The sequence below is a fragment of the Arachis ipaensis genome, chromosome B7 (genome assembly GCF_059453495.1).
Source record: "Arachis ipaensis isolate K30076 ecotype BB chromosome B7, ASM5945349v1, whole genome shotgun sequence".
In the NCBI taxonomy this organism is placed as follows: domain Eukaryota; kingdom Viridiplantae; phylum Streptophyta; class Magnoliopsida; order Fabales; family Fabaceae; genus Arachis; species Arachis ipaensis.
The window spans coordinates 37,403,581-37,475,669 of NC_142442.1; the positions used below are offsets into that span (position 1 = coordinate 37,403,581).

At 36.9% G+C, this 72,089-nt stretch overlaps 2 protein-coding genes, 2 non-coding genes and 1 pseudogene across 13 annotated transcripts; 1 reads left to right on the forward strand and 4 right to left on the reverse strand.

Moving 5' to 3' along the window:
- The first annotated feature begins 11,937 nt into the window (after positions 1–11,937).
- LOC107608966 (PPR superfamily protein) lies at positions 11,938–19,528 on the forward strand. Of its 10 annotated transcripts, none has more exons than XM_088493894.1 (9): positions 11,938–12,237; positions 12,306–12,478; positions 13,915–13,996; positions 14,133–17,717; positions 17,810–17,865; positions 18,450–18,618; positions 18,767–18,841; positions 19,019–19,230; positions 19,341–19,528. In XM_088493894.1, the coding sequence occupies exon 4, from the start codon at positions 14,371–14,373 to the stop codon at positions 17,632–17,634; it is 3,264 nt and encodes a 1,087-aa protein (XP_088350020.1). In that variant the 5' UTR covers positions 11,938–12,237; positions 12,306–12,478; positions 13,915–13,996; positions 14,133–14,370; the 3' UTR covers positions 17,635–17,717; positions 17,810–17,865; positions 18,450–18,618; positions 18,767–18,841; positions 19,019–19,230; positions 19,341–19,528. The 10 variants fall into 10 exon arrangements, with proteins under 10 accessions (XP_088350020.1, XP_088350027.1, XP_088350019.1 ...); XM_088493898.1 differs by having other exon boundaries at positions 11,956–12,395; positions 12,460–12,478; positions 18,722–18,841; XM_088493897.1 differs by having other exon boundaries at positions 11,956–12,395; positions 12,460–12,478; positions 14,133–17,865; positions 18,722–18,841.
- On the reverse strand, positions 18,403–19,139 carry LOC148550865 (cytochrome P450 71D11 pseudogene; annotated as a pseudogene).
- A 2,609-nt stretch (positions 19,529–22,137) lies between the features above and the next one.
- Positions 22,138–26,443, reverse strand: LOC107609552 (uncharacterized). Its single transcript, XM_016311552.3, has 2 exons — positions 26,240–26,443; positions 22,138–24,526 (listed from the first exon to the last, which is right to left on the reverse strand). The coding sequence occupies exon 2, from the start codon at positions 24,502–24,504 to the stop codon at positions 22,438–22,440; it is 2,067 nt and encodes a 688-aa protein (XP_016167038.1). The 5' UTR covers positions 24,505–24,526; positions 26,240–26,443; the 3' UTR covers positions 22,138–22,437.
- Positions 26,444–49,148: 22,705 nt separating this feature from the next.
- On the reverse strand, positions 49,149–49,256 carry LOC148550866 (small nucleolar RNA R71). Its single transcript, XR_015892699.1, has one exon. It is a non-coding gene; the product is annotated as a small nucleolar RNA R71 (small nucleolar RNA).
- Positions 49,257–63,523: 14,267 nt separating this feature from the next.
- Positions 63,524–63,627, reverse strand: LOC148550867 (small nucleolar RNA R71). Its single transcript, XR_015893964.1, has one exon. It is a non-coding gene; the product is annotated as a small nucleolar RNA R71 (small nucleolar RNA).
- Positions 63,628–72,089: the final 8,462 nt, after the last annotated feature.

Consider the following 72,089-nt stretch of genomic DNA (forward strand, 5'->3'; position numbering starts at 1 on the left):
CATGTCCTCATGCTAATCACAATCAAAGGAGAAGGATTAATGGAAAAGCAACTTATTTAATGTACTAAATACATGCATGCAATGATGTAAATATCACCTAATCATGTATCTATATTAAAGCTCCTACTAAATTTGGCAAAAACCAACAATAGAATTCCAATAAATCCAAAATAAATCCGTAGGGCTAAGGTTAACAAATATGGTAATATGACCAATGTCCAAAGAATTGATTTGAAGTTTTCAAAATTAATTTCAACAACTTGTAAGAAAACACAAGATAAGAGATGGAAGCATAAAATTGAGCGATCGAACCCCTCACCAGATGTGTATACACTCTAATCGCTCAGTGTTTAGGGCTTAATCACTCAATTCTCCTTTATTCAAGTTTTCTAAGATTTGCTAGTCATCTAACAATCAACAAATACTTGATGCATGAATGTAAATATCATGAGGACTTTTGAGGGTTGTAATGGGGCTAAGGTGAGGGTAGGATTAATATAGTTAAGTGGACTAATAGATTGGATCTCTGATTAGCTCAAGCATCCCACCTAATCCTATATCAACCCATGTACACATAAGAAACCAACCTAACCTCCTATTTATCTCCTTTCTCACACTCACTCATGCATCTTCTTTCTAATTCACACACATATGCACTTTTTATTTAGCATTTTTATTATCATTTCTTTTCTTTTCTTTTCTTTTCTTTTCTCTTTTCTCTTTTCTTTCTCTTTTTTTTTCACTTGGTATTTATACCAAAATTTCTTTTCTTTTATCATAAAAGAAGAGATCCATATGTTTTAAGTAATGAATGCATGAGTGTTTACCCATTTTTCCAAAATTTCTCAATGAATACTCAAAGTAAACTTACTAGTTACTATCAATGTTTCTCCGAAAATCTTCCCCTACGCTTGATTAACACACATTATTCAACCCAAACTAATCAAAGATACAATTCATGGACATTAATAGTTTTTCGCTTAGGGAGAATGATGTGCTTAAAATTATAATAAAAAGGGGAATTAAAAGGCTCAAAAGTGGGTTACGAAGGTAAATGTAAGGGTTGGCTATATAGGTTAGTGAATTTTAATTTCAAAAATGGCTCACTCATACTAAATGCATTCAAAACATCAAATATAGGACATAAAGATTCAAGCAAATCTAAGATCACAATCACAAAGTTGTATAACACATAAGAACAAACTTTGTGGTTGAAAATGTGCAACCACACAATTAAAGCTCAAATTTCACTAGGTGTTTTGTTCTAGCTCTTTTCTATGTTCCATGGAATACTCCAAGCAAGTTGAAAAACAAGTTTTCAAATCTCATCAAAGGAATGCCCTAAAAGAGATTTCTTGAAAATTCCTTGTTGTTTTTACCAAAGTTATTTCTTATACCATGCATCATGCAAATGCAAATATTTACTATCATAGAACTATAAGCAAGCTAAGATATATACAAGCAACTAATCCAAGTGCAATGCAGTGTAATGAAATACTAAGCAAATATTCACAAAAAAACATAACTAGTAAAAATAAGAAAATAGTGCAAAGTGTTTAGAAAGAGAACTTTACTCCCCAAAATTGCGAACCCCCGGGGCCCACTTAAATGTTGCACGGTCCTCCGTGCATGCACATAATCCGGGAGGTAGAAGCTCCATGTTCCTCCACCTTCAGCTGGTGGATGCGGGAGCTCGGGTTGCTGTATACAACAAATAAACAAGAATTGAGGAAGAGTTTGTATGAGTGTGGTATGATAAAAGACAATGTGTGTATCCTAAGTGTGCACGATTTAGAAAACACACAATCGTCCGGTACAACGGCAACCACACAATAAAAAAGAAATAGTATGAGTTCCTCAATTAAATGACCTAGGTTGCAAGTAAAGATAAGCAAGAGATAGGGCACAAACAAACCTATGTAATCACAACTAAAGTGAATTAAATATATGAGATATTGGATATTGAAATTATGTAAGTGAAAGCGCAAGATGAATCGAAAATGGCACAATCAACAATAACCAATTCAATGATAAAAAGAGAACTACTTGTTCATCCTCAAGAAAGAGGAAAACAATAACACGGACAAGGTTTTTGTTGCAAAAAGGGACAAGCTTGACAAGAATCAAGTCAAGTCACTCAAACAAATGCAAAGCATTAACAAGAAACAAGCACCGGTCATGTGATTAATTTAATATAAAATTCATGATGAACAAGTAATTTCAACTCAATTCACTTAATTTAATATGCACTTATAGATAATTTGTCCTAGGGTGCAATCAAAACATGGATATCCAAACCCACTAGGTACTAGTAATTAAGGCAAAGTATAAGTGCATTGGTGTAAATGTCAAGCAAGAAGCAACCCAATCAACATTAAGAAAATACTTGCAACTTATTTAATTAACAAATAATTAAACCAAAACTAAAATTAAAATGAGATTCAATTAAAATTAACTAGGACAAGTAGAAAAATAGAGCAAAAGTAAGAAAAAAGAGAGATGGCGGGGGTGGAAGTGCGTTAGGGCTCAGGAAAAAGTGTAATCAAAATTTTGCCCAAAACAGCACTTGTGCGTACGCACAAAAATGTGTGCGTACGCACACAAGGTGAAAAATGGGAGGTGAGCGGACACACAAGGGTGTGCGAGTGCTGTTAGCAGAGAGGGAATTAGGAAGTGTGCGTGCACAAGAGTGTGCGCACGCACAGAAGACTCTTTTTTTTTTTTGCAACTTGAAAGAGGATTGTGTGTGCGTGCGCGCGCACAAGAGCAAAAATTGATAGGGGTGCATCCGTACAGGGGCGTGCCAATGCTCCCAACAGAAGGAGTGTAAGTTGGTGTGCAGGGGCACAAGTTGGTGCGCTCGCACAGGGTGCGCGAAAAGAGGGTTGCGTGCGTACGCACAGGAGGGTGCGCACGCACAAAGTGCAAAATAAAGCGGGACGCCCACGCACAAGGCGTGCAAGCGCTCTCAACAGAAGGTGCATAGACTAGTGTGCGTACGCACAGAAGGGTGCGCACACACAGAGCGCGAATTATAGTCATTGTATGCGTACGCACAATGGTGTGCACGCGCACAATGCCCTTTTTTTCAAAAAAAATTTCTCAAATCCTAAGGTATTAAACCTTAGCTCATCTAAAATTTCAACCCCAAAACATTTAAAAATTCACAAACTCATGATCCATAGCAAAATCAACCTACTAAACTCAAAATCAAACTAATCCTAAGCTAACTAAGATAAGAAAAAATGCAATAAAGCAAGATTATAAACAAGGAAAGGGTTAGAAAGATGTTACCGTGGTGGGATGTCTCCCACCTAGCACTTTGGTTTATAGTCCTTAAGTTGGACATTTTGAGGAGACTCTTGTTAGGGTGGCTTATATTTCCACTTCTCCTTCAATCTCCATCCAAGCTTGCACTTCATAGGTCCTCTAGGATCCATGTTTCAGTTTTCCGTTCTCCTTCTTGTTGATCTCCATGCTTCAAGCCAGACGGAAAAACTTTCAATTTACCCTTGAAGCATCCCAACATTCTCCGGAATCCACTCAATTGTGTTTTACACCATGCTTGAATCCCAAAGCTTGAATTGGCTTTCTTGAAGAGCTTTGGACTCCTTTGGCAACCAACACTCCTTTCTCCACCATGTAACACTCCAAGTAGGACTTTGAGTTGGTAATCTGTCTCCAAGATAGCATATTGATGGGGGCCAATGAAGTTTCTCGGTGAAATTGCCACCCACTCAATTTTCTCCTTGAATGGAGTTACTCTTGTAGATTCCACTTCTTGGTTGTCAACTCCTTCCTCTCCAACCTTTTTCTCCTCTTTCTCCATCACTTAAGTCATACTTTAGAGGTTGTGCGAAGTCCATATCAACCTCTTCTTCAAATCAAAAGGGGAAAGGTTTATCAATATCATTAAGGGGATTGACCAATGCGGACAAAAAATCATCAATGATGGAATCCACATCTAGATCAATCTCTCTCAATTCTCCCTCTACCTCTTCCGGCTCACTCATCCCACCTTCCTCCTCTTGTTGTGGTTCCAACCTTAGCTCCTCTTCTTCCACTTGAGATCCCAAATTCTCCTCCTCATTACACCCTTTACTTGATCTTCCACATTCCTCAAGGTAGTGCTTTGATAGGTTGAGCGTAGTAGACCCAAGTGGTTCACTGCTTTGGCTATGGTAGCCATGAATTGCCCTTGTGTCTTTCAGAATCCTTTTTGCTCTTAGAGAAATGCTTGAAGGTCTTGATAGTCTTGGGCCAAGGGTGGAAAAACTTCACATTGGGATAAAAAATGAGGTTCATAGTTTAGGAGAAAAGTTGTATATGTGGGAGGTGATTCATGTTGGTAAGTGTTTTGAGGTGGTATATAAGAAGGTAGATTGTGGTATTGGTGTGGTGTTTGAAGATGTGATGATTGAGAATTATGTTAGGAGTATGGGTTATAGGCATATGGTGGTGAAGGTGCATAATCAAAATGAAATCCACCATATTCTTGATTTGGGTATGCATATAGGGGAGGATTTCATTGTGACATGGAGGAGGTTGCTCCTTCCAAAATCGATGTTCTCATCCCATGATGCAATCCAAAATTGAAGTTATCAAGCCCTACAAAATAATCACAACCATACTCCAAACAAAGAGGGTGATAACTTGTAAAGGAAAATAGAAAATAAAAACAAGAGACATCAATTAACAAAAGAAATAAATTCCTAATTACCAACAAAAGCAAACAAGCAACCCAAAAAGTATCTATTCACACTATTCACATATTCACAACAACCAAAACTATAGCACTCATTGCACTAGTCCCCGGTAACGGTGCCAAAAACTTGATAGAGAGGATTATATCGATTCGGAAATTCTCAAAATAAGGATCACTTCGTCGGTAGCATAGTCCAACCTAACAATCTATCCTCTCAAATCAAAGTTTGATTTTCAAATAAAAAAATTAACCGAGAGTAATTAAACCTCGGGTTGTTCACCTTAGGAACTAGTGACCAAGAGTGCACAATTTTGGTTGTGAATGCAAAGGGGTTTTCAATAAAGAAGCAAATAATTAAAGGAATTAAAGAACACTCAAAATTGCAATTAATATACTAATGAACGAACCAAAGAACTATATATGTAATATGAACAAGTAAAACTCAAAATTGATGAAAATGTGGTTCAAAACATAAATGGAACCTTGACTTGGGATAAGTTATGAAATTCCTTCCTTGTCATAACCACAACTATGATAATTATGATGGATTAATCTCACTTAGTTAACCCTTAACATCAAAGAGTAAGTCAAGTGAGCATAATTATGCTTAATCCAGAAATCCTAACTCACTTACTAATTACCTTAGTAAGGAACTAACGTTAGTGGAAACAAGAACAATTAACAACACATGAATTATCACTAAATGTTGAACATTATAGCTCTAGTGTCCCATATACTCATTTTCCCAAGCCAAGGGGTGGATATCTACCCCATAATCAAAATTGGCATTTCATCAAACACATGGTAAGCATAATCATAAAACATGACAAAATTAGAAAAATGATAAAAACTATGAACCACAAATGATCAAAATCAACACTAACAACTCAAACAAACATATAATAATCATAAAGTATCAAATTCATCAACTAGAATTCAAAATTGCAAAACTATATATGTATTGATAAAGGAAATGAAAATATAAGAAAGTGTAGAACAAGTAGTGTAATAAAAGAGAAATTAAGAAATATTTACAATGGAAAATGTCTAGAATCAAAGATCAAAACTTGAAACTATAAAATTCTACAAAACCCTAATTAAGAACCCTAAGAAAGTTGAGAGAAAATCTAACCTAAAACTACCCTAAAAGCTATCTAAGTGTGTTGTTTAGTGTATTGTATGTTGTATGTGTTGCTAGCCTCTCCCTTATATGCTCCAGCACTTCAGAAATAGGCCAAAAAGCCTCTCCAAATGCGAGCCACGTGACTTTTTAATAAAGTCACGCGCTGGTATCTGTGCGTATGTACAGATGTATGCGTACGCACACTTGCTGATTTTCATCCTGTGCGTACGCGCAGACGTATGCGTACGCACACTTGCTGGTTCCGTCAGTCGTGCGTACGCACATGATGTTGTGCCTATGCACACTTGGCTGTGAGCTTCTTCTTTGTTTTCTTCATGTTTTCTCCCAATTGCATGCTTCTCTTCTACTTTTATCAAGTCATTCTAACCCATTATACCTGAAATCACTCATCAAAACTATCAAGGTATCGAATGGAATGAAAGTGGAAAAAATTGATTAAATTAAGTACAAAATAGTATGTTTTCACAATTCGACATAATTTAGAGAGAAAACACAAGAGCATGCTATTTAAGGGAATAAATGTGGGTTTATATGATGAAATCCACTCAAATCAATACAAAATTTATCATTAAATATGGATTCATCAATTCCCCCACACTTAAGCAATAGCATGTCCTCATGCTAATCACAATCAAAGGAGAAGGATATACGGGCAAGCAACTTATTTAATGTACTAACTACATGCATGAAATGATGTAAATATTACCTACTCATGTATCTATATTAAATATGGAGTTCATCAATATACCATGTGTAAATTAGAACACAAATTACTGTCACGGTTATATCATCTAACTCATTATGGAAATCTTCATACAGGATATTTTTATATCAATCAGGTTGGAATTGATGTTAGACATTATCTATGGGCCACAAAATGCATTGATTGATCATGTGCTTTCATTATTGGAGGACAAAGCTGATCCTGTACGCTGTAATCAACCACGAAACAAGCGAAAGGAAGTGAGATCACCATTCACAGCACCTAGCACGAGGACATTGACACGACGTGCCGAAGGATTACAAACTGGGATAAAGGTCAATGGTAGAAAAAAGTAATATACTTATGTTTAAGTGTTACATGGGATATGCTTTTTTGACTTATATACTAGTTAGAGTTTTGGAAATTTATTTATAAGACAGTAAGAAGACGTAGTTGTGGTCGCTCTTTTACTTTTTGAATTCTGTGAATTTGTTGGTTTACAACCACTTAAGCATGACATACTTATCGGTGAATCAAAATGACCATCCATTTTGTTTACGAAAGTAACCATCTAGATACACATTGAAACGAACATCCGGCTAATTGTGTCTTGATACAGGGATTTCTGTTTCGTATTTCAAAGTGGAATGACTTGAATTTGTTAAATGTCGAAATCATAATCATGGTTGAAGCCCCAAAACCAACCATCCACATGTACAATAATAGTGAACATTCGGTTATATATAGACACGAACATCCAAAATTTGTTCGTAAAGATAATCATATAATCACTATCTAAAATGACCATCTGCATACCGGATGACTATGTAATATAGCATATGAAAATTAGTAACATAAAGAATAATCATCCAATATCATATACAACTAAGCATTTGTGTTACTCCACATTAAACTGGTATATTGGAATTAATAAAGTCTAGATCCTTGCAACAACTACAAAGAAACCTAAAATCGATATTTTTAGAAAATAAATCTACTCCGTCTGTACAACAACAGCATCACAGATATCATTTGCATGTAGGAAAATTCCATTTTCATTTACACTATCTAATACATGAATAACATATTGAAAGCCATGTCCAACTGATACTAACTATTGCCGAAGGATCTTAATAAAGACATGAACCTACCAAATTGCTGGGGCTCATTGCGGCCAACAGGAGCAACGAACTCTATATTTTCAGATCCCTCCGAACGAACAACCTGCTAAACAACACAAATAGATGACAACAGTTAACGAGTTGCACAGTAATATACCAAATAATCGTGCAATGTAAGATTAACATAAACATATATCGAGGCGACATTCTTGTTCTTCCTCCGAGCAGATTTCTTGAAGGACTTCTCCAATACAGCGCCAAGCCTGTTACTCTTTGGCTGACCCTTTGTAGTGATCTTTGACGGGCCTTGAATGTTGTCTAGACCCACCACGCTCGAACTCTATGAGCCAATGCTTCTGTGGGTTGTCGCGACCCCCATGGACTTCTTCTTTCTTCTTGGCACGGTGCTCGGTCAGCTTGGACCTTGTTTCTTCCAGAGCAGCATGCAGTAAGGCTGTTTTATCATCGTCATTGACGAATTCCTGAGTAATGTTGAAGAAGTATGCATATAATCCCCTGAATGCAGTATGACTTATCCGACCAACTCACGTCGTGACTACTCTTGATATAAGTATGCTTGCGCTTTATGTTCTTACTCCAACGAGGGAGAACATAGCAGGTAGGTACTTTATACACTTTGTACATATGGAAAACTGCAAGACAATGATAACATAACACACCTGAAATCTCAAAAAGATTGCACTCATAACGAACCTCCTGTGTTGAACGGTCAAAGTAGATGTCGTATGGAATGCAAAGAATAGTATCATTGACTAGTTTTTCTCTTCCACCTTCATGCATACTGATTCACCCTCTTCAACAATAACAGGAACTCTGCAATCAGCCTTCTTCATAAACTCAGTTTGAACATCCCTAAACATGCTGGTAGTATACTCCTGTTGAAATTATCTCTCCATAGATGAGTTCGTTGCACACGGGATAACCATCCTCGAGTCTATTGCATCATACTCTAATTCTCTCTGCTCCTTGATTCCAAGCATATTGTCATATTCATGAACAAATTGGACCAACCTAGTCCTGTTGTGTAAGAATCCACCGTATAATACGTGCATGCTCTCACTCCTTTGCGTACTCCTCATAGCAGCCCAAAATTCACCCTTGAAAAATATGGGGACCCACATGCGTCGGTCTTCATAAAGGTCTACAAAAAACAAATCATTCTTAGCACAGAAACTTTCAATTGAACTCATTACTATAAAATAGATAAAGCCAGGCACCAAAGAATTACCAATTAAAGCGCATAATGTAACTTTACAGTAACGAACCTGACAACCATGTGATATTATGTAAGTTGTACTCATCTATAAATTCAGATCAGCTATCCTTAAATGACTCTACCATCCGAGAATTCCACACAATATCAGTGAGGTCAGCATACAACTCTTTGTACTGGTAATAACCTCCAAACTTGTGCGATAACTTCTTCATAATGTGTTAGATGCACCAACGGTGGCGTGTACTACGTAGGGCCTTTCTAATTGCACCAAACATGGATATGCATTGATCGATGATGATTCCCTTTGGAGAAGTTCTATGAACTTCACCCATTGGCTGAAAACCCACTCATAACTTGGAGTTTCCTCATTCCCTAGTAGAGCACGGACGAGCAGGGTCGACTTACCATGGTGGTTGACACCGACAAACACGCAAACGGTAATCCATGCCTACACGCAAAACAACCACATATAAAAACCGGATCATGACCGTACGAAAAAAAATTAAAAACCATCAACATAACTACATCATACCTGTTTGTACTGTATGTGTTATCAAAAGACACCACGTCTCCGTAATATTCATACGACGCCTTGCACGTTGCATCCACCCATACTGCACTCCTAAACTTATACTCCTCGTCCAGATTTACTGCGTAGAAGAAGTTCGGGTTGATGTCCTCCATTCGCATGAAGTAGTTCATCATCTCCCTAACATCTACATTCACGTTGCTGGTTCGGAGTCTTGATGTAATATAGTTTCTTAAATCCTTTTTTGAGAAGCCCAGGTTCGACGGCCCCCTCTAGACTCATTAGCCAATGCTAGGAATGTCTTGTTTGGTCGAATCACAGCCTCATCGTTATCCTCGATCATACACTTCGCATGCATGGTCAATTCCCTATACTCATGGTAGTGCACCGCTTTTTTTTGCTGAACATGGGTGCAAGTGCCTCAACTCAATCATGAAGAAAATCCACTCTTACTTCTCCCTATCAAACTTCACATATATGCTTGCCTTGCACCCGGCGGCTGAAATCGTATTCTTCCGTGTTGGTGCTTTGACACGAGACCCGCAAAAACTGTCATGATTACAGTAGATAGCTTGGTTAATGGGTTCTTTTGTGATCTTGTCACATGTTGTCGTCCTTATCTTAGTTGCAAACCCTACTTTTTTTGCGTAGCTAACATAGAATTCATGAGCCAGTTGCAATGCGCAAACCGCATTCCAACTCTTGGTATTTCATCTCCAGAAGGCAACCGTGATCCGGTAACTACGTTTCAGATGAAAAAAAATCAATGCCATTAATGGTCAAATCAAACATGTGGTTCATGACTACACAAAATTAAACTAGAGTCCAAATCTTGTAACCAAGATCCATTTCTTCACTTCCAACCTCAGTAACATCCGAGAGTTGCATGACCTACAATCGCAAAATAAATGCACAAATCCAAAGAAAAAAAACTAATTAGATAAACCCTTACTAAATATCATGTACATAAACCCTCACTAAACAACACAAACAATGTGACACATATAGAAATCAACTCTATCATCCTACCCATTTTAACTTGGAAGCAGATGCATGAATATCCGCTAATGATAGTAATTAAATTAATTATTTAATTTCACCTATTATATAATTATTGTAGCTACTACTATTCTCTTTCACAATGAGACTGTACATCACATAGATTAACATGCAGTACATACAACTAACATGCACTTAGTTCTGTCCTCGGTTTCAGAGTCCATAGTCACTAGAGTTGGTTTTTTTATTCATTTTCTATCTATTATGTATAATAATATATATATGCAGGTGGAAGATTAAGTTGCCCATAAATTAATAACTCTTGTCTATTTAATAAATATTTTTAGAAAGTCTTAATAATAATAACAATACCATTAGGTGTATTTTATATTCAATATACTACATCAATAAGGTTCTAATGGGTCTATGGGCATCACGCACAATAATATAGCTGATTACTTATTGAATAACACGATCTCTAATCTAGCCAACTCTAATGCTTATACATGCAAATTAAATTTAGTTATATAAATACATATATTCATATAGGAGAGTGTAAAAATTCTTCATATGCCATGATTCATTATCACATGCAAATTCTTCATTAATATAAGCATACCATGAATTTAATACCAGCACAAAATTGGTTGCATCAAGAATGATTATGTTGCATCTAGGTAAGCAATTAACATAAAATAAAACACTCCACTTGCACTAAGTATAAACATCTAAATCATATGGAAATAACCATCCGTTATCAATGTTTCAACGTACATTGCTTATCTTATTAGATTGCTCACCCTCGACGACGACATGATTGGGAACGTTGTTCTGTGGATTCGATGAATTGTCATTACCGACAGAAGATGGAACACGACATAGCGGTTCAACGAAATTGCACTCCAATTACGAACTTCCGAGGGGTGATGGACGTATAAAAGGAAACACACTTGTGATCCTTTATCTTGCGTCGTCGACGTGGGGAGGGAGACACACGCTGGCTGCGAGGGAGTGGCTGCACGTCTGGGGCACTGCGGGAACAACGCACACGATCGGACGGTGTTGCTGGGCGGTTGCCTTTGCGGACGTCGGCGTCAGCCAGATCTATCTCGGACGGTGGCTGGTGTATCTTTGTTTTGGAGCGGCGCCAATGAACTATGAAAAAATCGGACGTAAAGAAAGAAACACTAAATGGGAAAAGAAATGTCATTTTAGAGTGGGTTTAAGTAATTGACGAAAGTCTTATTTCTTTTAAATTTCAAATTAGAAACTATTAAAAATTAATTAATTAATTATAATTTAAATTTAATTTTAATTTAATCCCATTATACACATTATATACTATATATATTGACTCCTCGTACTTTTTCTTTACAAAATTGTAATCTGATCAATATGAATTCCAATTATTTTATTTAGGTATTTTTATGTATTATTCCCTCCCCTACATGGGAACGTATACTCTCTTTAATAAGAAAAACCCCATCCCAAACGACGCCGTTTGATGTTTTTAAATAAAAAAATACCCTAGTTCTGAAGCTACCCACCCGACCCCATTTCTCTCCCTCAGCTCACGTCGGTTCACCGCCACCGCACGCTCGCCGCCGTCGCCGCGCCTCTTGCTGGATCCTCCGTGCCGTGTGCTCGCGTATCCCCTCTGTCCTCCGTCTGTGGTCGGCTGCTCGCATCTCGCCACGCCTACCTCCGCCAGTGAGTGCTCGAGCTGTGCGTGGTTGTTGCTGCTCGTCGTCCGTGGTTGTCTGACTTGTCTCTGCTCGATTCTGCCTCTGCAACAACATGTGAGCATTTTAGGGTTTATGAATATGAATTGATTCTGCCTCTCAGTCTCACTCCAGTCTCGTCTCAGTCACACTTGCCGGCGTCTCGTCTCCTCTCCGGTGTCTCAACGTCTCGCGGCCTTCCCTGGGCTCCTTCTCCCTAAGCAATTCGTGGGGTTGTCGCCTTCCCTGGGGTCGTCGTCGCTTGTCGTCTTCTAATTTCGGGTCCTCGCCGTCGCGGAGTCGCCGCCGTGTACCGTTGGTGAGTCCCTGCATCATCGCTTCCCCTGTTCTCTCTTTTCCAGAATTCTCTTCTCCCTGTATTTTTCCATGTTGCTGAATTGCTAATCAATTAATTTACCTTGTTGCTGTAAATCATCACTGAACTAGGATTTGTTGAATTTATCGCTGTAAGTTGAATTTGTTGCTTAAAATATCACTGAGCTAATTTTTTTGGTTGATGAAAATCATCACTGAGTTGAATTTGTTGCTGATTATCATCACTGAACCTTGGATTTGTTGCTGTCTTGCTGAAATAATCACTTAGCCAAATTTTTTTATTGCTGTAAATCATCTTTGGAGTTAAATTCTTTGTTGCTGAAAATTATCATAGTTGAATTTGTTGTTGAAAATTGTCAATTAGCTGAATTTGTTGCTGTAAGAAGATTTGATTCTTAGTATTGATTGATTTGATTCTTACATAGGCAGTATTGATTTGGTATAATTAGTTGAATTTAGTTTTTAATTAGTTTGTTAATTATTAACTTATTGACTTATTTTTCTGTTATTTTTTTTTTCTAGAATTTTGATACTTGATTGTTATTAATGTATTATTGTATTTGATTGTTATTAATGTGTTTGTGAAGACATGTTTTTGAATTTTTAATTTTAAGCTTATTTTTTGTAATTTTATATTTATATTTAATTGTGACCGGATCAACCGGTTCAACCCGTGATCTACCGGTTGAACTAGTAACCCGGTCGTATGACCAAGTCGATTACTGGTTCGGATCTAATTACTATGTTCTAAACCAATTATTTATTATTTCATATTTTCTCTTTTAACTTGCATATAATTAAGCGAAGCACGTATCAAACCAAAGGAACTTTTGTTATATATGTTGGTGATTTGTTGGATTACCATTGTGAGAAAATTGATGCAATCAGGGACTAAACTGCACATAACGTGGATAAAATGACATGTTTCAAACTTCCAACCAGCGAGAGAGTCAAAGTTATAAAGTTCTGTTTTGAAGGTTTCTATCTTACGTGGAAGTAGGATGATAAAATGGGATTTTGAAGGCAAGTTTGGTGCATTATAGAAAGTTAGAAACGCATCTGTCACTCTGAATAAGATAATAAGAGATGTAGTTAAGGCTATATTTATTTAATATGCTAAATGCTTGTGTTTTGCTTATTTGCTGAATGTTGTGTTTACTTCCTGTTTAGTTTACTGAATTAATTTGCTAAATGCTTGTGTTCATTTATTTTCCAAATGTTGTGTTTATTTCTTGTTTAGTTTTCTGAATTATTTTGCTAAATGCTTGTGTTTTGACCTGTTGTTGTTGTTCATGATGTAGTTATTTGCTGAATATGTTTTTTGACCTGTGTTGCTGCTGTTCTTGATGTAGTTATTTGCTGAATGTTTTCTTTTTTACCTACATTCTTGCTGAATTAATTGTTCATGTTTTGTATAAGATCGATAATTGTAGCTCTACTCCTATTGGTTGAATACTTTGTTTTATGGATTTTTAAGCCAGAGATTCTTCCTTGCCTCCAGGTACGCACTCTTTTTATTCTCTCATCAGATCTCATTTTAACAATTCTTAAATTAGTTTATTTGTTTATTTATTTCTGATTTGCATGGAAATGGGGGTTGAGTTGACCCTTTTGGTTTTAATTTTAAATTCTTTCAGGGAACCATTGTTGGGGGTTGAGTTTGACTAAAAAACTTTTAGCCAATGAAACAAAGTGGCAAGCAGTAGACAGAGAAGACAGAAGAGGAACATAGAGTGTACGGCAAAAGAGGTGACAGCAGAATGTGATGGAGTGAGTGTGTCACCGACGATTTCTCTCTCTTTTGCACCTCCTGCATCCATTCAATTTTATGATCACTTCACTGTCTTTCTCTCTCTTTTTTCTTGAAAATAACTTATGGTTTTGAATATGGAGAAGAGCATATACACATTTCTCACTGTGCACCGTTGGGAATCACTCAACTGTATGAGGTATAGTTTGGCTTCACTGAGACCTGTCCATGGAAGATTAGCTCTCAAATTTCTGAATTGGGTTATTAACCAGCCCAATTTTGAGCTCAATCATGTCACACACATACTATGCACTACCACTCACATACTTGTTAGGGCTAGAATGTACAATTTTGCCAAAGCAACCTTGTCCCATTTGTTGCATTTGCCAATTGGCTTGAACTCTGCCTTTTTTGCTCTTATGGACACATACCCAATTTGCAACTCTAGCCCTGCTGTATTCGACATCTTGATTCGAGTTTGCTTGAAAGAAAACATGGTTGGAGATGCTGTGCAGGTTTTCTACTTGATGGGATCCCGGGGGTTCAAGCCTTCTGTATGCACTTGTAACATGGTGCTTGGTTCGTTGGCGAAGGGCCGGACTCATGACCTTTTTTGGTCCTTTTTCAAAGGAATGCTTGCCAAGAGGGTTCATCCTGATGTTGCAACGTTCAACATATTGTTAAATGCTTTGTGTGAGCGGGGGAAGTTTAAGAGTGCTGGTTTGCTTCTGAGGAAGATGGAAGAGAGTGGTTATTTTCCGAATGTGGTTACTTATAATACTTTGCTCAATTGGTATTGCAAGAAGGGGAAGTATAAAGGGGCGTCAGAAATGATTGATCGCATGGAAGCTAAGGGTATTGCAGTTGATGTTTGTACATATAATGTGTTGATAGACAATTTGTGCAGGGAAGGCAAGAGCGCGAAAGGTTACTTAATGTTGAAAAGGATGAGAAAGAATGCGGTGTATCCCAACGAGATCACTTACAACACTCTCATTAATGGATTTGTTAAGGAGGGGAAGATTGCAGTTGCTTCTCGAGTCTTTGATGAGATGTTGTTGTTTAATTTGTTCCCTAATAGCATCAGTTACAATACTTTGGTTGATGGGCATTGTCGCAACGGCAACTTTGGGGAAGCCTTCAGACTCGTTGATCTGATGGAGTCACATGGTTTGAGACCTAATGAAGTGACATATGGAGCTCTTTTGAATGGGCTATCCAAGCATGCTGAATTTGGGTTGGTATCCAGAATCCTTGAACGAATGAGGATGAATGGGGTGAGAATTTGTCGTATTAGTTATACTACAATGATTGATGGGATGTGTAAGAATGGCCTACTTGAAGAAGCTGCACATTTGATGGATGATTTGTTAGAAGTTTCCATCAATCTTGATGTCATTACATTTTCAGTTCTTATAAATGGATTTTTGAGGGTGGGGAAGATAAATAATGCAAAGGAGATAATGTGTAAAATGTACAAGGCTGGAGTAGTGCCAAACAGCAGTTTGTATTCAACATTAATCTACAATTATTGTAAGATGCGAAACCTTGAAGAGGCATTAAATACTTATGCAATTATGAACCGTAGTGGTCACGTTGCAGATCGATTCACATGCAATGTGTTGGTTGCCACTTTTTGTAGATGTGGGAGACTTGAAGAGGCTGAGTACTTTATGGATCACATGAGCAGGATGAGTCTTGATCCTGATTCTGTTACTTTTGATTGCATTGTAAATAGTTATGGAAATTCTGGTAATGCATTAAAAGCATTTTCTGTGTTTGATAAAATGATTAGCTTAGGCCATTCCCCTAGTCGGTTCACATATGGTGGCCTGGTGAAAGGACTTTGCACTAGTGGATGTATTAAAGAGGCAATCACGTTTATGCATCAACTTTCTTGCATTCCTTATGTTGTTGATAATGTTTTCTACAACACAGTACTTACTTGGGCATGTAGATTAGGTAATTTATCAGATGCAGTTGCCCTTATTTATGAGATGATTAAAAACAATTTTATGCCAGATAGTTATACATACAGCAATCTTATTGGGTTGCTATGCAAGAAGCATGAAGTGGTTGCTGCACTTCTTTTCTCAGAGAAGGCAATTGAGAAAGGATTGTTACATCCTAATCTTGTCTTGTACACTAGTATAATTGATGGGCTTCTTAAGGCAGGACATTCAAGATTTGCTTTCTATATTTTTGAAGATATGCTGAACAAAGGTGTTACCCCTGATACTGTAGTATTGAATGTACTGTTGGATTGGTACTCAAGGAAGGGGAAAATGTCAAAGGTAAATGATATCCTTTCCACAATGAGGAATAGAGGTTTAGCCTTCAATTTAGCTACTTACAATATTCTCATGCATGGATATTCAAAGAGGCATGCGATGGCAAAGTGTTCTATGCTGTATAATGGCATGATCAGAGACGGTTTCAGGAAGGATAGGTTAACTTGGCATTCTCTTATTCTTGGGTATTGTAGCTCTGGATCATTGGATGTTGCTGTAAAAATTTTAAGATGGATAACACTTGAAGGTTCTACTGCTGACTGTTTTACATTTAACATGCTTATTACTAAGCTCTGTGAAAGGGATCAGATCAAAAAGGCCTTTGATCTGGTAAAACTGATGAATAGGTTAGGAGTTATTCCTAATGTAGATACATACAATGCCCTTTTTCTTGGACATATTAGAACTGGTGCTTTTGATGAAGCCCATAATGTTTTGCAAGCCTTATCGGCAAATGGTTCTGTTCCTACATGTAAACAATATATCACTTTAATCAATAGCATGTGTAGAGTTGGAAATGTAAAAGGAGCAATGAAACTTCAAGATGAGATGAGAACACTTGGTGTCACCTCCAGTGATGTTGCTATGAGTGCTATTGTTAGAGGTCTTGCACGTTCAGGGAAGACCGAAAATGCTGTTTGGGTTCTTGATTTCATGCTTGGGAAGAAAATCATTCCAACTACTGCTACCTTCACCACATTAATGCATGCTTGTTGCAAAGAAGCTAATGTTGCAAAGGCTTTAGAATTGAAGAATATAATGGAGCGTTGCCATTTAAAGCTTGATGTTGCTGCATACAATGTTCTTGTATCAGGCCTTTGTGCTAATGGTGATACTGAATCTGCTTTTCAACTTTATGAGGAGATGAAACAAAGAGATATTTGCCCCAATACCTCTATATTTACTGTTCTCATTGATTCTTTTTGTGATGGAAATTATCACAACGAAAGTGAAAAGCTTTTGAGAGATCTACAGGCAAGGGAGCTGTTTATTTTGGATTTATGTCAAGGCACTGAAAGCTTGAATGAGTTATTAGTGATTGCTAGGAAAGAGTTGATTCACTTGAGAGATAAAAGGAGAAGAAAGTTTGGTTGCTAACAGCATGCTTTTCGTTGGATGAATTGGAGGTGCAGTTGAGATGGCAGTTTTGTTACCCTGCTTGATGCAATGTTGCTGATATGGTTTGCAACCTTGATTCCTATTTTGTTGTGATAGTACTTTTTTAATCATTTGAAATGCAACCTACTTATGTTTCATGTACTGTTCGCTACAGGTCTGGTTTCACTTAAAGCTAAAAGAATCCTCTCAGAATCTCTCAAACTCGGCCAGGTACATAAAATTACACCCAAATTTTATGGCTAATTAACCATAGTTCAATTACAATTCAACTCATCTAGCACAATTTGATAAAATTAAAGTTCAACATGCAAACAACAATTTTCATATTTTGAGTATCAAGATTTATTCTCAAAAGCACAGAACCTATTGCACTCAACTATACTAACAAGCTATTTATCCTTCTTAGCTGCCTGTTTTGCATCGTGCTGTGTAGTCTATAAAGCAGAAATGCATTCAAAGCTTTGCATGTTTTTCAAACACCAGCTTATCCTGCTTGTCTTTCAAACATGGCACACAGTAACACATTTCATTAATCAGTTTGTAATATTGATGCACATACAAAATTATTTGATTAACATTCACAGCAAAATCTCATATTTTTTTCATCATGGATTTTGCATTCTACTCTACTGGAATCAACAAAGATGGACAATGCTTCATTTCAAAAGATAGTGACCATTATCAAAAGTTATAGCTTCTGGTTGTGTTATTTATGTTCTTCATGCAAATAACTAGAAGCAATAGGAATCAATTGCTGGTCATTTTTTCTTCTAACGTCACTCCAAATTGCTCAGTCATGTTCAAGTCCTCACATTTCACTCCATTAGGAAGCTCCCAATCAAAGTGATACAGCAATATGCAACGGCCAGCTCAACATTTATTAAGCTTAATTTGATGCCCGGGCATATTCTTCTTTCAGCACCAAATGGAATGTATTCAAAATTACTTCCTTTGTAGTTAATGGTACTATCAGTAAATCTCTCTGGATAAAACCTCTCTGGTTCACAATAGTAGTTTGGATCTCTTCCAATTGCCCAAGCATTCACAGTGACTGTACTTTTGACAGGTATATGATATCCATTAATCTCACATGCTTCTCTACATTCTCTAGGAATCAAAAGTGGAGCTGGAGGGTGTAACCTTAGGGTCTCTTTGACCACTGGTTTCAAATACTTGAGCTCATTATGTAAGTCTCATTGACATTTCCACTCATGTCGAATATCTCTCTCACCTCGAGCTGTGCTTTCTGCATTACTCTTGGGTCCTTGATCATCTCATTTAGATTGTCAATATTTATATATATATAAAAAAAAAAAAAAAAGATACTCTTGGTTATCTGATTGTGCAATCTGCTTTGGTCTAGGGATGCCGAAGGGTAAACCGCTGGTTGAACTTTTGTGGCAACCACAGCTGTTGATTCCATCATCATCAAAAGCCACAGATGCTTGTCATAACAAACCTCAAAAGTGAGGCATCTAATAGTAGTCTATGGAAACCCAATACAGAGCTTGTTGATGGCCTTTTCCTCCTGACTATCCCAGAAAGTTAAACAAATTACTAAGAAAACAAGCTTATGCAATATATTTCCTGGAGGAAATTTTCTTTTGCAATGCAACCTTGGTTAAGTTTCTTTTTTTGTTTTTAAAATAAAAAAAAAATCTTATTTTTATTGCTAGTTTGAGTAGTTTTACACAGCTGACTAGCTGGGCTGGGTATAGTGGTGGTGACTTCCTTTTTTAATCAAACAGAAGTAGGAGATCTTCTCTCCCACCCCCATTTTTTTGGGGAAACTGTAAAAAGAAATTATGTAGTTATCTGATTTTGCAGTACTCACAAATAATTAGTACAATAATATAAGTATATTTATTTTTATTGAATTAAATTAAATTATTAATTTAAATTATAATCATCTAAATTTTTTAATTAAATATTTTTATAATTTTAAAATTTAAAATTATTTGAATTAAATTGTATGAAATGGAAAAATAAAAATCAAACAAATATAGCATTAATTCAATTATACAGCCATCTCAGTCATTGAGACGTCAATTAGAATTTTGTGCATATTTCGGATTCTGAGACCTTTTATGAATTTTGTACGTATCTTGGGTATTCAATACTCATTTAGCTCTTGTGATAGATCGGGGTTTGAGTATTTGAGATCTATTTATTTTTTAAAATCTCCTCAGTAACTATAATATGACACATTATACATTTATGTAATTATGCTATATTTTATATATTTTTGTAAATTTTATATTTATTTAATTTAAATAAAAAATATCCGTCTTTTAACAGGCAGTGGAGTTTTCAATTTTTTCATGAGTTAAAAAAGGACCACCACTTCAATCTATGACCCAGTTATTGTGAAGGGAAAGTTGATATAAACCGTCGCTGCTATTAGATTCACCCAAATTTTAATGGCGGAAAAATAATAGGGAATTCACATAATCTACAAGTGTGATATACATTTTATATGGTAAGTACAAATTTCGGTACTATCAAAATAAAAAACAACCTCATAAGTAAGAAAATCGTTGTAAGATGTTTTGCTCCGGTTACCCATGAGCACATACCCACAATTTCCACACCAAGCATTCAAGTGTCATTTATCGAACTATTGAATTAATCGGCATTACTTTTAAAATTAATTATTAAAATCATACTTCAAACTTTTACGGCTTTCCACACCAAGCATTCAAGTGTCATTTATCGAACTATTGAATTAATCGGCATTACTTTTAAAATTAATTATTAAAATCATACTTCAAACTTTTACGGCTTGTTTTGGTAAAACTTTTTAAAAAGGTGTTTGTATTTTTTAAAAACAAAGCACCTCATTTTGCGTTTGGTAAATTAAAAAGCCCAAATACTTATATTTGCGGCTTTTCAAAGTTAGCTTATACTTTTTAAATTTTAAAAGTCTAATATAACTTCGTATGTTAACTAATTTTTAAATTTAATACTTACATTTATGTTCATTATAGTATTTTTAAATACTATGGAGATAGTTCAAAATAATATAGCATCAAGTTTGATTGGTGAAAAAAAAATTAAGTTATAGTGATTTAAGTAATTTAGTATTTTTAGTGATGATGTTTAGGATAAAATATATTTTTATGATACTTATATAAAATTTTAAAATTAAAAAATAAAAAATTTATTTATTATGTCTATGTTTATTATGAAATTTTTATTTTAAAATTATTTTATTTTAAAATATTATATAAAATTTTAAAGAATTTGAAAAAAGAAATTATTCTTCGTTTTAAATATATTTATTATAATTTTTTTTAATTTCTAAAAGTTGTTTTACCAAACACAATTGTAGTGCTTATACAGTTATACTTATTAAAAGCTATTTTTAAAAGGATTTTACCAAACGCAAGTGTTGTAGTTTTTGAAAAGCTGTCTTTTAAAGATAGCTTTCATAAACTATTTTCGAAAAGTAAAAGCTTTACCAAACCAAGCCTACATAAGAATTCAGCCACTAATCATCACGGTAAATAATTAATTATTTCGTAAAAAAATATAAAATTACTAAAATCATACTTCAAACTTCTACATAAGAATTCAGCCACTAATCATCACGGCAAATAATTAATTATTAAGAAAAATGACAGATCGATCCCTGACTTTTTGGTCTGCAGAAATTTAAGTTTATGAGAATTTAAAAATACATTTAAGTTCCCGACCTGTTCAAAATCTGGACATATCAATCTCTGAGTTTCATTTGTTCAATTTTAAAATATCTCTCACCTGTACATCCGTATCAACTAGGTCAGTACAACGGGAGTCACCCTTGATTTTTCCGTTGAATCTGACATACCCAAATGAACATGAGGTATCAATATGTCTAGATTTTGAAAAAGTCATAAACTTAAATGTATTTTCAAATTCTCAAAAATTTAAATGTTTACGGATCAAAAGGTCAGGGACCTATTTGTTTTTTTTTCTTAATTATTTAAGGTTTTATTATTTTATTATAATATATTTAATTATTCTAATAATTAATTATTTAATAAAAAAATATATAAATATATATAAATAATTAATTTTTTATGTGTATATAATATTTTTATATTATTACTATCATAAAATGCCGGTTAGGCTGCTTTCCTCATATAATATAATTTTTATATTAAAATGTAAACTAATATGCTGTCAAATAATATATTAAATTAATAAAGCATGTATGTTAATATCTTAATTTTTATGTCATTATTGCTTTTACTCAATGTTAATAACAAATGTAATATGTCTTAACAAATTATTTTGTATTCAACTTTTAAAAATGATAAAAAAATATTATATGATTTTTTTTAAGTTAGAATAAAGAAAATACTATATTAGGATGAAAATTGGACATCACTAAATTTGCTAAATTCTGTTATATTTATGCATTATTCAAACTGAAACACAGATTTTTTTTTTTTTTAAACTTTTTATGCCTTCGCAACCACAGAACAATTAGAAACAATCTGGTAACAGCAATACGGCACCCTAAAGATAAATAGATTATCAAATAAATAAATAAATAAATAAACAAATCCTTCCTTAAGCAAGTACAACTGCACATTACTAGCGTGCACAATCGTCCTGAACCTTAAACCCTAAACTCAGCAAAACTAAAGCAAATTCATACAAGCATATGCATGTGCTGTTTTATATTTTCAGGATTCAAAAACAGAAAGCACTATTTGCTTAAACCCTAAACCCTAAACCCTAAACTTATAGCTAAAAATGTAACAATCAATGAAAAGAAACTAAGAAAAAAGATAATCAAGACAAGCAACTGGAGGTATGAGTTGATTTGTTTGAAGGTGCTACATTAACTAAATTATAGGTTTGAGAGATAACACTTAGTGGTTGCTCTAGTTGTTGATGTATTCTATATATATTCATTGCTACCTTTTCAGCCAAACTTTTCCTCACAAATCTTCCATAGCACAACACATTTAATAATCCCAAAGCCTCCTTAACTAATCCCTCACAAGCAATTCCTTCCACAAGAATCTTATATGTATCCTCACTTGGTTTACATCCCTTGGCTGTCATACGAGCCAGAAAATCGATGGCAGCACTGGTTTGCTGAGCTTTACAGAGCCCCTTCATGACTGAGTTATAAAAGAACACATTAGGCCTGAAACCCAATGCTTCCAAGTCATGTAGAAACTTGATTGCTTCACGAACCTTTCCTTTGCGGCTAAGACCCCTAACTAGTGAAGTGTAAGTAATTGTATCAGGTTTAGGACCTCTTGTGCGCATCTTCTCGAAGAGTTCCATAGCAAGATCTGTCTTTCCTGCCTTTAAAAGCCCATCAATGAGCGTATTGTAAGAAACTTTATCAGGTTTAAGACCTTTTCGGCACATCTCTTTGAAGAGTTCCATTGCATTCTCTGTTTTTCCCACATTTAAAAGCCCATAAATTACTATATTATAAGTGACTCGACTGGGAGAACACCCTTTGCAACTGAGTTGGTTCATTATTTCAGCTGCATCATCCACCCTCCCATCTTTGCATAATGCTAACAGCAAGATATTATAGGTCACTATATTTGGGTGACAACCCTTATTTACCATTATTTCCAAGTATTCAATTGCTCTATCAATCTTATTTACATAACAAAACCCTTGAAGCAATGGATTGTAACTCCTGGGATTAGGCAAACAACCATGCTTAGGCATCATCTTCAATATATCAATGGCTTGGCCCAACAAGCCTTTTTGGCAGAGGAAACTAATCAAGATATTGAAAGTAACAACACTAGGGGAACAACCCTTACAAATCATGCCAGCAACTAGCCCCTTAGCATCCATCCATCTTCCCATGCTACACAAGCCACGCAAAATAATATTATGCGAGATTACATCAGGCTGACAACCATAGGAGGGCAAGTTACTTAACAATCTGATTGCTTCATCCAACCTACCTTCTTTGCAAATACCATTGATAATAACATTATATGTGACCACATCGGGTTTGCATCCTTTGCTTCTCATCTCATCAATCAACTTCATTGCCTGATCAACTCCAGATTCTCTACAAGTTGCATCAATCAATACAGTGTATGAAATCACATCTGGATGACACTCGCTTTGCAGCTGCCTGTTAAGAACTTCCATGGCTTGCTTCAGTTTCCCTCTACCACACAAACTACGAAAAATTGTATCGAAAGTAATGGCATTAGGAGCAACACTCATGCGATCCAAAACCCACAAGGCCTCCTCTATCGCCCCTGATTTGCAATAAGTATCAATCAAAATATTGTAACTGGTTAAATCAATAACACCACCAAACTCCTCCAAAATTTTCATGATTCTCCTTGCCTTCTTGGTCCTGCCAACCTTGCAAAATTGGCAGACCAGAGCACTGCACGCATTGACATCAGGGATATTGCCATGTTTAATCATATGCTCTAAAAGCTTTAACCCTTCCTCCATTTCCCCATTTCTAACCAACATTTGCAGATGATTATTCTCAAATTCCTCAAAATTCAGGGAAGCACTAACACCATTTGGCAAGGATTCCTCCTCATTTGAATCCCCTTTCGGAAACTTTATAGAATGTTGTGAACTACCATTCAAACCAAAAGTTTCATATTTCAAAACAGCAGAAACACACCGATACCTTCTAGACCAACTGCTCTTAGATTTTCCAAACGCAGTAACACTGCTATCATCAGAGGAACATAGTGAATGAGATTTAACAGAGATATTACTTACTCCTAAATTGAATACAGAACTAGTGTTATCCAAAGTCCTACTTCTGGTGCTACAATCTCTTGTGCCATCCTTAAGCAAATGCCCAAATGAGCAAAACTGTTTGTGGGACGCCACCAAATCCATAGTTTTCACCAACTCCTATAACCTGAAAGACAAAAAACCACAGATTCCATATGCACACTCAATCGTAAACAACTCTTCATTACATTATGAAAGAGGCAGTTTTGAATTCAATTACTAACTTTTCTTTGTTCTCTAAGGTTATATGTTTTCTGTAAGCCTGAATAACAACAAAAACATGAAGATGGCTATGAAGGGGGAAATTCATTTCAGAAACAAGAAATTGGCAACAATCAATCTTCTTAAACTTTACCTAAAAATGTTCATCTCCCAACATATCCAGATATCCAAGCAAAGTAGTAGACCAGCATTCAGAAACATAACCATTAACCATCCAAGAAATTGCGAGAATGAAGAGATAGAGACAAGACCTGACAAAATTTCTGATTACTATAGAATAATTAAGATGTGTCCAGCTGATCTAGAATGTAATAATATAGGCTGTGTTTGTTAGTGTCCATGCCCATAGGAGACTCGAATACCACTGTACATGTCCGCTATTTGTTTGTTGAGACACAAAATTTCAATGTACATGGCAGCACACGAGTGCACATAAAATACATGTCTTTAGTGTCTCTCGTTAGGGCTGAAACACGGAGACAAAACTTGTGAGATACAAATTTTTCCACTTTTGTCTCTAATTATTTTTCAAAATTCCAGTTTTATCCCTTATTGTAATCCTTCTTTCCCCCCCCCCCCCTCTCTCCTTCCTCTCTTTTTTTCTGCTGCTCCTCCCTTGTCATCCTTACTTTCTCTGCAACTTTGCCTCTCACTTCCCCACTGCCACCCTCCTCTCTTCTTCTTTCCCTTCTCTTGCTCCACCTTCCTCCCTCACCTCTACTCATCGTCACTGCCACCCTCCTCTCTCTGTGCCTTGCCTTTGCTTTTGCCTCTACCTCTCTACCCTGCCTCCCACCTCCTTCTGTGTTCACCTTTTCCTTCACCTCTCCTCTCCCTCTGCCTCCCTTCACCTCTCCTGTAAATCTACCCTTCCCTAGCCTTTTTTGTTTCTGTTTTATTTTTATTTTTCTTTTGGAAAAAAAATTTGATTGTTGACTTGTGAAATTTCTATACTATTGTGTGATTTGTTTTTCTGTGATTGTTGGTTAAGTATAGTTAATGGTGGATGCTATTGAATCTATGATTGTGGTGATACTAGTAGGGTATGATGATGAATATGAAAAATGGCTGCAGTAATGGATGACAATGGTGGAGGATGACTATGAAACTGTGATGATGATGGTGGTGGTGGTAATGGTGGGGGTGGGGGTGGTAAAGATGATGATGAATATGTTTTTTTAAATTTAATATTCATAGTATTGTGGAATTTTAAGAATTTTGTAGTTTCTTGTCTACTTTTAACCTAATAATTTGTCTACTTTTTCTCATTAAAATTTTACATTCAAAGTTCAAGTGTTCAACACATGAAAATTCATAATTAAAAACCGATGTGGATTCTTGGCAGCGGTATCTTCACTACTTTGTGATTGTTAATTATTGTTAGCATCCATCTTCAAAATTAAAAAAAAAAAATCTCTAATTAATGATAGAGATAAACAGACAAAAAACACAAAAGAGGCAAAATTGTTTGACCAATTAAGCAGCAACTCAGCAATTAAGCAGCAACTCAGCAATTATACAGAAACTCAGCCAGGTAAAAATTTGGATAAATTACTAATAAAATTGATGAAACATGAAGCAAATTCAAGGCAGCAATTGAGAGAGTAGTAAGTCTTACTAGGGACAGAGACGCTGCGGCAGACGCGCAGGTGGCGACGCAGGAGTTACAAGGAGTAGCGATGCAGGAGGAGATCAACGATGCCGGCGACGGCGACCCTGGCGGAGTTCGGACAGAGAATGAGAAGAAGGTAGCACCGTAGCAGCAGCCGCCAATGTTAGGGGAGTTGGGGTTCAAATTTTTGTTGTAGCAAATTATTTTTCTAGAAATGGGAGAAGACCATCCAAATTTATTATTTTTTAAATTATTATTTAATTATTAATTTAATTTTTAAATTTAACGTAATTTAATAATATATTTTATTTTATATTTTTAAATATTAATAATTTTTTAATATTCTTCTTATTTTTTATATTGGAGTGATAACCACGTTTTTGGTTTAATTAGAAATTTAGAACATACAATTTGGACTTTTACATTTTTAGATCTTTGGAGAGCACAAATCATAAAAAAAATAATCACAATAAAAAATTTGGATTTTTTAAATTTAATATTAAAAATTTTTTAACATAGTAATTAAAAACTTCCTAAAATTCAATTTCCACTAAAATTAAATTAAATTTCAGCGTTTAAAAAAAATTAATTTAAATAGAATTCAATTCAATTCAACTATTTTTTCTTAAAATTAATTCTTATCTAATTAGGTCTAATTAAAAATTCTATCTTATTAAAATTTTACTTAAAACATAAAATATTCAAAATATCTATTTGATCTATTTTTTTTTTTACTCATTCACTTTTAAAGTTTTCCACCTTCCAACAACACTTCTATTCTTTAAAATTGGCAATGGGTAGATTAGGGTAGGATTTTGACTATATCTTAACCCTATCCAGCAGGTTGAAAATTTCATTAAAACTCTACCCTACTCTACTCTATCCTACCTGCGAGTTAAGAATCTATCAACCTTACTCCTACTTGCACTTTAAAATTTTAAATCCTATCCTACCTTACTCTGCCTGCAGAAATATCAAATTTTTTCAAAGTATCTATAAAATTTTAAATGATCAATGATATATGATTTTTATTTTTGTTTTATTTTTATTTTATGTTAATTTTATAAATATACAAATGCTTTAAATTATTAAATTAACTAACTAGTTTAGTAGTTGTTCACTTATTGTAAGTCATTACATGAGGAAGGTTGTATGTTCAACTCTCACCTCTTTTATTACAGTCCTCCTACGCATACAAACTTTTTTGGCTTACAAATTCTACAAGTTAGGCCAAGTCCAACAAAAGCCACGCGCACCACACTCGAGCGTAAATACACGCGCGTGATGAGAGAACTATTGTCGATTTAGAATTTCACAAAATATAGGTTCGTTGTAAGCATAGTCTAAACCAACAAACAATCCTCTCAATCAAAGTTTGATTTTTCCAATTCAAAACATATAAACCGAGAGTCTTTCAACCTCGGGTCGTTCTCCCTAGGATGCAATCGAAGTGTTACGCTTTCGGTTGTGAGGGCAAATGGGTTTTGTAATCAAAGAACAAAAGATTAAAAGAACTAAGAAATCAAAGAACTAAGAAATGATTGGGAATTAATGCAAGTAGAGAGAAAACAAGATCAAAACTAGTGAAAATGCTACGCATAAAAAGCCTTGACTTGGGAATGAGAATCCAAGGAATCCTATCATCGTCATAACCACAACTATGACAATTATAATGAGTCAATCTCGCCTAGTTAACCCCTAACATTTTGAGGAGTAGGTCAAGCAAGCATAATTGACCTTAATCCATAAGTCCTAGCTAACTTACCAAACTAGTTGGTAAAAAGCTAGCGTCAATGGAAACAAGAGTCAACTAACTACCCAAGAATTACCACTAAATGTCGGACATTATGACTCTAGTATCCTAGGAACTTAAATCCCAAGCCAAAGTGTGAAAATCTACTCAAAACTCATAATTGGCATTTTCACAAACACCTTGTGGGTATAAAACCAAAACATAGAAAATTGCAAAGAAAAATAAAATCTATAACCCCAAAATATTCACAAGACCATCTATAAACAAGCAATCAAGCATATATAAGGCATAAAATATTAAATTCATCAATCAAAACTTCAAGATACCAAAATTGCATATATAAACAAAGTAACTTGAACCATAAGAACATAAAAGCAAAAGTAGTGAAATTCAAGGTTCAGAAAACCGGACCGGTCATCAAACCGCTCTAGTCACTGGTTTACTGGTTTATTGGTCCAACCGGTTCAACCGAAAAAACCGTTTTAGAATAGAATAATATATAAATTATAAATACACATCCTAAAATATAATTATAGTCTGATATAAATCTTAAAATATCTTCGAAATTTAAAACACTACATAAAATATCATCAACCAAATACATATCTTATCAAAATCCAAACTCAATCTGTTTTTCCAAGCTAAATCTGTTTTTCCCCTAAGGTTAGAAGAACCTTGTGACTGACTATCATTAGCACTACGGGAATTAGGATTAGCAGCATCATTCGGAAGTGGAGTATTGGCAGGCATGTTATTATTCACAAAAGCATTGTTATCAGCAGTTGCTTCTTGATTAATACTATCTTCCATAACTGAAATTAATAAAACATATATGAAATTAAAAAGTAAAAACAGCCACAAACCCACAACACAACACATCACAATGAACATACACAGAAATTGAATAGTTCACAGATGAAGTTCCAGCAATTGAAGAGTTCACAGAGCAAATTCATAGAAATTGAACAGTTCACAGATGAAGCAAAATAGAAGACCAGGCTGCTTAATTTTCAGATTATTAATTTCCTATGCTCAGCAGCAAACAGAAATTGAGCCAAGGATCAAACACAAATTGACAAACAAAATGAAATTGTGCAACAAACAGGAATTGAGCTGCAATATAGAAGACCAGGCTGCTTAATTTTCAGATTATTAATTTCCTATGCTCAGCAGCAAACAGAAATTGAGCCAAGGATCAAACACAAATTGACAAACAAAATGAAATTGTGCAACAAACAGGAAGTTAATTTTCATATTATAAATTTCATGCAAGGTTTCTACTTTCTACTGAGGAAGTTCATACTGCACATAGTATCAAATTCACAGCCACAGCCACAATTCACAGCCACAGTTCACAGTCCAGAGAGATTAAATTAATCAGCCACAGCCACAGTTCACACTTCACAGAGGAAGTTCACACTTCACAGAGTATCAATTTCATGCAAGGTTTCTACCGGGGTTGATGGAAGAACATGAGCAGAGGCGAAGAACAAACAAGATGAGCAGAGGACGAGTCACTGACCTGGGGTTGATGGAGGGCTACCGGTGCTGAGTGTTGACTGTTGAGGACCGCGCGATGGAGATGGAGGGCTACCGGTGTTGACTGCGTGCTGCGGTGCTGGTGTTGAGAAGATGAGCAGAGGATGGAGATGGAGGGCTACTGGGCAGGAACCAGGCGAAGGCGACGATGGAGATTTGAGGGTTACTGGGGCTGAGGATGGCGACACCAGGGGACGAAGGATGGCGACAGGGGGGCTATGGTTCAGGGCGGCTAGGGTTCTCTGTTCTCCATTGGAGATGATTCAGAAAGGGGGAATGAATGAATGGGGTCGGGGGAAGAAAGGGGGGTGGGGTGCTCCGTGCTAAACGAGCGGGTCGGGTCGGGTCCGTTTTTTATTTTCTATTTTAATTATAAAACGGCGTCGTTTAGCATAACCGGCCGGTCACCTGTTCGATCTAACCGGCCGGTTTTTGACCAGTTCGCCGGTTCTTAAACGATTTTTGTTTGGACGGTTTTTATATGAGGACTGGACCGTTTGTAGCGCCGGTTTGCAGTTAAACCGGTCGAACCAGCCGGTCCGGTCCGGTTTTCAGAACCTTGGTGAAATTAAAGAGGAAATTAAGAGAACTTACAAAAGATGAGCAAAATCCGAAATCAAAGCTTGTTATAAAATGCTACAATGAACCCTAATTAAAAATCCTAAGAGAGCTCTCCCTAATCTACACTACTCCTACTCCTACTATGTAAAACTATGAAAAATTATGTCTAAGTCTTAATGCCTTCATATGGCTTCAATTTTCCTTGATATAGCACTTCAAAACCAGCTTCAGCCTTCCAAAATTGGGCCAAAAGAGCCCTAAAATCGCGAGCCACGTGAATTTTTAATGAAGTCACGCGCAGGGACTTGTGCGTACACACAGGTGTGTGTACGCACACATGCTGATTTTCCTCCTGTGCGTACGCACAGGGTTGTGCATAGGCACACTTGCTGATTTCTGTACTTATGCGTGGGCACAGAGTTGTGCGCGGGCACAGGTGCTGATTTTGACCCTTGTGCGTGGGCACAGGAAGTGTGCGTGGGCACACTCTGAAATGCTTTTCTCCTTTGTTTTCTTCATGTTTTCTCTCAATTGCATGCTTCTCTTCCACTTTTAACAAGCCATTCATGCCTCTAGGACCTAAAATCACTCAACAAATATGTCATGGCATCGAACGGCATAAAAGTGGGATTAAAATGACTAATTTAAGCACAAAAACGCATGTTTTCACATTTAGGATCAATTTAGGGATCAAACACAAAAATATGCCATTTAAGTGAATAAGTGTGGTTTATGTGATAAAATCCATTCAAATTAAGTTAAAATATATTGTCAAATATGGACTCATCAATTCTCCCACACTTAAACAATAGCATGTCCTCATGCTAAACCAAACAAGGAGAAGGATCAAAGGGTAAACAACTTATTGAATGCAACTATTTTTATGCATGCACATATACTATATATTATATATATCTATCTATGCTATAGTGTCCTATGGTTTTAGTGAAAACAAACAAACAAATTTCCAAGCAAGAATATAGACATATGGGGCTAAGCAAAGAAATAATCCAGTGCAATCAAAATCTAAAGAATCGATTCAAGTTTCAAAATGAAGCAACTTGCAAGAATGCACGATAAGAGAGGTGTGAAAATATAGAATTGAGTAATTGAACCCTCACTAGGAGTGTATACACTCTCATCACTCGGTATTTAGGGTTTAATCACTCAAGTCTCCTCTAATCATGCTTTCAAGGATTTACTTTTCATCTAACAATCAACAACCATGTGATGCATGAATACAATTATCACGAGGACTTCATAGGGTTGTAATGGGACTAGAGTTAAGGTGGGATAGATATGGCTAAGTGGACTAAATTGAATCCTTGATTAGCTTAAGTATCCAACTTAACCTATATTAACCAAATAACAAAATATGCAACCTAATTAACTTTCCATTCCCTTTTTTTATACACATTCATGCATCTTTTTCATCCAAATCCACATATGCATTCCTTATTCATTTTTTTTTCTTTTTTTTTTTGGAATAACTTTTGTCCGATCTTATTTTTTCTCATTTCATTCATTTTTTTCTTTTTCTTTTTCTTTTTCTATGACAAATGCATATGGTTAAAGAAAATTGATACATGAATGTGCACCTATTTTCAAAATTTTTCTTTCAACGCATACCCAAAATATTTTTTTTTCTTTTCTACCAAAGTTCCTCCCAAAGATTCCCCCACACTTAAATGTAACACACTTCTAAACCTAAACCAATCAAGGATACAATCCAAGGTAAATTATGGTTTTTCGCTTAAGGTTGTGATGTGGTGATCTTAAAAACAATGGGGTAAGTAAGGCTCAAAAGGGGTTAACAATGGTAGATGTAAGGGTAAGGCTATATGAGTGAGTGATTTTAATTCAAAGATGGCCTCAATCATGTTCAATGCATTCAAACATCAATCATCAGAAATAAAGAATCAAGCAAAACCAAGATTACAATCATAGAAGAGATAAAAGCACACTATGAACAAAATTGTGGTTATAAATTGTAACCACTCAGTATAGGCTCAAAGACTCACAAAGTATTTGTTCTTTCCTCTTCTATGTTTCATAAAAATCATTCAAGCAAGTTTTAAAAGCAATTTTCTAAATCAATTCAATAGAACGCCCTAAAAATAAAATTCTTGGAAATCTTTGTTTTTTTTCACCAAAATTATTTCCTATATGTATATATGATGTGATGGATGCAATTTTTAAAATTTTTCTAGTTCTCTTTCTAATTTTCAACAACCAAAAACTAACGTGAACAATTAGGACAAAATTAAGCTAGATGCTATACTATTCACAACATCCAATCACAACTTCTATCTATGAAATATATACCATGCAAAAATGTAAAATGCAATAACTATGGATGAGCTAAGATGTATATATATATACTAGAAGAAAGTGCAATGCAACAATAAAAAATACTCCAAATATCTACAAGAAATATAGTAAAAAGAAAAAAAATAAAGTGCAAGGTATTCGGAAAAGAGAATTTACAACCCAAAATGACGAATCCTCCCCCACACTTAAGCGTCGCATGGTCCTCCGTGCATGAATACGATCCGGGGAGAATGTCTCTCAAGAGCTCCACCTTCGGTTGGTGGATGCGGGGCTTAGGTTGTGTGGAATTTGCCAAGTCCAATGCATTCTCGACATCTTCGTCTATGGTGTCCTTCTCCTCTCCTGGCTCCTTGCCTTCACATCTCATCCTCAAAAAGAATGAATAAAGTATAATTAGAAATCATAGAGCAAGTAGCACAAAAAGGTAAAGGATTATGTAAATAAGCATCTAATTGAGGAAGTTTGCATAGTGGTGTGATATGATGAAAATGGATTAGCCATGTGTGTATTCCAATTATGCGTGCAGTTGGAACACACACAACAGCCGTTTCAAAAGGCTTCCACACAATGAAAAAGGAGGTATGAGTTCCTCAATTAAATTGCCTAAGTTGCAAGAAATGAATAAGCATCAATTAAACACAACAAACTTAGGCAATTATATCAAAAGCGAATTGAAGTTAGGAAATATTAGATAGTGAAATTGTGCAAGTGAAAGCACAAGATTGATAAAATAGTACAATAAATAATAACCAATTCAATGATAAAGAGACCCTACTTATTCATCCTTAGGAATAATGTAATAATCACATGTAGAAGGTGCTTGTTACAAAAAGTGACAAGTCTTGATAAAAATCAAGTCAAGTCAACTCAAACAAATGCAAAGCATCAACAAGGAACAAATACCCCGTTATGTGATTATATTGATTTAAAACCCATGATGAACAAGAAATTGAATTCAATTCACTAAATTCAATATGCACTTGTTAAAAATTCCACCAAAAAGAAGTCAAATGTCACTTTTCATCTCAAATTGGTGCTAGCAACTCAAAGCATTTAAACAAGTACATTATTGAAATTCCAATCCAAAATAACATCATAATCATTAAAAAATGCACAATTCTTAATTAGAATGCCAAACAAGGATATAGTTTAACACATATGGTCATGACAACATATGAATCAAACTCAAGATTTGTTCAGACAATATGTCAAACACATGGAGTGCAGTGCACATGTTCATCAACTCAAGCAAAAATTCAAGCATCAACAACCCATAACTAAAAAATTGAACACTTGTAATTATTAACAAACAAACCATTAAGCAAAACATAAGCTAGATGACTAAATTCAAATAAGGAAAAACAAAAATTAAGCAAGCAACTAAACATAACAAAGAAGATTAAATCAAGAAAATTGAAAAGTTGAAGGATGAAAAAGAAAAAGATAAGTAACATTGGCACTTGTGTTAGCCACTGCGAGGCTCACGACGGTAGAGCTTCACTGGAGAAGAGAAGAAAGAAAGAAGAAAAAGAAAGAAGGAATGATAAACCACTATTTTATGGTTTATCTTGTGCTCAATTGAGTGGTTTTTATCAACTCTTTACCCGCTTATTCATACTATTTGCATGAGTTTACGTTTTCCTTCCTGATTTTGTGCTATGATTGAAAACATGCTTCTTTGGTCTTAATTTTGATATATTTAATCTTCTCTTATTACCATTAGATGCCTTGATATGTGTGTTAAGTGTTTTCAGAGATTACAGGGCAGGAATGACTTGGAGGATGGAAAGGAAGCATGCAAAAGTAGAAGGAATACAAGAAGTTGGAGAAATTGCTAAGCTGTCCAGCCTGACCTCTTCGCACTCAAACGGCTATAACTTTAGCTACAGAGGTCCAAACGACGCGGTTTCAGTTGCGTTGGAAAGCTAACGTCCGGGGATTCGATTTGATATATAATTTGCCATAGCTGCCCTAACACCAGGCAACGCGAACGCGTGGATCACGCGGACGCGTGACCTGGCAGGAAAGCAATCCACGCGGCCACGTGGACGACGCCTCCGCGTCACTTGCCCGCGATCTGAACGTAACAGAAATCGCAGGAAGCAATTTCTGGGCTGCTTTTGACCCAGTTTTCAGCCCAGAACACACAGATTAGAGGCTATAAAGTGGGGGAATGCATCCATTAAAAGAGAGCTCGCCAATTTAGTTACTTTTCCATGATTTAGATATAGTTTTGAGAGAAGTTCTCTCCTCTCTCTCTCGTAGGATTTAGGACTTCTCTTAGGTTTAGGAGTAACTCTCAATCCCAGGTTCTTTATTTTTATTTATTCTTCTAATTTAGTTTATGAACTCTTCATGTTAGATTATAATTTCCCTTATTAATGTTATTTGAGGTATTTCAATTTATGATTGCTTTCTTTAATTTATGTTATTGTTGCTTTACATCTGAAGGCATTTTTATTCCAACAAATTTACTTTTTCCCCTTTTGGTTTTGGTTAAGAAATCAGTAACTCAGAAGTTACCTTATCTCAACATAATCGACAACTGTTATCTTTGCTAGTTAAACTGAACTTCAATAATCCCAACCTTTTCTTAGGAAATAAATAGGATTCGAAGATCAAACTAATTAGTCCCTTGACTTTCCTTTGCTTTAGTAAAGGTTGAATAAGTGGAATTAAGATTCAACTTTCATTATTATTGATAAGAATAACTAAGTATGGACTTCCAATTTCTCATATCTTGCCAAAAGTTTGTTTTACAGTTATTCATTTATTTTAATTGCCATTTAATTTACTCGCCATTAAGTTATTTGTTCCTCATTCTTGAAACCCCAAATCTACAATTTTCATAACCAATAATAAGAACATACTTCCCTGCAGTTTCTTGAGAAGACGACCCGAGGTTTAAATACTTCGGTTAACAATTTATTTAGGGGTTTGTTACTTGTGACAACCCAAACGTTTGTATGAAAGGACTTTTGTTGGTTTAGAAACTATACTTGCAACGAGGATTTATCTGCAAATTTCTAGACCACGCAAAAGTTCTCTCGTCAAAATGGCACCGTTGCCGGGAAACTGCTAACGTGTGCCTTATTATTGGTTATTGTACATATTTTTCCTTTACTTGTTTATTTATTTCTGTTTTCCCTTTTTAATTTTATTTGCTACTATGAACTCTCACCCCTATCGCTTTGAGTTTGGTTCTAACTTTGTGGAAGGAAATAGAAGTTACAGCAGGAATATGCATCAAGGTCAGACCAATGAAGGCTGGATGGAGCCAAGAGGACCTAATCAACCCTTTAGGCATCAACACCCTCCAAGATATCATGGGCAACGACCATTCTACAATGCATACCCAGCTGATAGATATGGTGGACAACCTTGTAACTACCAACAAGCCCCACCCCGTGCCTATAGACCATCCTCTCAACATAACCTCGAACCACCACACTCACAAGCTTCTCTTCACCATTCGCCACCGTATGATCCTTTCCTACCCCAGTTCCAATCCAATCACCCCCAAGCACCACCACTTCCCTATGTTTCATGTCCAAGTCCATCACCCCGAGAATCAGAGGTTCGCCTCAAGGCAACAGTAAATAAACTTCAAACAACCATTCGACAACTGGAGTAAGCAGTAATTCAATTAGCTTCTAGATGCGCGAACATTCAAGGATCAACCACAGCCCCATGTGGACAATCTAATGAAGAGCGTAGCATGAAGGAGACACTAGAAACTCCAGTGGACAAGACAGAGCATGAATTCGTACTAGAACAAGTAGAAGAAGCTGTCATTGTACAAGAAGAAGAGTTGGTTGAAGATATAGGAGACGCTGAACCTCCATGGGAATCCAGAGTTGAGGAGAACTCCGTCAAGGACGTTACAGTTAATGCTAAGGAGGATAGCGCACAATCCCCAAGGCAAGTCATTTATGAAGAATCAGACGGAATAATCCAAGAAGCAAATTCTCTTGATGATGATAGTCACAAGTCAAGTTCTCTTAGTAATGAACTTGCATCTGCAAGTGAGTTCTCTGAGATCGACGAATCTTCCCCAAATGAATACGAGGATGATGCAGAGGTAGATTTCTCTCAACCTCCAATCTTTGACTCAAATGATGAGGAAGACATAGAAGACTTTGACCAGGGAGATGATGCATTTGAAGATCCTTGCAAAGAAGTGGAGGAATTCTCAGAAGATTACCTGGGAGTAGAACTTACAGAACCACTGGAAACACTTATCCCAAGGCCATTACCACCTAATACAAGCTTCAAGTGGGTACAATCCTTAACTTTTAACTTTACTTATTCACTTGAATATGGTTTAATTGAAACAAATGGCCAGCTTAGAGCTCTATGTGGCTTTAAGAGTAAGAGGGAAATGGCTCGTGCTCAGAGCTGGTACACAAGGTTCAATAAGGTTCCACGCTTCAACTCGAAGTGCACAGATTGGCATCAAAATCAATCGAATGGATCTCGGAAAACGTTTGGTTACCATGGTGAGAATTTACTTTTTAAACCGCCCGGATGGAAACATGGAGATCAAGACGGAGGCGGATTTAAAAACAAGGCTTGGGATCCTAGAATCTATTTTGACATTCGTCACCCCAGGAGCCTGAAAATCTGTTTGAAGCTGCTCAGAAGCTTTACATGCCTAGTTTGGGACCCCGAAGGCTATTGGCATTCCAAGCATTGGTGGAGATTTCTGGATGAATTTAAACACAAGCCACCATAACAGGAAGCTCTTCCAATGTCCAACTTAAGGACTTTAACTAAAAGTGCTAGGTGGGAGACAACCCACCATGGTATGATCGTTCCTTTTGCAATTTTAATTTTATTTAGTTTTGTTTGTTTTTGAATTTTATAATATTGAACCTGGAACTTTGCATCGCATTCATATTAATCATTGCATTCTGCATACTGCATATAAAAAAAAGGGAAGCACGCATGCGACGCGGCAGCGTCGCTGACGCGTCCGCGTCACCAGTGCAATGGGAAGAAAAGAAAACGAACAGAAAGTCACGCGAGAGCGTGGCTGGAGGCGTGCCAATGGCACAAATCGTCCCACGCGACCGCGTCATATGGGAATAATGGCCTCCCACGCGACTGCGTGCCCCACGCGGCCGCGTGACCAGGATTTCGACGTAATAATGGTGCACAGCTGAAAGTTGTGCTAGAGTGGTGCTAGACTGGCGCTGGACGCGCAGTCCATCTCACGCGACCGCGTGACCCACGTGACCGCGTCATATTCCTTTAAAGCCCACTCACGCGATCGCATGCCCCATGCGATCGCGTCACTTAAAATTTGGCACTAATATGATTTTGAACAGAGAGTTGTGCGGGCGCGAGGCTGCCCTCGCGCCAGTAGTATAAACTGTGTCACGTGACCGCGTGACCGACGCGACCGCATGACTGACGCGACCGCGTGACCGACGCGACCGCGTCAATCAGTTTAAGCGCAATCCGCGCGACCGCGTGCCCCATGTGACCACGTCGATTGCACCCCACAGCTTATCCTAATTTGCCAAATATCTTATCTTTTCTCCATCAATCCTAATTTCTTCTATCTTTTCTTCTTTCTTCTTTCTCTCTTACTTTATTTCTTTCCATTCTCATTCTTCTTCTCTTTTATTTTATTTTATTTAATTTATTTGCATACTTTCATTCATTGCATTTTAATTTAGTGCATATTTTTCTTTTCTTTTCTACATTTATTATTTTTCCTTTGGTGTTGATTTTTTTATTTAACTGTTGCAACTTTTCTGGTATTATTTGGTGCTTAGTGACTTGTTTACACTGTTGGGTAATATTAAATCAATGCTATTCTTTTATGATATTTGTATTCCTTTTTGCATTGACATGAGCTTATACTGTCTTTCATTACCTACACTCTCCTCCCCTATGTTTCAAATCTTGCACCACTGGTATGCCATGGCTTCTTTTGTTTTCTCACTTACATGTTGAAGCTTCCATGTAACTGAGACCCTTATCATTTTGGCATTAACCCACCCATACTTCATTTATTTTTTATCTTTATTTTTGGGTAACTTTTCTTCCCTTTTTCTTTCAGGATGGCCACCCGGAAGGAAACTGGAAGATGTTTACATGGGGAGACACAGCAAGTCAATCTGCACAATCTATAGAGAAAGGCATCAGTTGGAGCAGCCCGTCCACTTGTATATCTTAGCATGCACCGAGGACGGTGCAATCTTTAAGTGTGGGGAGGTCGATACCGATCTCCATGGGTTAGTCACTCTTCTATCTCAACACCATTGTTTTATTTTCTTTTCATTATTGCATTTGCATATTTAATTGCATGTTTATTTGATTTTATGCATTTAGCCACTGCTTGGTTAAAATAATAAGTTTCTTTTTAAAATCCCATTTTTGAAAATTTTCACTAATTTAAATCAATTATTAAAATTTTTTGTGATAAAACTTGTTTGAAGTTGTATTTGGAACATGGTTTTTGAGCCAAAGAACACACAACCTGTGAGATTTTGAGCTTATTTATATGGTTACATTATTTAACCATAAATATTTTATTCCTGTGTGTTTCCTTCTCTATGATTGTAATCTATATTTTATCCCAATCTATATGTCCATTATTTAGTATATTTACATGCTTGCACATGATTGAGGCCATTGTTTGATTTTAGCTCACTTATCCCAAATAAGTCTACCCTTTAAATCACCCTTATCAGCCACTTTGAGCCTTTTTAATCCCCATTTGTTCTGTATTTTACCACATCAGCCTTAAAGCAGAAAAACAATTAAATATCCCAATTGAATCTTTGGTTAGCTTACGATAGGGATTGTGTAACAATTAAGTGTGGGGAAACTGTGGGAACATGGGTTAATAAGGGAATGTACCATGTTTCTAATTTATTTGAATATTGGGAATTTGGGAACCTACTCATGAAAAACCAAAATAGAAAAATAATAGAAAATCCATGTGCATTGATAAGTTATGTTTATTTCTCTACAAAAAAAAAAAAGAAAAAGAGAAAAAGAAAAAAAAATTATATATATATATATAAATAAATAAATAAAAAGGACAAAATTACCCAATGCTAAGTTAATGAAAATATCAATGCACATGTGACAAAAGTAAAGAAATATCAAAAATTTGGTACATGAGTATGAGAATTATACAAAAGTGGGAATTATGGGTAGCTAGGCATGAATTTAAAAGTATATAGAGTATATGTATATTAGGTGAGAGCTTAGGTTAATTGAAGATTCACTTTACTAGCTCACTTAGCCTTATATATACCCTTACCTTTACCTCAGCCCCATTACAACCCTGAAAAGACCTCATGATATTTGCATTGGTATGCTAAATATTTGTTGATTGGTTAGATGAAGAACAAGGTTTAGAAAGCATGACTAGGAAAGAATAGAGTGATTGACCCTAGACACTTGAGAGTTAGAGTGATATACACTACCAGTGAGGGTTCAATGCTTGATTCTGTGTTCCCTGCTTTCATGAGCTCTCTTCTTACAAGTTGACTTGCTTTTTATTGTACGATTTGAATTAGTGGAATTTGAATTATTTTTGTCTTGAAAGATTTATTTATTTTTAACCAAGTAGGTAGAAACATTTTTGCATGTAGTTACATTCATAGGTTGCATTTCATACATTATATCATTCCTCTTCATCTTTATAGCTTCTCTTGAGCTTAGCATGAGGACATGCTAATGTTTAAGTGTGGGGAGGTTGATAAACCACTATTTTATGGTTTATCTTGTGCTCAATTGAGTGGTTTTTATCAACTCTTTACCCGCTTATTCATACTATTTGCATGAGTTTACGTTTTCCTTCCTGATTTTGTGCTATGATTGAAAACATGCTTCTTTGGTCTTAATTTTGATATATTTAATCTTCTCTTATTACCGTTAGATGCCTTGATATGTGTGTTAAGTGTTTTCAGAGATTACAGGGCAGGAATGGCTTGGAGGATGGAAAGGAAGCATGCAAAAATGGAAGGAATACAAGAAGTTGGAGAAATTGCTAAGCTGTCCAGCCTGACCTCTTCGCACTCAAACGGCTATAACTTTAGCTACAGAAGTCCAAACGACGCGGTTTTAGTTGCATTGGAAAGCTAACATCCGGGGATTCGATTTGATATATAATTTGCCATAGCTTCCATGACGCCAGGCAACGCGAACGTGTGGATCACGCAGACGCGTGACCTGGCAGGAAAGCAATCCACGCGGCCGCATGGACGACGCCTCCGCGTCACTTGCCCGCGATCTAAACGTAACAGAAATTGCAGGGAGTGATTTCTGGGCTGCTTTTGACCCAGTTTTCAGCCCAGAACACACAGATTAGAGGCTATAAAGTGGGGGAATGCATCCATTAAAAGAGAGCTCGCCAATTTAGTTACTTTTCCATGATTTAGATCTAGTTTTGAGAGAGGATCTCTCCTCTCTCTCTCATAGGATTTAGGACTTCTCTTAGGTTTAGGAGTAACTCTCAATCCCAGGTTCTTTATTTTTATTTATTCTTCCAATTTAGTTTATGAACTCTTCATGTTAGATTATAATTTCCCTTATTAATGTTATTTGAGGTATTTCAATTTATTATTGCTTTCTTTAATTTATGTTATTGTTGCTTTACATTTGAAGGCATTTTTATTCCAGCAAATTTATTTTTTCCCCTTTTGGTTTTGGTTAAGAAATCAGTAACTCAGAAGTTACCTTATCTCAACATAATCGATAACTGTTATCTTTGCTAATTAAACTGAACTTCAATAATCCCAACCTTTTCTTAGGAAATAAATAGGATTCGAAGATCAAACTAATTAGTCCCTTGACTTTTCTTTGCTTTAGTAAAGGTTGACTAAGTGGAATTAAGATTCAACTTTCATTATTATTGATAAGAATAACTAAGTCTGGACTTCCAATTTCTCATATCTTGCCAAAAGTTTGTTTTACAGTTATTCATTTATTTTAATTGCCATTTAATTTACTCGCCATTAAGTTACTTGTTCCTCATTCTTGAAACCCCAAATCTACAATTTTCATAACCAATAATAAGAACATACTTCACTGCAGTTTCTTGAGAAGACGACCCGAGGTTTGAATACTTCGGTTAACAATTTATTTAGGGGTTTGTTACTTGTGACAACCAAAACGTTTGTATGAAAGGACTTTTGTTGGTTTAGAAACTATACTTGCAACGAAGATTTATCTGCAAATTTCTAGACCTCGCAAAATTTCTCTCGTCAAGGAAGAAGAAATAAAAGAAAGAAGAAAGAAAAGAAGAAGAAAAGAGAAGAAATAGAGAGAGCGAGAGAGGGGTAGTGGTGGTGGTGGTGGCTCCGGCGGTGGCGGCGTTGGTCGCCAGAGGGATGGGGCGGGGCTTGGCTGGGGTAGGGGGTGAAGAAAGAAGAAAGAAAGGGGATGGGAAGTGTAGGCGAAACAGGGCACCCTTCTTGATTAATGCTCAGAGCGTGACCTGTGCGTACGCACAAGTAAGTGTGCGCATGCACAGTAGCAAAAATTGGGGGCGTTCATGCGCACAGGACGTGCGAACGCTCCTGGCAGAAAGGGTGTCAATACGTGTGTGTACACACAGGGTTGTGTGCACGCACATAACACTTTTTTTTATAGGAACAGGGTAAAAGGACATGTGTGCGTACACACAGGTGTTGTGCGTACGCACAAGAGCAAAAAAAAAATTTTGGGGTCCGCGCGCACAACTTGTGCGAATGCTCCCAACAGAAGGGGTTCCGAGACCTGTGCGTACACACAGGTCTGTGCGCACTCACAGATGTCAAAATCTGGGGGAAGTGTGCATGGGCACAGGTGTGTGCATACGCACACTGCCCTGTTTTTGCAAAATTTTTAATGCCTCTAAGGCACCAAAATGACTTCCAAAATAGTTTTTTCAAGCCCCAAATCATTTTAAAACCCCCAAAACATATTATTCCACTAAGATTACCTAATAAACATAAAAATGCAACTAAATAAATCCTAGAATCTAATCAAACTAAGCTAACTAAAAAGAACAAATTCAATAACCAAAAGCTAAAAGAAGAGAAAAGTTAGAAGGATGTTACCATGGTGGGGTGTCTCCCACCTAACACTTTGGTTTAAAGTCCTCAAGTTGGACTTTTGGGTTGAAGATCACATCAAGGAGGCTTGTGCTTCCATCCATCCTTGAGTTGCCAACCTTGCTTGCTCTTCAAAAGTCCTCCGAGATTCCGAACGAAGTACATTAAGCTCTCAAGCAACCTCAAGCAGGAAATTGGGATCCAAAATTATTGGTTGTAAAGATGTATGCCCGGATCCCACACTTTGGTTTTTCTATCATCCTCTTGTTGACTTTCACTTGTACCCTTGGATGAACAACCTCTCCAAGCACCTTTTGAGCACCCAATGAGATCTTGGAATCCTTCCAAGTGGACCTTGCACCATTTATGCCTTGAATTCTTTTGGTAACCAATACCCATTCCTTCACCATTTAACACTCCAAGAAGCACCTTAAGTTGGTGGTCTGTTCCCAAGAGAGTATATTGGTATAGGCCTATGAAGCTTATGGAGGAAATTGTTACCCATTCAAATTGCCCTTGGGTTGGAGTCATCCTGTTAAACTCTTGTATGAAAGCTTCCACTTCTTGGTTAACTACCTCTTCCTCACCACTCTTTTCTAACTCTTCCCTTTCTCTCTCAAACTCAAAAGTGGGAGGCTCCTCAAGATCATTGAAGGGGTTGACCAAGGTGGACAAAAAATCGTTGATGATGGAATCCACTTCTTGACCAAACTCCCTCAAGTCTTCATTCACCTCTTCCGGTGTTACCTTTCTCCTCTTGTTGTAATTCTTGTCCTAACTCTTCTTCCTTCCCTTGAGACTCCATGTTCTCCTCCTCTCTACACTCCTTACTCGATCCTCCACCTTCTTCAAGGGGGATGTCTTGAGTGGTTGATGAGCGGATAATTTATACGCTTTTTGGCATTGTTTTTAGTATGTTTTTAGTAGGATCTAGTTACTTTTAGGGATGTTTTTATTAGTTTTTATGTTAAATTCACATTTCTAGACTTTACTATGAGTTTGTGTGTTTTTTTGTGATTTCAGGTATTTTCCGGCTGAAATTGAGGGACTTGAGCAAAAATCAGATTCAGAGGTTGAAGAAGGACTGCTGATACTATTGGATTCTGGCCTCCCTGAACTCAAAGTGGATTTTCTGGAGCTACAGAACTCAAAATGGCGCGCTTCCAATTGCGTTGGAAATTAGACATCCAGGGCTTTCCAGAAATATATAATAGTCCATACTTTGGCCGAGTTTTGATGACGCAAAAGGGCGTTGAACGCCAGTTCTACGCTGCAGTCTGGAGTTAAACGCCAGAAACACGTCACGAACCAGAGTTAAATGCCAGAAACACGTTACAAACTGGCGTTCAACTCCAAGAATGACCTCTCCACGTGTAAACTTCAAGCTCAGCCCAAGCACACACCAAGTGGGCCCCGGAAGTGGATTTATGCATCAATTACTTACTTCTGTAAACCCTAGTAACTAGTTTAGTATAAATAGGACTTTTTACTATTGTATTAGACATCTTTGGAAGATCCTGGATTGTATTTTTGATCCTGTGATCACGTTTGGAGGGCTGGCCATTCGGCCATGCCTGAACCTTTCACTTATGTATTTTTCAACGGTAGAGTTTCTGCACTCCATAGATTAAGGTGCGGAGCTCTGCTGTTCCTCATGATTTAATGCAAAGTACTACTATTTTCTATTCAATTCAACTTATTTCGCTTTTAAGATATCCATTCGCACCCAAGAACATGATGAATGTGATGATTATGTGACGCTCATCATCATTCTCACTTATGAACGCGTGCCTGACAAACACTTCTGTTCTACATGCAACCAAGCTAGAATGAGTATCTCTTAGATATCTAATACAGGGGACTGAGTCTGAATTATTAGTATCTTCGTGGTATAATTTAGAACCCATGGATGGCCATTCCTGAGATCCGGAAAGTCTAAACCTTGTCTGTTGTATTTCGAGTAGGATCTGGGAAGGGATGGCTGTGACCAACTTTAAACTCGCGAGTGCTGGGCGTAGTGACAGACGCAAAAGGATAGTAAATCCTATTCCAGTATGATCGAGAACCTCCAGATGATTAGCCATGCCATGACAGAGCATTTGGACCATTTTCACAGAGAGGATGGGATGTAGCCATTGACAACGGTGATGCCTGGTGCACGAATTATGAATCACACTTTTCACAACTCGTACCACTGACCAGCAAGTGCACTGGGTCGTCCAAGTAATACCTCACGTGAGTAAGGGTCGAATCCCATGGAGATTGTTAGTTTGAAGCAATCTATGGTTATCTTGTAAATCTTAGTCAGGAAGTCAATTATGTTTATCAGTTGAATTGCAAATAAACAATAGAGCATGGATGAAAGGTTACTTGTTATGCAGTAATGGAGAATATGTTGGAGTTTTGGAGATGCTTTGTCTTCTGAATCTCTGCTTTCCTCTGTCTTCTTGTTCACGCACGCACATCCTCCTATGGCAAGCTGTGTGTTGGTGGATCACCGTTGTCAATGGCTACCTTCCATCCTTCCAGTGAAAACTACGCTCACGCGCTCTGTCACAGCACGGCTAATCACTGGTTGGTTCTCGATCCGGTTGGAATAGGATTTACTATCCTTTTGCGTCTGTCACTAACGCCCAGCCTTCAGGAGTTTGAAGCTCGTCACAGTCATTCAATCCTTGAATCCTACTCGGAATACCACAGACAAGGTTTAGACTTTCCGGATTCTCATGAATGCCGCCATCAGTTCTAGCTTATACCACGGAGATTCTGATTAAGGAATCTAAGAGATACTCATTCAATCGTATATAGAACGGAGGTGGTTGTCAGGAACACGTTCATGATTTGAGGAAGGTGATGAGTGTCATAGATCATCACCTCCATCACAGTTAAGCGCGAATGAACATCTTAGATAGGAACAAGCGTGTTTGAATGGAAAACAGGAATACTTGCATTAATTCATCGAGACACAGCAGAGCTCCTCACCCCCAACAATGGGGTTTAGAGACTCATGCCGTCAGAGAATACAAAGTTTAGATCTAAAATGTCATCAGATACAAAATAAGTCTCTAAAAGTTGTTTAAATACTAAACTAGTAGCCTAGGATTACAAAATATGAGTAAACTATGATGGATGATGCAGAGATCCACTTCTGGGGCCCACTTGGTGTGTGCTGGGCTGAGACTTAAGCAATTCACGTGCAGAGGCCATTTGTGGAGTTGAACGCCAGTTTTTATGCCAGTTTGGGCGTTCAACTCCAGCTTTTGATCCTTTTCTGGCGCTGGACGCCAGAATTGGGCAGAGAACTGGCGTTGAACGCCATTTTACGTCGTCTATCCTTGTGCAAAGTATGGACTATTATATATTGCTGGAAAGCCCTGGATGTCTACTTTCCAACGCAATTGGAAGCATGCCATTTCGAGTTCTGTAGCTCCAGAAAATTCACTTTGAGTGTAGGGAGGTCAGAATCCAACAGCATCAGTAGTCCTTTTTCAGCCTGAATCAGATTTTTGCTCAGCTCCTTCAATTTCAGCCAGAAAAATACCTGAAATTACAGAAAAAACACAACTCATAGTAAAGTCCAGAAATATGAATTTTTCCTAAAAACTAATGAAAATAGACTAAAAACTAACTAAAACATACCCAAAACTATATGAAATTATCCCCGAAAAGCGTATAAAATATCCGCTCATCAATGCCCTTACAGAAAGCTTGCCATGGAAAGGAGTAAGACTGATTGGATGAAGACAGCGGGAAAGCAGAGATTCAGAGGAACGAAAACATCTCTATACGCTTATCTGAAATTCTCACCAATGAATTACATAAGTATTTCTATCTTTATTTTATGTTTATTTATTATTATTATTCGAAATCTCCATAACCATTTGATATCCGCCTGACTGAGATTAACAAGATGACCATAGCTTGCTTCATACCAACAATCTCCGTGGGATCGACCCTTACTCACGTAAGGTTTTATTACTTGGACGACTCAGTGCACTTGCTGGTTAGTTGTGTGAAGTTGTGAAGTTATGTTTGGACCATGGTATGGTGCACCAGTTATTGGCGCCATTGCCAGGGAGAGAACGAACAACAAATTTTACAACCTCAGAGTAACAATTTCACATGTATCAAGTTTTTGGCGCCGTTGCCGGGGATTTGTTTGTTCCTGTTTGGCGCCAAGAATTGTCTGAGATTTCGGCAACCGCACCAAGTTTTTGGCGCCGTCGCCGGGGATTGTTCGAGTTTGGACAACTGACGGTTCATCGTGTTGCTCAGATTAGGTAATTTTCTTCTTATTTTATTTTCAAAAAGTTTTCAAAAAATTTTTCAAAAATATTTTCTTCTTTTTCGTTTTTCCCAATTAATATTTAAAAAAAAATAATATTTTAAAAAAAAATACTTTTTCTTCAGAATTTTTAATAATGAATTCTAGCGTTTCATGAAAAATGTTGGAGCCTGGCTGGCTGCAAAGCCATGTCTAAATTCTTTTAGACTGAGGCTCCCAAACTATCATCACAAGAGCAAGCTAGTTGTTCCTAATCCGTCTGCTGTTGTTTGACTGATGTGTATTCTAAAGCTTGGCTGGCTAGTAAGCCATGTCTAACCCTCAGATTGGAGCTTTAGGCTAAAGAACACAAGATTCCTGGAATTCATAATAAAAATTTTGGAATCCTTATTTTTCTTTTTCACATTAATTTTCTAAAAATCCAAAAAAAAATCATAAAATCATAAAAATAAAAAATATTTTGTGTTTCTTGTTTGAGTCTTGAGTCAATTTCAAGTTTGGTGTCAATTGCATTTTTTCTAAAAATTTATGCATTTTTCGAAAATTCATGCATTCATAGTGTTCTTCATGATCTTCAAGTTGTTCTTGGCCAGTCTTCTTGTTTGATCTTCATATTTTCTTGTTTTGTGTCTTTTCTTATTTTTCATATGCATTCTTGCATTCATAGTGTCTATACATGAAAAAAATTTCTAGGTTTGGTGTCTTGCATGTTTTCTTTTCTTGAAAATTTTTCAAAAATAAGTTCTTGATGTTCATCTTGACATTCATGGTGTTCTTGCATGCATCACATGTTTAGATCCAAAACTTTCATGCATTGCATCATTTTTCATGTTTTTCTCTCTCAACATTAAAAATTCAAAAATAAAAAAATATCTTTCCTTTTTTCTCTCATAAATTTCGAAAATTTGGATTGACTTTTTCAAAACTTTTTAAAATTTAGTTGTTTCTTATGAGTCAAATCAAATTTTCAATTTAAAAATCTTATCTTTTCAAAATCTTTTTCAAAAATCAAATCTTTTTCATTTTTCTTATTTATTTTCGACAATTTTAAAAATATTTTTTAAAATTCTTTTTCTTAATTTTACATCATATTTTCGAAAATATCATCAACAATTAATGTTTTGATTCAAAAATTTCAAGTTTGTTACTTACTTGTCAAGAAAGATTCAAACTTTAAGTTCTAGAATCATATCTTATGATTTCTTGTGAATCAAGTCATTAATTGTGATTTAAAAAAAAAAATTCAAATCTTTTTCAAAACTAATTTCAATCATATCTTTTCAAAAATATCTTTTTATCTTATCTTTTTTAAAAACCATATCTTTTTAATCATATCTTTTTAAAAAACATATCTTTTTCAAAAATTTGATTTTAAAATATCTTTTCTAACTTCTTATCTTCTTATCTTCTCAAAATTGATTTTCAAATTTGTTTCAACTAACTAATTGACTTTTTGTTTGTTTCTTATCTTTTTCAAAACCACCTAACTACTCTTCCCTCTCTAATTTTCGAAAATACCTCCCTCTTTTTCAAAAAAATTCTTTTTAATTAATTAATTGTTTAAATTTCAATTTTAATTTTAATTCTCCTTTAATTTTCGAAAATCATTAACTCCTTTTCAAAAATTATTTTCGAAAATTCTCTTCTCTCTCTCATCCTCTTCTATTTATTTATTCATTTACTAACACTTCTCTTCATCTCAAATCATTGCTCTTATCCTCACCCTTGTGTTTGGATTGTCCATTCTTCTTCACTCTTATTCCCTTTTCTTCTTCTACTAACAACAAGGGAACCTCTATACTCTGGTAAAAAGGATCCCTATTATTATTTTTCTGTTCCCTTCTCTTTCATATGAGCAGGAGCAAGGACAAGAACATTCTTGTTGAAGCAGATCCTGAACCTGAAAGGACTCTGAAAAGGAAACTAAGAGAAGCTAAAATACAACAATCCAGAGACAACCTTATAGAATTTTTCGAACAGGAAGAGGAGATGGCAGCCAAAAATAATAATAATGCAAGGAGGATGCTTGGTGACTTTACTGCACCTAATTCCAATTTACATGGAAGAAGCATCTCCATCCCTACCATTGGAGCAAACAACTTTGAGCTGAAACCTCAATTAGTTTCTCTGATGCAACAAAACTGCAAGTTTCATAGACTTCCATCTGAAGATCCTTTTCAGTTCTTAACTGAATTCTTGCAGATATGTGATACTGTTAAGACTAATGGAGTAGATCCTGAAGTCTACAGGCTCATGCTTTTCCCTTTTGCTGTGAGAGACAGAGCTAGAATATGGTTGGATTCTCAACCTAAAGATAGCCTGAACTCTTGGGATAAGCTGGTCAAGGCTTTCTTAGCCAAGTTCTTTCCTCCTCAAAAGCTGAGTAAGCTTAGAGTGGATGTTCAAACCTTCAGACAGAAAGAAGGTGAATCCCTCTATGAAGCTTGGGAGAGATATAAGGAACTGACCAAAAAGTGTCCTTCTGACATGCTTTCGGAATGGACCATCCTGGATATATTCTATGATGGTTTGTCTGAATTAGCTAAGATGTCATTGGATACTTCTGCAGGTGGATCCATTCACCTAAAGAAAACGCCTGCAGAAGCTCAAGAACTCATTGACATGGTTGCTAATAACCAGTTCATGTACACTTCTGAGAGAAATCCTGTAGGTAATGGGACGCCTCAGAAGAAGGGAGTTCTTAAAATTGATACTCTGAATGCCATATTGGCTCATAATAAAATATTGACTCAGCAAGTCAATATGATTTCTCAGAGTCTGAATGGAATGCAAGCTGCATCCAACAGTACTCAAGAGGCATCTTCCGAAGAAGAAGCTTATGATCCTGAAAACCCTACAATAGCAGAGGTAAATTACATGGGTGAACCATATGGAAACACCTATAATCCCTCATGGAGAAATCACCCAAATCTCTCATGGAAGGATCAACAAAAGCCTCAACAAGGCTTTAATAATGGTGAAAGAAATAGGTTTAACAATAGTAAACCTTTTCCATCATCCACTCAGCAACAGACAGAGAACTCTGAACAAAATACCTCTAATTTAGCAAACTTAGTCTCTGATCTATCTAAGGCCACTATAAGTTTCATGAATAAAACAAGGTCCTCCATTAGAAATTTGGAGGCACAAGTGGGCCAGCTGAGTAAAAAGATCACTGAAATCCCTCCTAGTACTCTCCCAAGCAATACAGAAGAAAATCCAAAAGGAGAGTGCAAGGCCATTGATATAACCATCATGGCCGAATCCAAAGAGGAAGGGGAGGATGTGAATCCCAAGGAGGAAGACCTCCTGGGACGTCCAGTGATCAATAAGGAGTTTCCCTTTGAGGAACCAAAGGAATCTGAGACTCATCTAGAGACCATAGAGATTCCATTAAACCTTCTTATGCCATTCATGAGCTCTGAAGAGTATTCTTCTTCTGAAGAGAAGGAAGATGTTACTGAAAAGAAAGTTGCGAAGTTCCTTGGTGCAATCATGAAGCTGAATGCTAATTTATTTGGTAATGTAACTTGGGGAGATGAACCTCCCCTGTTCACCAATGAACTAAATGCATTGGATCAACTGAGATTGCCTCAGAAGAAACAGGATCCTGAAAAGTTCCTAATACCCTGTACCATAGGCACCATGACCTTTGAGAAGGCTCTATGTGACCTTAGGTCAGGAATAAACCTCATGCCACTCTCTGTAATGGAGAAACTTGGAATCTTTGAGGTACAAGCTGCTAAAATCTCATTAGAGATGGCAGACAACTCCAGAAAATAGTCTTATGGACAAGTAGAGGACATATTAGTAAAGGTTGAAGGCCTTTACATCCCTGCTGATTTCATAATCCTAGATACTGGGAAGGATGAGGATGAATCCATCATCCTTGGAAGACCCTTCCTAGCCACAGCAAGAGCTGTGATTAATGTTGACAGAGGTGAATTAGTCCTTCAATTGAATGAGGACTCCCTTGTGTTTACAACTCAAGGACATCCTTCTGTAAACATGGAAAAGAGGCACAGTAAGCTTCTCTCAAAACAGAGTCAACTAGAGCCCCCACAGTCAAACTCTAAGTTTGGTGTTGGGAGGCCACAACCAAACTCTAAATTTGGTGTTGAACTCCCATATCCAAACTCTAAGTTTGGTGTTGGGGAGTCTCAACAATGCTCTGAATATCTGTGAGGCTCCATGAGAGCCCACTGTCAAGCTATTGACATTAAAGAAGCGCTTGTTGGGAGGCAACCCAATTTTTATTTTTTTTAATTATATTTTTTATTAGTTATATGTCTTTATAGGTTCATGATCATGTGGAGTCACAAAAACAACTGAAAAAATTGAAGAAAAATAAAAAATAGCAGAAGAAAAATCACACCCTGGAGGAAGGACTTACTGGTGTTTAAACACTAGTAAGGAGCATCTGGCTGGCGTTCAACGCCTGAACAGAGCATGGATCTGGCGTTGAACGCCAGAAACAAGTAGCATTCTGGCGTTCAGACGCCAGAAATGCACACTGAGGAAGAGCTGGCACTGAACGCCAGAAACAAGCATCTGGCTGGCGTTCAACGCCAGAAATATGCTGTATCTGGGCGCTGAATGCCCAGAACAAGCATCAATTCGGCGTTTAAATGCCAGAATTGCATGCAAAGGCATTTTACATGCCTAATTGGTGTAGGGATGCAAATCCTTGACACCTCAGGATCTGTGGACCCCACAGGATCAACTCAGCATCTGTGGACCCCACAGGGTCCCCACCTACCACCACTCACTCTCTTCCCTCTTCTCAATGTTCATCCTCTCTTCCCAATAAACACTCTTTCCCAAAACTCTTCACCAATCACCTCAATCTCTCTTCCCTATCACCACTTTACCACTCACATCCATCCACTCTTCCCCATAAACCTACCTCATAAACTCCACCTACCTTCAAAATTCAAAATCAATTTCCCACCCAAACCCACCCTATATGGCGAAAATTAACCACCCTCCCTTCCCTATATAAAGCCCTCCATTCTTCTTCATTTTTACACAACACAACCCTCTCTTCCCCTTCTTGGCCGAATACACCTCTCCCTCCTCTCCTCCATATTTTCTTCTTCTTCTTCATCTATTCTTTCTTCTCTTGCTCGAGGGTGAGCAATATTCTAAGTTTGGTGTGGTAAAAGCATAAGCTTTTTATTTTTCCATTACCATTGATGGCACCAAAGACCGAAGAATCCTTTAGAAAAGGGAAAGGAAAGACAAAAGCTTCCACCTCCGAGTCATGGGAGATGGAAAGATTCATCTCCAAAGCCTATCAAGACCACTTCTATGATGTTATGGCCAAGAAGAAGATGATCCCTGAGGTCCCTTTCAAACTCAAGAGAAATGAGTATCCGGAGATCTGACATGAGATCCATAGAAGAGGTTGGGAAGTTCTAACAAACCCCATCCAACAAGTCGAAATTCTAATGATTCAAGAGTTCTATGCTAATGCATGGATCACTAGGAACCATGATCAAAGTAAGAACCCGAACCCAAAGAATTATATTACAATGGTTCGAGGGAAATACTTAGATTTTAGTCCGGAGAATGTGAGGTTGGCATTTGGCTTGCCTATGATGCAAGGAGATGCACGCCCCTACACTAGAAGGGTCAACTTTGATCAAAGGTTGAACCAAGTCCTCATAGACATATGTGTGGAAGGAGCTCAATAGAAGATTGACTCAAAAGGCAAACCGGTTCAACTTAGAAGACTGGACCTTAAGCCTGTGGCTAGAGGATGGTTGGAGTTCATCCAACGCTCCATCATCCCCACTAGCAACCGATCTGAAGTTACTGTGGATCGGGCCATCATGATTCATAGCATCATGACTGGTGAGGAAGTAGAAGTTCATGAAGTCATCTCCCTTGAACTCTACAAAATAGCCGAAAAGTCCTCCCCCTTGGCAAGGCTAGCTTTCCCTCATCTTATTTGCCATTTATGTTACTCAGCTGAAGCTTTCATAGAAGGAGACATTCCCATTGAGGAAGAGAAGCCTATCACTAAGAAAAGGATGGAGCAAACAAGAGAGCCCACTCATGGAGCTCAAGAAACACATGAGGAAGCTCATCATCAAGAAATCCCTGAGATACCTCAAGGGATGCACTTTCCTCCACAGAATTTTTGGGAGAAAATCAACACCTCCCTAGGAGAATTAAGTTCCAACATGGGACAATTAAGGGTGGAACATCAAGAGCACTCCATCATCCTTCATGAAATTAGAGAAGATCAAAGAGCAATGAGGGAGGAGCAACAAAGACAAGGAAGAGACATAGAAGAGCTCAAGGACATCATTGGTTCCTCAAGAAGGAAACGCCACCATCACTAAGGTGGATTCATTCCTTGTTCTTAAATTCTCTGTTTTTTGTTTTCTTTATGTTAAGTGCTTATCCATGTTTGTGTCTTATTACATGATCATTAGTATTTAGTAACTATGTCTTAAAGTTATGAATGTCCTATGAATCCATCACCTCTCTTAAATGAAAAATATTTTAATTCAAAAGAACATGAAGTACATGAGTTTCGAATTTATCCTTGAACTTAGTTTAATTATATTGATGTGGTGACAATGCTTCTTGTTTTCTGAATGAATGCCTGAACAGTGCATATGTCTTTTGAAGTTGTTGTTTAAGAATGTTAAATATGTTGGCTCTTGAAAGAATGATGACAAGGAGACATGTTATTTGATAATATGAAAAATCATAAAAAATGATTCTTGAAGCAAGAAAAAGCAGTGAATACAAAGCTTGCAGAAAAAAAAAAAGAAAAAAATAGAAAAAGAAAAAAGCAAGCAGAAAAAGCCAAAAGCTCTTAAAACCAAAAGGCAAGAGCAAAAAGCCAATAACCCTTAAAACCAAAAGGCAAGGGTAAATAAAAAGGATCCCAAGGCTTTGAGCATCAGTGGATAGGAGGGCCTAAAGGAATAAAATCCTAGCCTAAGCGGCTAAACCAAGTTGTCCCTAACCATGTGCTTGTGGCGTGAAGGTGTCAAGTGAAAACTTGAGACTGAGCGGTTAAAGTCAAGGTCCAAAGCAAAAGAAGGGTGTGCTTAAGAACCCTGGACACCTCTAATTGGGGACTTTAGCAAAGCTGAGTCACAATCTGAAAAGGTTCACCCAGTTATGTGTCTGTGGCATTTATGTATCCGGTGGTAATACTGGAAAACAAAGTGCTTAGGGCCACGGCCAAGACTCATAAAGTAGCTGTGTTCAAGAATCAACATACTGAACTAGGAGAATCAATAACACTATCTAAACTCTGAGTTCCTATAGATGCCAATCATTCTGAACCTCAATGGATAAAGTGAGATGCCAAAACTATTCAAGAGGCAAAAAGCTACAAGTCCCGCTCATCTGATTAGAGCTATGTTTCATTGATAGTTTGGAATTTATAGTATATTCTCTTCTTTTTATCCTATTTGATTTTCAGTTGCTTGGGGACAAGCAACAATTTAAGTTTGGTGTTGTGATGAGAGGATAATTTATACGCTTTTTGGCATTGTTTTTAGTATGTTTTTAGTAGGATCTAGTTACTTTTAGGGATGTTTTTATTAGTCTTTATGTTAAATTCACATTTTTGGACTTTACTATGAGTTTGTGTGTTTTTCTGTGATTTCAGGTATTTTCTGGCTGAAATTGAGGGACTTGAGCAAAAATCAGATTCAGAGGTTGAAGAAGGACTGCTGATGCTGTTGGATTCTGACCTCCCTGCACTCAAAGTAAATTTTCTGGAGCTACAGAACTCAAAATGGCGCGCTTTTAATTGCGTTGGAAAGTAGACATTCAGGGCTTTCCAGCAATATATAATAGTCCATACTTTGGCCGAGTTTAAACAACGCAAAAGGGCGTTGAACGCCAGTTCTACGCTGCAGTCTGGAGTTAAACGCCAGAAACACGTCACGAACCAGAGTTGAACGCCAAAAACATGTTACAAACTGGCGTTCAACTTCAAGAATGACCTCTCCACATGTAAACTTCAAGCTCAGCCCAAGCACACACCAAGTGGGCCCCGGAAGTGGATTTATGCGTCAATTACTTACTTCTGTAAACCCTAGTAACTAGTTTAGTATAAATAGGACTTTTTACTATTGTATTAGACATCTTTGGAAGATCCTGGATTGTATTTTTGATCCTGTGATCACGTTTGGGGGGCTGGCCATTCGGCCATGCCTGAACCTTTCACTTATGTATTTTTCAACGGTAGAGTTTCTGCACTCCATAGATTAAGGTGTGGAGCTCTGCTGTTCCTCATGATTTAATGCCAAGTACTACTATTTTCTATTCAATTCAACTTATTCCGCTTCTAAGATATCCATTCGCACCCAAGAACATGATGAATGTGATGATTATGTGACGCTCATCATCATTCTCACTTATGAACGCGTGCCTGACAAACACTTCCGTTCTACATGCAATCAAGCTAGAATGAGTATCTCTTAGATATCTAATACAGGGGACCGAGTCCGAGTTATTAGTATCTTCGTGGTATAAGTTAGAACCCATGGATGGCCATTCCTGAGATCCGGAAAGTCTAAACCTTGTCTATGGTATTCCGAGTAGGATCTGGGAAGGGATGGCTGTGACGAACTTCAAACTCGCGAGTGCTGGGCGTAGTGACAGATGCAAAATGATAGTAAATCCTATTCCAGTATGATCGAGAACCTCCAGATGATTAGCCATGCCATGACAGATCATTTGGACCATTTTCACAGAGAGGATGGGATGTAGCCATTGACAACGGTGATGCCCTTACAGAAAGCTTGCCATGGAAAGGAGTAAGACTGATTGGATGAAGACAGCGGGAAAGCAGAGATTCAGAGGAACGAAAGCATCTCTATACGCTTATCTGAAATTCTCACCAATGAATTACATAAGTATTTCTATCTTTATTTTCTGTTTATTTATTATTATTATTCGAAAACTCCATAACCATTTGATATCCGCCTGACTGAGATTAACAAGATGACCATAGCTTGCTTCATACCAACAATCTCCGTGGGATCGACCCTTACTCACGTAAGGTTTTATTACTTGGACGACTCAGTGCACTTGCTGGTTAGTTGTGCGAAGTTGTGAAGTTATGTTTGGACCATGGTATGGTGCACCAGTTATTGGCGCCATTGCCAGGGAGAGAACGAACAACAAATTTTACAACCTCAGAGTAACAATTTCGCATACTAGTGATTGAGTGTAATGAGGCCAAGCGGTTCACCGCTTCGGCTATGGTAGCAATGAACTCCCCTTGTTTCTTTCGGAACCCTTCTTGCTCTGGGAAGAATGCTTGAAAGTCTTGTTGTTCATGGGACAAGGGTTGGAGAACTTCATCTTTGGGTGGGAAAGAAGGTTCAAAGGTAGGGAGAAAGGTTGTAGAGTTGGGAGGTATGTTATGTGGGTGAGGGTATTGAGGTGGTGTATAAGGATGTGGTGGTTCATATGGTTGGTGGCAAGGTGCATAGACATTTTAATTCCATGGAGGTGGAGGGTGTGGTACTTGAAGGTTTGGTGGTTGGGGGTCATGTAGGGGGTATCTTTCATATCTTTGGGTTTGGTATTCACATAGGGGAGGGTTTGGCTCGTTGTAGTATAGAGGAGGCATTTGCCATGAGTGTTGCTCATATGCAATTGGTTCCTCCCTAAATTGATTCTCCCACTCCATAAAGCTATCCCAATTTGAATTCATCATACCCTACAAAATACTCACAACCAAGCTCCAAGCAACAAGGGTGATAGCTCATAAAGAAAGTAGAAAATAAAAGCAAAAGACATTAACAAACAAGAAAAACAAACACCTAAGTATTAACAAAAACGATCAAACAACCAAAAAGTAAGATATTTACACTATCAACATATTCACAACAACCAAAAGATAGCACTCAATTGCATCCCCAGCAACGGTGCCAAAAACTTGATGAGAGAACTATTGTCGATCTAGAATTTCACAAAATATAGGTTCGTTGCAAGCATAGCCTAGACCAACAAACAATCCTCTCAATCAAAGTTTGATTTTTCCAATTCAAAATATATAAACCGAGAGTCTTTCAACCTCGGATCATTCTCCTTAGGATGCAATCAAAGTGTTACGCTTTCGGTCGTGAGGGCAAAGGGGTTTTGTAATCAAAGAACAAAAGATTAAAAGAACTAAGAAATCAAAGAACTAAGGAATGAGCAAAATTGGGAATTAATGCAAGTAAAGAGAAAACAAGATAAAAACTAGTGAAAATGCTATGTACGCATAAAAAGCCTTGACTTGGGAATGAGAATCCAAGGAATCCTATCTTCGTCATAACCACAACTATGGTAATTATAATGAGTCAATCTCGCCTGGTTAACCCCTAACATTTTGAGGAGTAGGTCAGGCAAGCATAATTGACCTTAATCCATAAGTCCTAGCTAACTTACCAAACTAGTTGGTAAAAAGCTAGCGTCAATGGAAACAAGAGTCAACTAACTACCCAAGAATTACCACTAAATGTCGGACATTATGACTCTAGTATCCTAGGAACTCAAATCCCTAGCTAAGGTGTGAAAATATACTCAAAACTCATAATTGGCATTTTCACAAACACCTTGTGGGCATAAAACCAAAACATAGAAAATTGCAAAGAAAAATAAAATCTATAACCAAAATATTCACAAGACCAACTATAAACAAGCAATCAAGCATATATAAGGCATAAAACATTAAATTCATCAATCAAAACTTCAAGATACCAAAATTGCATATATAAACAAAGTAACTTGAACCATAAGAACATAAAAGCAAAAGTAGTGAAATTAAAGAGAAAATTGATAGTACTTACAAAAGATGAGCAAAATCCAAAATCAAAACTTGCTATAAAATGCTACAATGAACCCTAATTAAAAACCCTAAGAGAGCTCTCCCTAATCTACACTAATCCTACTCCTACTATGGAAAATTATGTCTAAGTCCTAATGCCTTCATATGGCTTCAATTCCCCTTGATATAGCACTTCAAAACCAGCTTCAGCCTTCCAAAATTAGGCCAAAAGAGCCCCAAAATCGCGAGCCACGTGACTTTTTAATGAAGTCACGCGCAGGGACTTATGCGTACACACAGGTGTGTGCGTACGCACACATGCTGATTTTCCTCCTGTGCGTACGCATAGGGTTGTGCATAGGCACACTTGCTGATTTCTGTACTTGTGCGTGGGCACACTCTGAAATACTTTTCTCTTTTATTTTCTTCATGTTTTCTCCCAATTGCATGCTTCTCTTCCACTTTTACCAAGCCATTCATGCCTCTAGGACCTAAAATCACTCAACAAATATGTCATGGCATCGAATGGCATAAAAGTGGGATTAAAATCACTAATTTAAGCACAAAAACGCATGTTTTCACATTTAGGATCAATTTAGGGATCAAACAAAAGTATGCCATTTAAGTGAATAAGTGTGAGTTTGGGTGATGAAATCCATTCAAATCAAGCTAAAATATATCGTCAAATATGGACTCATCAGCACGTTACTCAACTGTTTCCTTTTTCCAAAGCGCGCTCATTATGAAAGACTCTTCCTCTTCTTCCTCAATCAAAACCCTCGAGATTCAACTCGAAACCAAACAAAACTCTGAAGAAACCATCCAACTCCTCGCAAAAAGTAGAAGAAATCAACAAGAAAACATACAAATCTCCATAAAAAACACCAAAAAGAACGAATAAACATTATTCAAGGTACTATTTCATTTTTCTTCTAGGTTTTTCACATTTCTGTTTCTGATTTTAAAATCAAAGCACTATATCGTCGTATTTCTCTCTCTGTTTCACTGTTCTTGGTTTAGATCTCATATTACTATTCTGATGAAACTGTTCAAGTCGTTTACGTTGTTTTACGTACTTCTAGTGAATGGTTTAACGTGTGTTTTGATATGTTTTTGTGCATGTTTTGTGCATGTTTGCATGTTTTTTAAGTAGTTTTGTATACATATAAACTCTGTATTGAATTTCAAGTGAAATGATTTTTGGGTGAATATGAATGATTTTTGGGTGTATATGTGACTGGTGTATCATTCTGAACTCATATAATGTCATGTAATCCAAAAAAGTAGAGGTTTATGGGACTGATATATATATTAAGAGTATTAAAGTGTAATTGGTGCTGTTCTAATTGTCCTTGACCTTGTAGTGTCATTGTATGCATGTGTATAGGACTGCATTTGGGTGTATGGGGCTAGTATTTGGGTGTACGTGGCTGGTATTTGGGTGTATGTCTCTGATATTTGGGTGTATTTTTTATCTATTGACAGTATTTATTTTTCCTTGTAGTAAAAATGACAACCAAGAACCAAGGCAGAAAAAAATACAATGTAAGCGCATATATATATATATATATATATATATATATATATATATATATATATATATATATATATATATATATATATATATATATATCTTAGAACAAGTCAATTTTCCTAATACAAATATAGGTTATTTAAATGACTCTAATTTTGCTTTGTTTACAGCAAACCAAAGACTTGAAGTGTGCCTCCAGACTATTGAATGAAAAATTTGAAAAGATGAGCGAGCCAAAGAAAGCGATCGTTCGTGAATTAGGTTTTGGTGGACTCATGCACATCCCACCAATGAATGTGCCTCACAAACTATTAAAGGAGTTAGCTAACTCCTTTAAAATGGGCAAAAACACACTGGAAACAAGCTATAGTTCCTTTAAAGCTAAACCCAAAACAAGGGGTTGCCCTTGGCCTCAATGCATCAGGTAACTAATTACAAAAAACCTCTATACTTCAATTCTCTGTAATATATTCTTCATAATATCTTATTCTGATCTCATGTAATCAAGTAATAAAGTTAGGTGTATATGAGTGATATTTGGGTGTATTTCAAATGATTTAGAGTGTAAATTGTTTTCTTTTTGTAGGAGATATATTTCCTGATAAAGTGAGTTATGAGGAACTTTCTGAAGAGGACAAACTGATTTTCAGAAGGTTCCAGAGGAATACTCTAAAGAATCTAACCGATGACATGATGAGTATCGGTGTTGAAAATGAAGAAGATCGCCTGATGTTCAAGAGGATTTTCATCCTCTATATCCAGATGGCGTTCTTATTGCCAACAACAATAAACAAAGTATCTCCTGTGCACCTAGCTCCAATTTTTAAGATGGACAAAATAACGGAGGGCAACTGGGGAGCCCATGTGCTGAATTTAATCATCAAAGGCATAACCGATTATCGTCTGAAAAAGAAAAAATCAATCGACACCTGCCTCTTTGCCTTGATGATAATCTATTTCCATCTGGCAAAGAAAGGAGAAGAAAAACCCTGGACTGCCCTGGATTAGCAACTGGAATAAAGAGTTGCTGGTTGCAAGGATGAGAGCAAAGATAAATGGTTATATGGTAAGTTGATGAGCGGATATTTTATACGCTTTTTGGCATCATTTTCATATAGTTTATGTTATGTTTTGTTTAAGTTTTATTTTATTTTCATAGGTTTTAGTGGAAAATTCATATTTTTGGATTCTACTTTGAGTTGTGGTGTTTTATGATGATTTCAGGTATTTTCTAACTGAAATCAGAGAGTTTTTGACAAAGTTTGATTCAGAGGCAAGGAAAGCATAGCAGATGCTGTCAGGATCTGACCTCTGTGCAATCAAGCAAGTATTTCTAGAGTTACAGAAGTCTAAATGGTGCACTCTCAATGGCTATAGAAATCTAACATCCAGGGCTTTCTAGAAATATATAATAGTCCATACTTGTCTTTCAAAATGAAGGCCCAAAGCTGGCGTTCAACGCCAGCTACCTACCACATTCCTAGCGTTGGACGCCCAAAAGGGAGCAGCTGGCATCCAACGCCTAAAGCCAGCGTTCAACGCCCAAGAAGGGTACTAGCTCATGGATTTCACTCAAGCTCAGCCCAAACACTCACCAAGTGGGTCCCAGAAGTGGATTTTCACATTATCAACCTTAGTTTATCTTATTTCTATAATCCTTAGTCATTAGTTTAGTATTTAAAGGAGAAGACCACCCTTGTTTAAGGGAGGACCTCATACATTATGCCACATTTTTGAATTGTATTTTTTTCATTGTACAGTGTGAGCCACTAAACCTCCTAGGTTAAGGTTAGGAGCTCTGTTGATTTTCATGGATTAATAAAAGTACTACTGTTCTATTTCAACTCGTGTGTGACTCTATTCTAAGATGTATCTTCATTCTACAACCTTATGATGAGATGATCCGTGACAATCATCCTCATTCTACATGGGTTTGGTATGAGTCCTTGGCCGGAGATCACTGAACCACAAGCTTAATTATACATCTCTTAGACGGCTAATCCACGACTTTGTTGGGGACTTCTCGAAACATCAGTTAAGCCGAGGTATGGGGAGATTAGAGTCTTTGTGGTAGGGCTAGAACCGAGGTGCAGCATTCTCTGATCCGGAAGATTTGACATTTTCTGTGGCGTTTTGAGTAAGATCATCAAGGGGATGAACTGCAGGAGCTTCACCCTCGTTCAGATTGGGCACATACTAATTCTGGCGTTCGGCTTGAGGGAGGAAGATTGGTGGCCACTGACTTGGTGTTGATCACTTACAGCCTGCCATGGAAGGAATCATTCACATTTGGAGAAGACAGTAAGAAAGGTTGATCCAGAAGAATGAAGCATCTCCGAAACCTCAACCATCTTCTTATCATTAAATTCACAACTTCTGAGTAAATTTATCTTTATTTTGTCTTTATGCATTTTTCAACAACAAACATCTTTTATATCTGCCTGACTAAGATTTACAAGATAGACATTGCTTGATTCAAGCCGACAATCTCCATGGGATCGACCCTCACTCACCCAATGCACTTGCTGGTTCAGTTGTGCGAGTTGTAATTTTCGTGCACCACGTTTTTGGCGCCGTTGCCGCGGATTGTTCGAGTTTGACAACTACCGGACTACCTTGTTGCTTAGATTAGGTACTTTTAAGGTTTAGTTACTCGTTTATTTGTGTCTTTTGTTTTCTTTTAAAAAAATTTTCAAAACTTTTTCTTTTCTTTATTAATCTTTGTCTTTTGTTTGAGTTTTTTGTTCTTGTTCTTGTTAAAGTTTCGAATTTTCTTATTTTCTTGCTTTTCTTTCTAAAAATTTTCAAAAATAGTATCTTTTGTTTGAGTCTAGTGTCAATTTTTAAGTTTGGAGTCCTTTGTTTGTTCTTTAATTGCTTTAAATTTTCGAATTGTTCTTTATTGTTCTTCTTGGTACTCAAGTTGTTCTTGTTTATTTTCTTTGTTTTGATTTTAAAATTTTCAAGTTTGGTGTCTTTTGGTATTTGTCTTCTTAATTTTCAAAAACTTAGTATCCTTAGATCTAAAAATTTTAAGTTTGGTGTCTTTTTGTTATTTTTCTCTCTCTTCATTAAATTCAAAAAAAAAAAAAAATTATCTTCCCTTATCTTTATTCAAAATTTTCGAAATTATTGCTTACTTTCATTATCTTGATTTAAAATTTGAAGTTTGGTGTCTTCTTGTTAGAAAAGTCAAAATTCAAATTTTAAAATCATATCTTTTTAAAATATTTTAAAATCTTTTCTTTTAACTTGATTCTTTCCTATCTTATCTTTCTTTTCAAATTTTAAATTTCAAATCTTTTCAAATTAAACTACTATCTTTTTTATTTTGATTTCAAATCTTTTTAATTTAAAACTTATCTTTCTTAACTTTCTTAACTTATCTTCCTCTTTCAATTTTAAAACCTACCTAACTTATCCTCTTTTTAAATTAAAACTCTTTCAATTTCAAATCTTTCTTAATTAGTTACTTGTTTATCTTATTTTAATTTCAAAAGTTTAATATTTCTTTCCTCTTTTTCAAAATTTCCTAACTAATTCCTCCCTCTCTCTTCTATTTTCGAAAACTTCTTACCTCTTTCTCTCTCTTCTTTTTCGAAAATCACTTCTTAATTTTCAAATCTTTTTAGTTAATTAGCTTTTAATTCCCTTCTTATTTTTTGAATTAAATAAATAAATAAAATAAAAACAAAAATATTTTAGTTCTAGTTTCTCTTTTGCTTCTTAATTTTTGGATTCTTCTCTCCTTTAATTCGAATTCTTTCTCTCATCTCTCTATCTTTATTCTTCTTTTCTTCTTCACATCTCACTGGGAATTTTCTATACTCTGGCATAGAAACTTCCTTTCTTCTTGTTTCTTTGTTTTCTTTCTTGTTTATGAGTAAGAACTGGGATAAAGAATCTCTCTTTAAACCTGATCCTGAACCTGAGAAGAATCTAAGGAGGCGCCTACAACAAGTTAGAGCACAACACTCTAGAGGAAACCTCAGAAAAATTTTTGAACAAGAAACAGAAAATACAGACACGGTAGACAATCCTAATGATGGAGGAGAGGCAAGGAAGGTTCTTGGTGACTACACTGCACCAACTTCTAACTTCTATGGAAGAAGCATCTCTATACCTGCAATTAGAGCAAATAAATTTGAGCTAAAGTCTCAATTAGTATCTCTAATGCAACATAATTGCAAATTCTATGAACTTCCACTGGAAGATCCACATCAATTTCTATCTGAATTTTTGCAAATTTGTGATACTGTTAAGACCAATGGAGTGGATCCTGAGGTCTACAGACTTATGCTCTTTCCCTTTGCGGTTAGAGATAGAGCTAGGATATGGTTGGACTCGCAACCTAAAGAAAGCCTAGACTCTTGGAAAAAGTTAGTCAATGCCTTCTCGACCAAGTTCTATCCACCTCAAAAGATTAGCAAGCTCAGGTTGGAGGTTCAGACCTTCAGACAGAAAGAGGGTGAATCCCTCTATGAAGTTTGGGAAAGATACAAGCAACTGATTAGGAGATGTCCTCCTGACATGCTCTCAGAATGGTCTATCCTAGGTATTTTCTCTGATGGTCTGTCTCAGATATCCAAAATGTCATTGGATAGTTCTGCTGGTGGATCACTCCACTTGAAGAAAATGCCTGAAGAGGCAAAATAACTCATTGAGATAGTTGCAAACAACCAATTCATGTACACCTCTGAGAGAAACTCTGTGAATAATGGGGTAGCTCAGAAGAAAGGAGTTCTTGAAGTAGACACTCTGAATGCCATATTGGCTTAGAATAAGATCTTGACCCAACAGGTTAATATGGTCTCCCAGCATTTAATTGGAATGCAAGCTGCAGCTAGCAACACTCAGGAAGCTTCCTCTGAAGGAGAAGCCTATGATCCTGACCAACCCATGATGGAGGAGGTGAATTACATGGGAGAACCCTATGGAAATACCTACAATCCCTTCTAGAAGAATTATCCAAATTTCTCATGGAAGGATCAACAGAAGCCTCAACAAGGCTTCAATAATAACTAAGGTGGAAGAAACCAAAATAGGTTCAACAACAGACCACCATTCCTACCTTCTCAGTAACAATTGGAGACTTCTAGGCAAAGCCTCTCTAACTTAGCAACCATAGTCTCTGAACTCTCTAAGACCACCCACAGTTTCATAACAGAAACTAGATCCTCCATTAGAAATTTGGAGGTACAAGTTGGTCAGCTGAGTAAAAGAATTCCTGAAAACCCTCCTAAAACTCTTCCAAGGAACACTGAGGTTAACCCAAAGGAAGAGTCCAAGGCCATCACTGTAGAAGTTGAGGCTGAATCTGAAGAGGAAAAGCAGGCGTTGAACGCCAGTAAGGAAGTCCCTACTGGGGGTTCAACGCCCAAAGAAGAGCCATCACTGGCATTGAACGCCAGTAAGAGAGTCTTTACTGGGCGTTCAACACCCAAGAAAGAGGATGCTCTGGCATTGAACGCCAGTGAGGAGGTACCTACTGGGCATTCAACGCCAAAAATGATGCAAAAACTGGCGTTGAATGCCAGCAATGGTGTCCCTGATAAACCCCGATTTCATGGTTTATCTTGTGCTTATTTTAGGGAATTTTGCCACCTTTTCCCACATTTATTTAATGAAATAGCATGGTTTTGTAATTCTCCCTTGAATTGTGCTTAAGTGTAAAAACATACTTTTTAGGCCTTAAATTGGTGATTTTAACTCACTTTAATTCCATTCGATGCCTTGATGTGTTTGTTGAGTGATTTCAGATTCATAAGGCAAATATTGGATGGAAGAAATGAGGAGAAAAGCATACAAAGAGGAGAATGCATGAAGAAACAAAGATTGGGAATGCATTAATGGGCGCGCATGCGTACAAGGCACACACGCGCAGAAGTGGTTTCGCATAGAGACGCGCACGCGTACATGACGCGTTCGCACGGATGAAGAATTTGCCAATCGACGCGCACGCGCACATGGCACGTACGCGCCGATACTCTCACGTGACCCACTTAAAGGTAAAATGCTGGGGGCAATTTTTGAGCTGCCTAGGCCCAAATCCAACTTGTTTCTGAGTGTATTTCATGCAAAATTGAAGTCCAAGCAAAAGGGGAGCAATTAGTTTAGTCAACATGAGCCTTTAGTTAGTTTTCTAGAGAGAAAAGCTCCATCTTCTCTCTAGAATTAGGTTAGGATTAGGTTAATTTGTCATAGATCCATGTTTAATTCCTTGCTTTCATTTTGTCTCTTCTACAATTTCTCATGTCTACATCTTAATTTTCTTAGTTATAATGTTAATTTCTCATTTTGCTCTCTTTTGTGATGATGAACTCATGTTGAATTTGATTTACATTTAATACAATTTGATGTTGATGTTTCCTTTATTGATGATTGAGTTGTGAATTTACTTTTCTTGCAAATGGTAGTTGTTAGATTTTATCATTCTTGCATATTTACCATGCTTTCTTTTATTACCCACCAAGTGTTTAACAAAATGCTTGGTTGGATCTTAGAGTAGATCTTGAGCATTTTTGGCTTGGAAAGAGTAATTAGGCAATCTTGAGTCATGAAAACCCAACCTATGTTGGTGATCTAGAATTGTTAGTTAATATCATTTTCAATGACTCTAATCTTTTGCTAATTCAATTAGTGAGTTGATTAGGAATTTTGATTTGAGATTAACTAGTCTGGTTTGACTTTCTCTCATGGAAGATAACTTACACCTTCTTCCAATGTTGGAGATGACGAAATAAGATAAATTCTTGTTAATTATTATTATTAGTGACTAGGATGAAAAGCCTATGATCTCGAACCTTGCCATGAATGTCTCTCTCTTTATTACTTGCTTTTTCTTATTTACTTGTCTTCTTTAAATACTTGCTTGATTTACTTTTCTTGTCATTTATTTCTTGCCCTTTTACCAAATCAAACCCCTTGCACCTTCATAGCCAATAATTGACCACTTCATTGCAATTCCTTGTGAGACGACCCGGAGTCTAAATACTTCGGTTAATTTTTATTGGGGTTTGTACATGTGACAAAACCATAAATTTAATTTGATGTGAGAGTTGTTTGTTAGTTTGGAGCTATGCTTACAACGAAGTAATTCCTTTCTTTAAGAAGAAAATCTAGACCGACAACAATCCATGTATCAGTCCCTGCTGGGCGTTCAATGCCCACTGAGGACGCCCCTATTAAAGAACTGAAGACAACTGAGGCTCATGATGAGACCATAGAAGTTCCATTGAATGCGTTGTTGCAAATCATGGATTTGAAGATTGCTCCTCCTTTGATGAGGAAGAGGAAAACAGGGAAGAGCAAGTTACTCGATACCTAGGAGTCCTCATGAAAATAAATGCCAAATTATTTGGAACAGAGGCATTGGAGGAAAAACCTCCAGTGCTGACCAAGGAGCTGAATGCCTTGGTTCAATAGAGGCTGCCTCAAAAGCTGCCGGATCCCGGACGCTTCCTAATCCCTTGTATGATAGGCACCATCACTTTTGAAAAGGCTCTATGTGACCTAGGTTCAAGCATAAACCTCATGTCTCTCTCTGTAATGGAGAGACTGGAAATCTTTAAGGTACAAGCTACAAATATCTCACAAAAGATGGCAGACAAATAAGTGAAAAGAGCATATGGCTTAGTAGAGGATGTTTTAGTGAAGGTTGAAGACATTTACATCCTAGCAAACTTTATAATCTTGGATACTGGGGAAGATAAAGATGAATCCATCATCCTTGGAAGACCTTTCCTAGCCACTGCCAATGCCATCATTGATATAGCAAAAGGAGAGCTGATTCTCCAACTAGAGGAGGATCACATCTTGTTCAAGATGCCTCACCCCTACTCTCCCTCTGAGAAAAGAGAGATAACTGTGCAACACTTAGTGTTCCAACCCTCTCTCTCAGTGAAGAGTTACACATATGCGAATTATATGAATAAGTGTGAGAATAATGGATAAACTCCACTCAATTCAATACAAAATAAACCATAAAATAGTGGTTTATCAATCTTTCCCACACTTAAACATTAGCATATCCTCATGCTAAGCTCAAGAGAACCAAAAGAGTGAAGAGGGATGGTAGAATTTATGAAATGCAACCTATTTATATGAATGCAACTAAATGAAAAATACTTTTACCTACTTGGTTAAAAGTAAATAAATCCCCCAAGAACAAATATAAACTGGATTCCACTAATTTGAATTCCAAAATAAAGTACAAGTAGACGTGCAAGAAGAAAGCTCGTGAAAGCTAGGAACAAAAAATCGAGCATCGAACCCTCACCAGAAGTGTATACACTCTAATCACTCAAGTGTCTAAGGTTCAATTCTCTCAATTCTCTATTAACCTTGCTTTCTAAGGCTTGCTCTTCTTCTACCAATCAACAAAAATTTAATGCACGAATACACATATCAAGAGGTCTACTCAAGGGTTGTAATGGGGTTAGGGTTAAGGTAGGATTGTATTTGGTTAAGTGGACTAAAATTTGAATCCTTGATTAACCTAAACTTCCCACCTAACTTAAGACAATCCATGTAATCAGAATACAAAATCTAACTACCCATTGACTATGTTTACCACATATTCATGCATCCTAATTTTGAGTACAGTACATATGCATTGTTATCACCATTTTTTTGGGGCATTTTGTCCCCTTTTTTTTTATTATTTGCTCTTTTTCTTTGCTTTTTCTCTCTTTTTTTTTTGGTTTTCTCAATACATATGATTAAGGTATTGAATATAAGAATATGTGCTCAACTATTTTTTTTGTACATTTTCACCAAAAACATACAATACCTAATTTCCAAATCAAATGTTTCCAAATCCAACTTCCCCACACTTAAATCATGAACACTTTCAGTCATCTAAGCTTACCAAGGATTCAAATTAAGGACATTATTGTTTTTCACTTAGAGTTAATGATGAGCTAAAGTAAAGAACAAATGGGGTAAAATAGGCTCAACATTGGTTTGAAAAGGATAATGAAAGGGTAAGGCCATATGGGTATGTGAGCTATAGTGAAACAAAGGCCTCAATCATATAAGTGCATGCATACATCAAACAATGGAAATATAGAATTAAGTAAGACAAAGATCATAATTTTAGAGAGAACAACACACACCAAAATAAAACATTGGTTGATAAGATGTAACCAATCAAATAGGTTCAAAATCTCACTAGTTTTGTGTGTTCGAGCTCTAAACCATGTTCCAAAATAAATTTCTTCAAGCGAGTTCAAAAATTTTTTTTTAATTCAACTTAGCGAAATTCTATAAAATAGTGTCTTAGAAGAGAATTCATCACTTCAACCAAGTAGTACATACATGCAAGCAACTAACTACACATGCAATCTATTATGCAATGCAACAACTAATCTAACAAAAAAATTAAAGACTGGTGTTGAAACAGGAAGTAGTTACCTGATACACCACTATTCTGTGGTACATCTTGTGCTTAATTGAGTGGATTTTATCCACTATTCTCACACTTGTTCATGTAAATTGCATGTTTTACATTTTCCTTCCTGATTTTGTGCTATGATTGAAAACATGCTTTTTTGGCCTTAATTTTGCTATGTTTAATCCCCTCTTATTACCATTCGATGCCTTGATATGTGTGTTAAGTGATTTCAGGGTTTATAGGGTAGGAATGGCTTAGAAGATGGAAAGGAAGCATGCAAAAGTGGAAGGAATACCAGAAACTGAAGGAACTGCTAAAGCTGTCCAGCCTGACCTCTTGGTACTAAATCGACCATAACTTGAGCTACAGAGGTCCAAATGAGGCGGTTCAAGTTGCGTTGGAAAGATAACATTCGGGGCTTTGCAACAATATATAATTTGCTATAGTTGTCATGCTTCTAGGCAACGCGCACGCGTGACCTGGAGAAAATTCAATCCACGCGTACGCGTGACAGTGTCGCGTGCTGGACGTATCAAAAATCGCTGGGGGCGATTTCTGGGCTATTTTTGACTCAGGTTTTGGCCCAGAAAACACAGATTAGAGGCTACAGAGTGGGGGAATGCAATCATTCAATCATAACATTCAATTATTCACAATTTTAGGTTTTAGATGTAGTTTTCTAGAGAGAGAGGCTCTCTCTTCTCTCTAGGTTTTAGGATTTAGGATTTTTCTTAGTTTTAGGTTTATTCCTTCTCAATTCCAGGTTCAATGTTCCTTTAATTTAGTTTCTCTTCTACTTTTATCTATTCTAATACTTTGGTTTATCTATTTCTCTTGTTAATTACTTATGTTGCCAAATTGGTTTATGAACTCTTCATGTTAGATTTGAATTTCTATTTAATGCAATTTGAGGTATTTCAGATTTATGATTTTAATCTAGCTTTTTATATTCTTAGCTTTAGTTGAGAAATTGGTGACATTTGAATTATCAAACTCCTTTGTTGATTGATAATTGGAATTTGCTGGTTGATTTGGATCCCTCTAAAGCTAGTCATTCCTTAGGAGTTGACTAGGACTTGAGGAATCTCATTGATTAGTCCACTTGACTTTCCTTTATTTAGTAAGGGTTAACTAAGTGGGAGCAATAAACAATTCTCATCACAATTGATAAGGATAACTAGGATGGAATTTCCAGTCCTCATACCTTGCAAGGGTTTTCATGATTATTAATTTACTTTCTTGCCAATTTATTTCCTTTTTCCCTATTTCAAAAACCCAAAAAGATACTTTTCCAAAACCAATAATAAATCATACTTTCCTGCAATTCCTTGAGAGATGACCCGAGGTTTAAATACTTCGGTTATTAATTTTATTGGGTTTGCTTTAGTGACAAACAAGTTTTTGTACGAAAGGATTCTTTGTTGGTTTAGAAACTATACTTTCAACGAGACTTTATCTATGAAATTCTTTACTGGCAGAAGTCTGTTCGTCAAAATGGCACCGTTGCTGGGGAATTGCAAACGTGTGCCTTATTATTGGTTATTGTAAATATTTACTTTTTCTTGTTTATTTGTCTTTGTTTTTGTTTTTAATTTTTATTAGCTACTATGAATTCTCACCCCTCTGGTTTTAAGTTTGATTCCAGTGTTGTTGTAAGGAATGGAAGCTATAATGAGAACATGCATCAAGGTTGGAAGAATCAAAGATGGAAGGAGCCACAAGGATTTGATCAACCCTATTGGCAACAACCCCCTCCAATGCGCTATAACCAACAACCATTCTATGATGCATACCAATACAATAGTTATGGTGGACCTTTTCGTGACAACCGACCTCCACCAAATTACTATGGTCAAGAGCCATTCCAGGGTGCATACCAAGATGATGAATATGGTGGACCCCCTTGTAGTTACCAACAAGCCCCATCATATGCTTATGAACCCCCTCCTCAACATAACTCTGAACCACCATACTCAAGTCCCTTTCCACCATTCACCTCCATATGACCCTAATCCTTATCCACCACACCAACCACCATATGAACCACACCCAGAACCACCACCTCAATATTCACCATCTCCATATCCTTATCAAGAAGAACCACCTCCGTATTATGAGCCCTTTCTCCCAACAATTGAACCCTCCTATCCACCCCAACCTCCATTGGATAACAACACACTCATCTCTAACATAATTAGTCTCACCTCTACACTCCAAAATCTTATATCCCACATGAACCAACCCTCTACCTCTAATTTCAACCCTCAAACTCTAGTGCGCTTCCTTTTCAACCACATAATGATCTTCCCATCCCATCACCACCCTCCATGGAAGAGCACCCACATCCATCAATCTAAGAGCAAGATGATCATAGTCATGCTATTGACATGGAACAAGAGAGAAGGGATCGTCTTCGCGAATTCATACTTCATAAGAAGCTAGAGGAGGCCCTACAGGTGGAGGTAGTAGAGACCCTTGAAGTCGAAAGAGCGGTTAAAGAATTAGTGAAGGAAGACATCAAGGAGGAGTCTGATTTTGTCTTAGAGCAAGAGGAGGCCTAAAATGTGGAGATAGGAGAGACCCTTGAAGATGAAGGAGCAGTTGAAGGGAGTTGTCATAGAAAGAAAATCATCAAGAAGGAGTACAATTTTATACTAAAACAACTGGACAAAGCAGCAATTATTGAAGAGAAAGAAGCGGTTGCAGACTTCGGAGATGCGGAACCTCCATAGGAAAGTCCAGTCATAGAGCCTCCTTCTAAGGTGTTTGATGTTGATGTTGAGGAGAGTGTACAACCTCCCAAACATATCAAGGTTGAAGACTTTACAGAGGTTAATCAAGAGATGGAGATTAAAGAAGAAGAAGCACAATCCCCATGCCTTTGGTAAGCCATGAAGAAGAGTTTGAACTGAAAGAAAGCTACCAAGAGGAAGAGGTTGAAACTGAAGAAGCTCGCAGAGAGGTGGATGATGTCAAGGGAGAGCACAAGGGAATGGAGCTTGAAATCACCTTGCCAAGGTTGTTGGAGACCTCTCCCCAAAGCCATCACCATCCATCCCTTCATTCAAGTGGGTAAATCTCTCATCTCTAAGCTTAATTAGCCCACTTGAATATGCTTTGCTTGAGACGGATGGGCAACTCAGAGCTCTTTGTGGCTATAAGAGTAAGAGGGAGATGGTCAGTGGTTGGCAACACAATCCTAGGTTCATTGTGGTAGGAAGCTCACGGCTGAATTATCATGGTTGGAAGAATACTAAATTGTATGGGTCTAGGAAATAGGGGTGTTCAAAACCGATCCAGACCGAACTAAACCGACCAACCGAGCCGGAAAAACCGAAAATCGAACAAACCGAAAACCGAAAAAACCGAAAAAATGTGTTTTGCTATTTTTGTTGTGGTTCGGTTCGGTTTTCGGTTCTGACATTGAAAACCCCAACCGAACCAAACCGAACCGGGAAGATTAAAAAACCCTAAAATAAACCAAGCCCACCCCACCCCCAAATGCACGTAACCTAGCCTACCCCAAGCAATCCCCAAGCCCCATCCCCAAACGAAGAACGAAACCTAGCCGCTCTCTCCCTAGGTCTCAGTACAGCCTCG

Coding starts and splice junctions, on each gene's coding strand:
- LOC107608966 (XM_088493901.1), top strand. CDS start 14,371: ATGGTTTTGAATATGGAGAAGAGCATATACACATTTCTCACTGTGCAC.
- LOC107609552 (XM_016311552.3), bottom strand. CDS start 24,504: ATGGATTTGGTGGCGTCCCACAAACAGTTTTGCTCATTTGGGCATTTG.